Consider the following 62,905-nt stretch of genomic DNA (forward strand, 5'->3'; position numbering starts at 1 on the left):
AAGTCCCAAACCCCAGGATCTGTGAGTGTGCTACTTCTATGGCAAAGCAGACTAAGAGTGCAGATGGCATTAAGGTTGCTACTGAGCTGACCTTTAAATCAAGATTATCCTGTGCTCGCTTCGGCAGCACATATACTAAACCAAGATTATCCTGATTATCTGGGAGGGCCCAATGTAATCACAAGAGTCCTTAACGGTGGAAGACGTAGACAGAAGAGGAGGTCAGAATAATGTAATGTGAGGAGTATTTGACTTAACATGGCTAGCTTTAATAGTAGAAAGATCCACAAGCCAAGGAACGTAGCTAGGCTCTACAGGCTAGAAAAAGCAAGAGAATGGATTCTGCCTTAGAATCTCCAGAAAGGAATGCAGTCTGCCAACACCTTGATTTTAGACCAGTTGATACTCATGTCAGATTTCTGACCTACAGAATTGTAAGACAATAAATGCATGTTGTTTTAAGCCACAAAATGTGTGGTGATTTTGTTATAGCAGCAAAAGGAAACCAATACAAGGATAATCCTTCTGTTGGAGATGAAGAGGCTGTAGGAGCTAAAGAAAGATGAATTTCAAGGAAAAGGGGTCAGGGGTGGGAGGGGGACCAACCAAGGGAAGCTGGTCATGTGCTTCTCCAAGGAGTCCAGGAATGAGCACCACACCCATGCACAAATCTCAAGTACAAGTGCACTGGGCTTGGGGAGCCTGGGTGGCTCAGTTGGTTAACAGTCCAACTTCGGCTCAGGTCATGATCTCATGGTTCGTGGGTTTGAGCCCTGTGTCGGGCTCTGTGCTGACAGCTCAAAGCCTGTAGCCTGCTTCTCATTCTGTGTCTCCCTCTCTCTCTGCCCCTTCCTTCCTCTCTCTCTCTCTCTCTCTCAAAAATAAATAAGTAAACTAAAACACACACACACACACACACACACACACACACACACACAAAGTGCACTGGGCTAGAGGAGCCAATCCTCTTTATAGACTTTATAAAAGTCTATAGACTCCACTGTCACCACTTTATAGACTCTGTATAAGATGGAATAAAACATTTGAATCTGAAGTCAAGACCTCACTTGACACCCTCTGAATTTCCCCATGTAATTGATTAACAGTGAGACCATTTGACACCCAGCAAACTGCTTCTACACTTTATGAAAAGAAACACAGAGATGAAGTTCCAAGTATTTTGTATTTGAATTGAAAAAGTCATCCACTATAAAAATGCCACTTTAACAACAACTATGTGGTAAAAATGAAGCACTACCATATTACATGTACTCATCGATGGTAAGACATATCTTAATTTCAGGGACATTAAACCGTGAAAAACCATTTGCATTAACATGGGTGGAGCTACAGAGTATTATGCAAAGTGAAATAAGTCAGTCAGAGAAAGACAAATACCAGGTGATTTCACTCATATATGGTATTTAAGAAACAAAACAAATGAGTACAGACTGTTTTAAGTGCCACATAGTGTGCTGAGCACAATCTTTGAATGAAGTAACATGATCTTATTTATATATACAAGTGGTGGTCTTAGAAACATCTTTTTTTCACTAATGCCACTACAGAGTATTTTAAATTCTGCCCATGAGTTGAGAACATTTGTTCCTTGAAAAAACACTATCCACAATGTAATTCTGTCATTCTTCAAAGCATCTTTTATACCTGTGACATTATATAGTGTGTCCCTTTCACTATAGTGTGTATAGTACATTCTTTAAATGAAATAATACAGTAGTTCTGGCACTTAGAGAAATATCTATTATATATGTTCCTTTACGGAGTGTACGAAGTGTAGCACAATATCTTGAACACATTCTTTCATTGAAATCGTACCTAGATGCAATAGAATTCTATTATTGATTTTTAAAATGTGCAATAAAGAAATATTAAAAAGAAAAGATCACCTTAGAACTTAAGAAATTCCATATTTAAAGATAGGGGCGCCTGGGTGGCGCAGTCAGTTAAGCGTCCGACTTCAGCCAGGTCACGATCTCGAGGTCCGTGAGTTCGAGCCCCGCGTCAGGCTCTGGGCTGATGGCTCAGAGCCTGGAGCCTGTTTCTGATTCTGTGTCTCCCTCTCTCTCTGCCCTTCCCCCGTTCATGCTCTGTCTCTCTCTGTCCCAAAAATAAATAAACGTTGAAAAAAAAATTTTTAAGATGTAAGTAAGCAGTTCCTGTTGTGTGTGCCCATGCGTGGGCACACACACACACACACACTTTTCCAAAGAGAGACAGATAAAAAGCAAACATACTTCATTTGGTCAATCCTGTGTTTTAGGAATACATAACACTGCCATCAACTCACTAGTACAAAATAGATTTCTTTTTAATTTTTTTAACATGTATTTATTTTCAAGAGACAGAGAGAGACAGAGCATGAGCAGGAGAAGGGCAGAGAGAGAGGGAGACACAGAATGGGAAGCAGGCTGCAGGCTCTGAGCTGTCAGCACAGAGCCCGACATGGGGCTTGAACCCACAAACTGTGAGATCATGACCTGAGCCAAAGTCATACGCTCAACCAACTGAGCACCCAGGCACCCCCAAAATAGATTTTTTAATGACTAAATAATGATCAGCTATAACACACATTACATTATTTACATACAGTTCATCAATTTTCTGGTATAAAAAGAAAATTTGAAACTGCTATTTTCCTTATTTTAGGGGACCAAAGATACTACTGTTACAATTCCTCATTTTGGAAACCATAAAGATATTTATCTTATAGGAACCCCCCTTTTTCTCCCCAAATACCCAGACACATCTGAGAGTTACAATTCTCTGGTTGAGTATATAAACAAATGCTATCTATGAACTTGCGTCCTATTAAGGGAAAGAAGTAAAGACTTAGTGCACTGAAATGTAGTTTTAAAATTTTATAAGATGAGGGGCGCCTGGGTGGCGCAGTCGGTTAAGCGTCCGACTTCAGCCAGGTCACGATCTCGCGGTCCGTGAGTTCGAGCCCCGCGTCGGGCTCTGGGCTGATGGCTCAGAGCCTGGAGCCTGTTTCCGATTCTGTGTCTCCCTCTCTCTCTGCCCCTCCCCTGTTCATGCTCTGTCTCTCTCTGTCCCAAAAATAAATAAACGTTGAAAAAAAAAATTTTATAAGATGAAAGAAAGAATATAATTTCCATGGGAAATATAGGTTGCCAAAATTGACTGAATGGGGGGAAAATCTTAATAGATCAATAATTATAGATGAATTGAAAAGGTTGTCAGGGCACCTGGGTGGCTCAGTCAGATGAGCATCTGACTTTGGCTCAGGTCATGATCATGTGGTTCATGAGTTCGAGCCTCACATCAGGTTCACTGCTGTCAGCACAGAGCCTGCTTTGGATTCTCTCTCTCTCTCTCTGTCCCTCCCTCACTTATGCTCTCTCTCTCTCTCTCAAAAATAAACATTAAAAAAATTAAATGTTGTTAAAGACAGACCTTTTGAAAAGGCTCCATGCCCAAATTGTTTTGAGAGTGATTTTTTAAAATTTTTTAAAAAGTTTATTTATTTTGAGAGAGCACAAGCAGGAGAAGGGCAGAGAGACAGGAAGAGAGAGAGAATCCCAAGCAGGTTCCAAGCTATCAGTATGGAGCCTGGTGTAGGGCTCCACAACCATGAGATCCCCACAAACCATGAGATCATGACCTGAGTGGAAACCAAGAGTCAGACACTTAACTGACTGAGCCGCCCAGGAACCCTGTGAGTGATTTTCAATAAGTATTCAAAAAGCTAGTAATTCCGATTTCTTAATGAATTATAGAAATAATTATATAAATGTAATAATATATTATAAAAATAATAATTACAGTAATAATCTTAACTCACTCTGTAAGGACAGCACAACCCTATCTATAAACTAGATAATAGCACCTGATAAATCTAATATTATCATGTATCTATGTGTACACACCAATCACATCTTGGAACAAAAATTTTAAGTTCTTATAACACATTAGCAAATTACATACCAATGAATTAAAACAATGACAGATTATCATCAAGTAAGGTTTATTCCAAAAATTCAAAGGCAACTATTAACACAATTCACAGTAATAACAGAATAAAAAAGAAACAATGTGATTACCTCAGCGATGCAGAAAATATTCCATATGATTCAACCCACATCCTTGCAGAACAAAACACCTATGAAGTCAGGAACTGAACCAAAAATGTATGATCTTGGGGCACCTGTATTGCTCAGCCGGTTGAGCATCTGACTCTTGATTTCAGCTCAGATCATGATCCCAGGATCATGGGATGGTACCCCATGACAGGCTCTGCTCTGAGCATGGAGTCTGCTGTAAATTCTCTCTCTCTCTCTCTCTCTCTCTCTCTCTCTCTCTCTGCCTCCTCCCCTCATTCATGCACTCTCTCTCTTTTTCTCTAAAAAATGAAAAAAAGTGAATTATCTTGATAAAAAATATCTATTAGAACCATAGAGCAAACATTACACCTAATGATTAAACATTAAAATAATTTCCATTACATACATAACTAGACAATGATACCCACTCTCACCACAAATATTAGATATTAAACTTGAATTCACTTACTATTTAAAAACAAGAAAAATTAGAAAGTATATAAACTTTGGAAAGCCGGAGAGGAAAAAAATCATTATTCTCAGATATTGAGATGCTATACACTAAATAATACATAGAAAGTCACTGAAAGATCATTGAAAATAACAAAAGATCTAAACTAGGTTCCTATATTTAAGATCAAATTACATACATCATTGGTTTCCTATGTACACTATATCCATGGAAAAAATGTAATAGAGCTATTTTGTGCAACATGAAAGACCATATATCCTGAAATAAAGTCCTGATTTAAACATGCATACACACATTAGAAATGCTTCTTGCAAATGTTTGCTTAAGTTTACTTGCTTAAATACAAACAGAAATCACAGAAAAGGAAGGGAAAGTCTCAGGACCAAAAATAGATACAAAGCAGGAAACCAAAGATTTGACCATTCCTCCATCAGCGGAAGAGTAAACCGGGAAAAAAAAAAAAAAATCCACCTACCAGCAAAGAAGATAAGTATCAGAAAGAGAAATTAAGAAACAATCCCCTTTACAACTGCATCAAAAGAATAAAAGACCTATGAATAAATTTAACCAGGAAAAAAAAAGATCCATTCACTAAAAACCATGAGACGTTAATGAAAGAAATTGAAGAAGATATAAATAAATGGAAAGATAGTCCATGCTCATGGATTAGAATAATATTGTAAAATGCCCACACTACCCAAGGAGATCTACAGATTCAATGTAATCCCTATCCACTTCCAATGACATTTTTTAACTAAAATAAGAAAAACAATTCTAAAATTTATGCAGTACCACAAAAGACCCCTAAGAGTCAAGGCAATCATGAGAAAGTAGAACAAAGGTGCAAGCATCACACTTACGATTGCAAACTATACTACAAAGCTATAGTAATCAAAACAGTACAGTGCTGGAATAAAAACAAACATATAGACCAATAGAACAGAGTAGAGAGCTCAGAAATAAACCCATAGATATACAATCAATTAATTTACAACAAAGAGGCCAAGAATGTACAATGAGGAAAGTATAGTCTCTTTAATACATGGTGTTAGGGAAACTGGATAAACACATGCATAACAATAAAATTAGATCCATATCTTATATCATTTACAAAAATTAACTCGAAATCAATGAAAGGTTTAAGATTTAAGACCTGAAACCATAAAACTCCTAGAAGAAATATAGTAGTAAATTTCGCTGACATGGGGCTTAGCAATGGTTTTTTGGATAGGACACCATAAGCACAAGCAACAAAAGCAAATATTAATAAATGGAACTACATCAAACTAAAACACTTCTGTTTAGCAAAAGAACAATTAACAAATGAAAAAAAAACACATATAGAATGGGGGAAGAAGTATTTGCAAATCAGGAAGAGGAGCCAAGATGGCAGACCAACATGGAAGTTTTCTTTTTGTCTCACATCCATGAAATACAGCCAGATCAACACTAAACTATCCTGCACACCTAGAAAACTGATTTGAGGATTAATACAACAATCTGCACAACCTGAACACAGAACTCAGCAGGTACGTGGTGTGGAGAGATGAACTGGGGGAGAGAGAAGCTGCAGAGGGCAGGAAGCTGTTTTTACTTGCAAAGAGAGGACAGAGACCAGGGCCGGGGGTGGGGGAGTTCAGGAAAAGCACCCTCCCAAAGACAGCTGGAAAGAAAGTGGAAAAGTGGAAACACAGGCAGGCACTGAACTAAAAAGGGAGAAAGGAGAAAGAAAACGGTTTAAATTCCGTTAAGACTCTATAAACAGGGGGAGCACAGAGTCTGAAATGTCACAGCTCAATACCTGGCGGTGCTCTGGTGAGAAGGGTGAATCCCCAGGAGCAGAGTTGGGTCTGGGTATCTTCAGGCCACAAGCCAGAGGTAGTTCCCCTGCTGGAAGGACATTCAGTAGAGGCTGTAAGGCCACCCGGTCCCAGCAGACCCTGAAGAACAACCACGTTCCCTGGTGCTGGAGCAGGGTTGTTGAAGGTGAAGCCTGGCACCAAATATGTGTTGTGATTTTCCATAATCCCTGAAATGCTGCTGCTACACAATCGTGTGAACTTTGTCTGGGGGGGGGGGGCTGGCACCCAGCCACAGTCTCTGGGCATCGGCAGCAGCACAGTCCTGCGAATATTCCTGAGCGTGGCCGGCACCTGGCCATTGCTCAGCGAGACTCTCCTGCAGAGGATCTGAACCGGTCAAAGCCACAGTCCCTCTGAAGTAAGGGGTAGGGAAACACAGCTGCATCTGAGATAAAACTCAGGAGAGAGGTGCCACCTGGCAACCTGACAGCTTGGTAACAAACAGTGTAAAAGTGGGGAGTGAATGGGGAAGTGGATGGAAGACAAAGGACAGGTGCACAATTGCTGATTGGGAAGAACAGAGTTCCAATACTAGAGACTGGGTAGCTGGGTGACACCATTTGCACCCCTCCCATGCATGAGCATACACACCTACAAGTGCCACAACAATCCACCCCAGTAAGTTAAGCAGCACCACCTGTGAATAACAGAGGTGTTACACTAAGCCCCGCCCAACTGGAACAGCCTCGCTCTTCAGGAACACCACAAATCTCTCTGTTTAGTTTACGGACTATAAAGTGCTTTACGGACTATAAAGCTTGCCTTCCAGGGGAAAACGAAATAATCTCAATCATATTTCAGTCTGTTCACTGGCCCATCTATTCAATTTTCTTTTTTTTTTTTTTTAGTTTCTTTTCTTTTTCTTAAATACAGAAAGAGAAAAAATTTATTTTTATTTTCAATTTTAAAAATATTTTTTCTACTATATTTTTTACTTCTTCTGTAAATTTTTCAAATTCTATTTTACTTTCATCATTTCATTTTATCCTATTTCATTATATTCATTTTCTCAAAATTTCAAATGTTTTCCTTTTTTTCTTTTTCTTTTTCCCTTTTTTCTCTAATCTATCAAGCTCCTTTCAATAACCAGACCAAAACACACCTAGAATCTAAAATCATTTATTTGATTTGTGTGGGTGTGTGTTGTTTTTAATTTTTTAATTTTAATTTTTTTTTACCTTATCAATTCCTTTTCTTCCTTCAAAATGAAAAAAAAAACAAAGGAATTCACCCCAAAAGAAAGAGCTGGAAGAAATGACAGCCAGGGACTTAATCAACACAGATACAAACAAGATGTCTGAACCGGAATTTAGAATCACGATAATAAGAATACTAGCTGGAGTCAAAAATAAATTAGAATCCCTCTCTGCAGAGATAAAAGAAGTAAGATAGTCAGGATGAAATAAAAAATATTATAACTGAACTGCAATCTTGAATGGATGCCTGAGGCAGAGCAGTAAGTCAATGACATAGAGGACAAACTTATGGAGAATAATGAAGCAGAAAAAAAGAGGGAGAGACTAAGGTAAAAGAGCATGATTTAAGAATTAGAGAAATCAGTGACTCATTAAAAAGGAACAATATCAGAATCATAGGGGTCACAGATGAAGAGAGAGTAAAAGGGGTAGAAGGGTTATGTGAGAAAACCATAGTGGATAACTTTCCTAACCTGGGGAAAGACACATAAATCAAAATCCAGGAAGCACAGAAGACTCCCATAATATGCAGCAAAAACCAACGATCAACAAGGTATATCATAGTCAAATTCACAAAATACTCAGGCAAGGAAACAATCATGAGAGCACCAAGGGAAAAAAACTCCTTAACCTACAAGGGAACACAAATCAGGTTTGCAGCAGACCTATCCACAGAAACTTGGCAGGCCAGAAAGGAGTGGCAGGATATATTCAATGTGCTGAATTGGAAAAATATGAAGCCAAGAATTCTTTATCCAGCAGCTATTATTCAAAATGGAAGGAGAGATTAAAAGTTTCCCATACAAACAAAAATTAAAGGAGTTCATGACCACTAAGCCAGCCCTGCAAGAAATTTTAAGGGGGACTCTGAGGGGAGAAAAGATGAAGGAAAAAAAAAGACCAAAAGCAACAAATATTCAAAAGGACAAGAGAACACCTCCAGAAACTCCAACTCTACAAGAAACATAATGGCAATAAATTCATATCTTTCAGTATTCACTCTAAACATCAATGGACTGAACACTCTAATAAAAACACATAGGGTAACAGAATGGATAAGAAAACAAGATCCATCTATATGCTGTTTACAAGAGACACACTTTAGACCTAAAGACACCTTCAGATTGAAAGTAAGGGGAGGGAGAACAATCTATCATGCTAATGGTCAACAAAAGAAAGCCAGAGTAGCCATACTTATATCAGACAATCTAGACTTTAAAATAAAGACTGTAACAAGAGATGAAGAGGGGCATTATATCATAATGAAGGGGTCTATCCACCAAGAAGACTTAACAATTGTAAACATTTATGTTTCAAAAGTGAGAGCACCCAAATACATAAATCAATTAATCACAAACATAAAGAAACTCATTGACAATAATACCATAACAGTAGGGACTTCAACACCCCACTTACAACAATGGACAGATCATCTAAACAGAAAATCAACAAGGAAACAATGTATTTGAATGACACACTGGACCAGATGGACTTAACAGATATATTCAGAACATTTTACCCTAAAGCAGTGGAATATACATTCTTTTCCAGTGCACATGGAACATTCTCCAGAATAGACCACGTTCTGGGACACAAATCAGCCCTCAACAGGTACAAAAAAATTGAGATCATACCGTGCATATTTTCAGACCACAATGCTATGAAACTCAAAATCAACCACAAGAAAAAATTTAGAAACATAACAAATACTTGGAAACTAAAGAATATCCTACTAAAAAATGAATGGGTAGCCAAGAAATTAAAAAGGTAATTAAGTACATGGAAGCGAATGCAAATGATAACATCACAGCCCCAACCCTCTGAGATGCAGCAAAGGCGGTCATAAGAGGAAAGATATAGCAATCCAGGCCTTCCTAAAGAAGGAAGAAAGATCTCAGATACACAACCTAACCTTACCCCTTAAGGAGCTGGAAAAAGAACAGCAAATAAAACCCAAAACCAGCAGAACACAGGAAATAATAAAGATTAGAACAGAAATCAATGCTATAGAAAACAAAAGACAGTAGAACAGATCAATGAAACCAGAGCTGGTTCTTTGAAAGAATTAACAAAATTGATAAACTACTAGCCAGTTTGATCAAGAATAGAAAGGAAAAGACCCAAATAAGTAAAATCAAGAATGAAAGAGGAGAGATCACAACCAACACAACAGAAATAAGAAAACAATAATAAGAGAATATTATGAGCAATTATACGCCAATAAAATGGGCAATCTGGAAGAAATGGACAAATTCCTAGAAACATATACACTACCAAAACTGAAACAGGAAGAAATAGAAAATTTGAACAGACCCATGACCAGTAAGGAAATCAAATTAGTAATCAAAAATCTGCCAAAAAACAAGAGACCAGGGCCAGATGGCTTTCCAGGGGGACTTCTACCAAACATTTAAGGAAGAGTTAACACCTATTCTCTTGAAGCTGTTCCAAAAAATAGAAATGGAAGGAAAATTTCCACACTCTTTCTATGAAGCCAGCATTACCTTGATTGCAAAACCAGAGACCCCACTAAAAAGGAGAACTATAGACCAATTTCCCTGATGAACATAGATGCAAAAATCCTCAACAAGATATTAGCCAATCGGATCCAACAATACATTTAAAAAAAATTACTCACCACAACCAAGTGGGATATGTACCTGGGATGCAGGACTGGTTCAATACCCACAAAGCAATCAATGTGATTCGTTACATCAATAAAAGAAAGGACAAGAACCACATGATCCTCTCGATAGATGCAGAGAAAGCATTTGACAAAATACAGCATCCTTTCTTGATAAAAACCCTCAAGAAAGTAGGGATAGAAGGAGGATACCTCAAGATCATAAAACCCATATATGAAAGACCCAACGCTAATATCATCCTCAATGGGGAAAAACTGAGAGCTTTCCCCTGAGGTCAGGAACAAGATTGGGATGTCCACTTTTGCCACTGTTATTCGACATAGTATTGAAAGTCTTAGCTTCAGCAATCAGACAACAAAAAGAAATAAAAGGCATACAAATTGGCAAAGAAATCAAACTTTCACTCTTCACAGATGAGATGATATCTGTGAAGTTGTCTACATGGACAACCCGAAAGACTCCACCAGAAAACTGCTAGAACTGATATGGGAATTCAGCAAAGTTGCAGGATATAAAAATCAATGTACAGAAATTAGTTGCATTTCTGTATACCAATAATGAAGCAGCAGAAACTTGTATGTAAATTAAAAAATAAACTAAATAAAAATTAAAAAAATAATAATAATTTAAAAATAAATAAAAATAAAAAATTTTTTAATATTAAATTGTTGTCAAATTGGTTTCCATACAACACTCAGTGCTCTTCCCAACAGGTGCCCTCCTCAATACCCATCACCTACCCTTCATCCCTTCCCACCCCCCATCAACCCTCAGTTTATCCTCAGTTTTTTTTTTTGTTTTTTTTTAATTTTTTTTTCAACGTTTATTTATTTTTGGGACAGAGAGAGACAGAGCATGAACGGGGGAGGGGCAGAGAGAGAGGGAGACACAGAATCGGAAACAGGCTCCAGGCTCTGAGCCATCAGCTCAGAGCCTGACGCGGGGCTCGAACTCACGGACCGCGAGATCGTGACCTGGCTGAAGTCGGACGCTTAACCGACTGCGCCACCCAGGCGCCCCTATCCTCAGTTTTTAAGAGTCTCTTATGGTTTGGCTCTATCCCTCTCTAACTTTTTTTTTTTCCTTCCCCTCCCCCATGGTCTTCTGTTAAGTTTCTCTGAATCCACATGAGTGAAAACATAAATAAATAAATAAATAAATAAATAAATAAATAAATGTAAAAAGGTTTAAAAATAATTTTTAAAAAAATAACTTAAAAAAAGACATTCATAATCAAAAATAAAATAAAATAAAATTTGGCGCTAAAAAGGAAAGAAAATTTCCTTAATTCAATAAAGAATATCGGTCAAAAATAAAAAAAAAAGTATTTGCAAATCATATAGGGTTAATATCTAAAATATATAAATAATTCATACAACTCAAAAGCCAAAAAAAAAAAAAAACCACACACACACACACACACACAATCTGATTTAAAAGTGGCAGAGGAGGGGCACCTGAGTGGCTCAGTCAGCTAAGCACCGGGCCTTGGATCTTCTCAGGTCATGATCTCACAGTCCATGAATTTGAGCCCCATATCGTCTCCATGCTAACAGCATGGAGGCATGGAGTCTGCTTGGTATTCTCTTTCCCTCTCTTTCTGCCCCTCCCCTGCTTGCTCACTCTCTCTCTCTCTCTCTCTCTCTCTCAAAATAAATAAATAAACTTTAAAAAAAAAAAATGGCAGGGTGCCTGGGTGGCTCAGTCAGTTAAGCATCTGACTGCTCAGGTCATGATCTCATGGTGTATGAGTTTGAGCCCCACATTGGGTGAGCCCTACTTCTCTCTCTCTCTCTCTCTCTCTCTCTCTGTCCTCCCTCTCTCTCTCTCTCTGCCCCTTGCTCACTCGAGCCGTCTCTCTGTCTCAAGGAAAAAAAAGATGGCAAAGGAATGGAAGATATTTCTTCAAACAGGACACACAGATGGCCAACAAGTCCATGAAACATGTTCAACATTACTAAGCACCAGAAAAGTGCAAATCAAAACCACAATGAGATATCAGTTAACACCTGTTTGGATCGCTATCATCAAAAAGACAAGAGGTAAGTGTTGGCAAGGACGTGGAGAAAATGAAACCTTTATTTCCACTGTTAGCGGAAATATAAATTGGATCAGCCTCTGTGGAAAACAGTATAGACATTCCTCAAAAAATTAAAAATAGAACTACCATATGATCCAGCAATCACATCTCTGGGCACATATCCAAAGGAAATAAAATTAAGATCTCAAATACGTACGAGCACACCCATGTTTATTGCAGCATTATTTACAATATCCAATACAGGGAAACACTCTAAGTGTCCATAAATGGATAAATATATGTATATTTATGTATGTATATTATACATATGTATATACATATGTATATATGTACACACACACACAGTGGAATATTTTCAGCCATAGAAAAGAAGGAAATCTTGTCATTTGTAACAATATGGATGGATCTTGAGGTCATTATGCTAAGTGAAATAAGCCAGAGAAAGAAACACTGTATGATCTCATTTATATGTGGAATCTGAACTCATAGAAACAGAACATAAAATGGTGCTCTCCGGGTACTGAGGGGTGGGAGAACTGGGGAGATGTTAATTAAAGGGTACAAACTTTCATTTATAAGATGAAAAATTTGAGGGGAACCTAACGTAAAGCATGGTGATTATGGTTAACAATACTGTATTATATACTTGAAAGTTGCTAAGAGAGTAGATTTTAAGTGAGCTCACCACTAAAAGGAACTAGTAATTATGTAAGGTGATGGAGGTGTTAGCTAGCCCCACAGTAATAATCACTTTGCAATACATAAATGTATCAAGTCAACACATCATATGCCTTAAACAGGCACTGATATATGTCATTATATCTCAATAAAGCCAGTGGAGGGATTACTATCTCAAATATACAACCTGTCTCATGCAGTTTTTATCTTTGTAGATTAGTTTAATATACTTAAACACAAACAAAATGGAAAAGCAGGTAAATTCAAACCCATTACCATTCTAGAAACAGTGGAAGTGCATTCTATACAAAGTCAAGCCATTCAATAAATTGAGTTAATCTTAAATAGCTATTGTTTAGAGAGCTTTATTAACATACTTATCTAGCTATATCCAAATTGAGAGATGTGCAGAATATAGGAAAACAGGGGAAATGTGCATTCCCCAAGCACCACCTAAATCATGTTTCTCTACATGTGGAGACTTACAACATCATGAGACTATAATCATCCTGTGTATAATTAGAAATTGAACTAGCAGCAAAGGAGTTTAAGTCCAGTTCTCTTGTCGTTTTCTGGCAACCTAATTGAAACTCAGTTGTATATAGTGTCCTCTGAGTCTTGCAAGCCATGAAAATTGGACCCTTGTGGTCTCTTGGACACCATATTTGGCATGTTTTAACAATGTTCTGATTGAGCTGTGGATAAGAGAATAGATTTCCACTACTGCCTCTAAATAATTTGGACACTAATCAAAATGTGTCCATCTGCGTGTGTCTACGCATGTGCCTATCATGGTGACTTTTTAATAAATCCCATTGAAACTTCATCTCCACCAGCACAATCAGGCACTTGACTTCTTCCCTGCCCAATAATATTCCTTTTGCAGTTCTTATATTAGGCCTGAGGCTGAGGGATTTGTATAAGATAGAGATACAGTAGAAGTTCTTGAATCTGTGATGCTTTGAATCTGCCCGTTTTCTCTTGAAAGGAAAGCAAAGATACTACAATTTAGTTTTCCAAAAGGCTTTACCTTCAGAAACAAAATTTTTAAGAATTATTGTCTCCAAGTGTACTATTCTGCATTGTTCCCCAAAGCATATAATTTTTAGTTGGAATTTCAGGATCAACGGAATGCAGTAAAGATGTTAAACTTTCAGCTAAGGTTAAGATTATGCATAGTGAAATTGACATGTTGTTGTTCTAATTATGTATAAATAGTCTGACTTTGATATTTTTCCAGGTATATTAAACACTTCAGAGCCAAGATGATCTTCGCAAGATAGAAACAATAAAGGTAGGTATTCACTATGGGGAAGAGGGATGCTGTGTTAAAAGGGATTCCAGAACCATGGCCCATTCAGTGTAAGGGAAGATATCATGCATTTGTTGCTACCCTTTGAGTTGCTTATCAGTAAAGCTACCTCAGATTAAGATTGATGTAAATAGAGTTTCCAGAGCCCTGTTTTGCCAAATTCCTATCTTTGGACAGACACTTTTATTATCTAAAATTAGACCCTCTCAATAAGATTGAAGGGGGGAGGGGCACCTGGGTGGCTCAGTCGGTTAAACATTATTGATTTTGGCTCAGGTCATGATCTCACAGCTCGTGATTTCAAGCCCCGAGTTGGACTCCACGCTGATATTGTGGAGCCTGCTTGGGATTCTCTCTTTTTTCTTCTCTCTGCCTCTCCCCTGCTCATTCTCTCTCTCTCTCTCTCTCTCTCTCTCTCTCTCTCTCTCTCTCTCCCAAAACAAACTTTAAAAAAAAAAAAAGATCGAAGGGGAAAAATACTATTTCTTCCATCCTATTTCCATCTCTTCCTTCCTATTTCCATCTCTTCCTTCCTTCCAGCCAAATGTAGATTCATAATACATTCCATATGAAAAACAAGAATAGCATTAATACTTACTAAAGGATGGTGGGAAACACTGAATGGATTAACTTTTTATAACTCTTCACACATAGTAAGCATTCATGAAGTAGGAGCTGTTGATGCTCCTGGAAATCAGGATATCTCTACCATCCCTCCTCTCCCACCAAATCTACCTTCACTTTTCTCACGACCCATTTCACATTTTATCATGCGTCATGTTCATCAATGTATGCTAATCACCCACTTTTGTTAGGCTGTCAACACTTGGACAAAGTGGTCCCACTTAATCTTATACGAAGATTGCAATAAATATTCCCTTACTAAGTATAAGGTAGAACAAATAATAATTACAAAAACTCCTAAGAATGATCAATAACAGTGTATTAAAAAACAGGCATATTCTAATAATACTAATGTCTCTTCTCGCTGTGACCCCTCCCTCTTTTAGCTGTGTTTCAAAAAAAAAAGAGGCAGAAAAAGTGTGATGGATACAGAATAGACCACTCCTCAAAATCAGGTTATTATCCTTATTCTCTTCCCCAAACTCTGGCAAGGACCAGTTAAGTTATAGAAGATGAAAAAGTTCTAGAAAATTGCTGTATAATACTGTGCACCTAAGAATTTGTTAAGAGGGTAGATTTATGTTTCAGTGTTTTTATCACAATAAAAAAATGTTATTCTTTGAGATTTGGATTTATACCTTGTCTTAATCTGTTTTCCAGTAACAATTTTTTAATATTTTTAAATAATTATTAAGCAAATAATCTGATTAGTATAAAGTAATAATCACAATAGCAAGTTATCTACATGGAATAATAGGTTGCAGATTTAAGAAATTCAACATAAAGCAGCCAAGAGCAAGGAAAGTGACTCAGCAACATTGAAATAAGGAACAGAAACACATCCCTGTCTAGAAAGACAAGACCCTTTTGAAGTCAACAGAATATTTGCCAATATGAACATTAAACTTGTAGACTGTAAGCCTGCAATGGCTGGAAACATGTCTAACCCCATATGCTTCAGACAGTTCCTGACATTCTATCAACTTGCGTGGAATAAAAAAGTAAAATTTAAAAAACCAAAATAAATAAAATATGCTATGTAAATGTCCCTACTAACATAAATGTTTATTCATTCCAAAATTAGTTTTATAGGAAAAGAATTATTGAATGACTTTGCATGTGATCATTTGATTTGATCACCAAAGTGATTGCAATCTTAAAAATTTGGATGGCTCAACAAATCACAAGCACTACATCCACATGGGCAAGATTCTGAATTGCGGTCTTAGTGCTTAAGAAGAAAATAAAATAAACAGCCAAGTACTTTCATAGGAAGTAGCTTGGAACAAAAGGGAAAAAGAAAATGACTTCATGGAGCTGAGAAACTGCACCAGGGTGAAAGAATTTACTTTCCTTGGTCTAACTCAGAATCAAGAGCTGAGCTTGGTCTTATTTCTTTTCCTGCTTCTCGTGTACGTGACAACTCTGCTGGGAAACCTCCTCATCATGGTCACTGTGTCCTGTGAATCTCGCCTTCACACCCCTATGTACTTCCTGCTCCGTAATTTATCTATTGCCGACATCTGCTTTTCCTCCATCACTGCTCCCAAGGTTCTGGTGGACCTGCTGTCACAGAGAAAGACCATCTCCTTCAATGGCTGCTTCACCCAGATGTTTTTCTTCCACCTTGTCGGAGGGGTGGATGTATTTTCATTATCAGTGATGGCATTGGATCGATATGTGGCCATCTCCAAGCCTCTGCACTACGTGACCATCATGAGTAGAGGTCGTTGCGTTGGATTCATAGTGGCCTCCTGGGTGGGGGGCTTTGTCCACTCCATTGTGCAGATTTCCCTGTTGGTTCCACTCCCGTTCTGTGGACCCAATGTTCTTGACACTTTCTACTGTGATGTCCCCCAGGTTCTCAAGCTCTCCTGTACAGACATTTTTATGCTTGAGTTGCTGATGATTTCCAATAATGGACTGCTCACCACACTGTGGTTCTTCTTCCTCTTGGTGTCATATATGGTCATATTATTAGTAGTAAGGTCTCAAGCAGGGGAGGGGAGGAGGAAAGCCATCTCCACCTGCACCTCCCACATCACTGTGGTGACCCTGCACTTTGTGCCCTGCATCTACGTCTATGCCCGGCCCTTCACTGCCCTCCCCACAGATAAAGCCATCTCTGTCACCTTCACTGTCATCTCCCCGCTGCTGAACCCCTTGATCTACACGCTGAGGAACCAGGAGATGAAGTCAGCCATGAGGAGACTGAAGAGAAGACTCATGCCTTCTGACAGGGAATAGACAGGTAGCTCACTCCTTCTCAGCACCCTTGAAAACATTTGTCCATGAAATAAACTGCTATTTATTCAAGGATTTCTGATTAACTTTTAGATTTCTTCTAAGACCCAGAGGACTTTCAAAGATTCTGCTCAGCATGCAATAATAATGACAAAATCTGGGTTTCATGTTACAAAAGAAATCAAATTGTTAGCCAGAGAGGTACATGTTGTTTTTGCAATACAACCTTGGAAGAAATAAGAAAAACAGAATCAAAATATACTCAGTTTTATCAATTTGGAATTTTCTATTCTATTGAGATACAATTATGTGAAAATAAATAAAGTAAATAAACCTCATTGAAAATGGAGTTGGGGAGTTCTGAAGGGGGAGCTCTCACACTATCACTGGCTGTAGGAGGCATGCTGGCCTTCCCCAGCAGGAAGAGGGAAGAATTTCTCCTTGCCCAGCAACAGCCCAGCCAGTGAGAACTCAGCAAAAACAGCCCCTCCCAGCTTCCTCTTTTCACCTATAAAAGCAAGTTTCTCTCCCCTGTTCTTGCCATTTGCCTATGGTCTGCTGTAGTTTGCTTGTTCTGAATAGCAGTTCCTGGACCATTCCCAAATAAACTCATTTTTCTGGTAAAATAACTGGCTCTTTTGTTTTTTAAGGTCAACATTACTTGGTGACCACAAAGGAACCTGAAGGGGATGAACTGGTAAGGAAATAATGGCCCCCGGAAGCGTGTGAGGTACACACTGGAACCCCTTGCACTCTCTGCTCCCCTGAGTCATCGTTTCTATTTCAGTTCCACCAGACCCAGGTTCCCCCCTTCTGGTTGACCTCCACAACTGTATCTGGGATCTGTTTGTTCATTTGTTTGTTTGTTTTTAGGAAGACACTGCCCCTTGTGACTACTCTTCTATTAACCAAGTCTCTGGTTTTGACTAATGGCATTTGAATCTGCCAAATTCTCTCAGGAAGGTCCTCCTTCTGGGCCCCAGTCTGGTTTTATGTTTAAAAACTATGGTCTCAGGCGCCTGAGTGTCTCAGTGTGTTAAGAGTCTGACTTCGACTCAGGTAATGATTTCATGGTTCATGGGTTTGAGCCCCGCATCAAGCTCTCTGCTGACAGCTCAGAGCCTGGAGCCTGCTTCCCATTCTGTGTCTCCCTTTCTCCCTCCTTTGTGTCTCCCTCCTTTTTTTTTAGATCAACAAAATTAATAAAAATGGTGTATACTTAAGATGTACAACTCAATGTTTTGACATATGTAAATGATCATAGGGGGAGACTGCATTAAGGTGGGATCCCTGTTATTTCCTAAAACTGCATGTGAATCTACAATTGTCTAAATAAATTTTTCAATTAAAAAAAATGCCTATCTACATATATACTCAGACATTCCCACTACATTCCTGCCTTGTTATCAGGAAGGGAGCTGAGACACATACTAGAGACATAATACATTTTGGGCATTGGGGTTCTACAAGATCTTTCGTGAGGTAATCACGTCTTTATGAAGTAAACAGATCTGAATTAAGTTCATCGTCTGACTCATTAATATTAATAAGTTAACTATTACCTGAAGATTGTTCCACCTAAAGCCCACAGTCCAGTGGTTGAGAGCAGGTGCCTTGAAGTTAGCACAGCCTGAGTAAGTATGCAGACCTCACCAAATTATGAGTTCTGTGACCTCATGCAAGGTTCTTACCCTGATCTTCCTCTGAACCCCAGACCCGTTGGCCACCCCACCACTGCATTCCCTCAGCACCCAGTGCTTGGCTCTAACACAGAACTCGGCATCCTGTTTCCAATTCCCTGTTCTCTTTCTTCCTATCTCCCCCCACTAGGATTATGCTTTATTCATTAATGGATCCCCAGCATCTGGCACAACAAGTGGGCTATAGTAAACCTACATAACCATTGTCAAATCAAAACAAATTCAATGATTTCACATTGTTTCTCAATCATTTCTTTGCTCCTCAAATCATTGGAGGATCTGGTTAAGAAAACAACTAATTCGGTTTTACTCTCCGATAACATGACTCCCTAAAGTTGACAGAAACCTATGAAACTGCTTCGGACCATGCAAATACATCAAAAACGTTGGAATGAAGTGGAAAACGTTATTTAATATACCAACACGTATTTATTTGTTTATTTATTATGCTATGGATAGCTGCTGGAAGGTCTTCTGGGTTGTTTTTACATCTTAGATCTCAAATGTTTACATCATGATACAAATATCAGTCAACAAATCAGATGTTCAAAGGCCCTGAGGTAGGGAATTGCCCAGACCATTCAAGAAATAGCATGGAGGCCTTTGTAACTAGATGAGAGCATGCAAGAACTGGAGAGGTAGTAGTTGAGGTCAGAGAAATCATGGGGCCACAGGACCCAGCATTAGGACCTTTTAGATTATTGTAAGGATTTTGACTTTCACATTAGGTGAGGTCCAAGGTGTCAAAGAGCAGAATAATGGTGTTTTAACAGAACTGCAGGGGCTCCTATGATGAATAGACTGAAGAGGGGTAAGGACAAAAGCAGGAAGACCAATGAAGAAGTTACTGCAATAGAAATAATGAAGACAAGACTTATGGTAATTAGGGTGGAGTTGGTGAGAAGTTGGAAAAACTCTGAAGGTCAAGCAAGAATTTGCTGGTGGATCCAGTGGGGATTTCCTGGCTGCATGTGTATCCTGTGAGAATTCTGTCACCCAGCATGGTTATCAGCCCACTGAGAACTCCTTCACTCCTGCCTGATAACCCCAGTGGGTCCAATGGTCCTTCTAATACCTGTATGTCACACATCAGGACTCCCCCTGCACGGGTGTCACTGCCTGAGGAAGTTGTTCAGAATCCCAAAGAATAGATGTTTATTTCCCAACAGGAAAATTGATAAGAGGAAACACCAGGGCAAAAGGGGGGTTCTGGCTACACCAACCTAATGGGTTTCTTTACCAAGTTGATCAGATATCAGCTGGGGGTGGTGGAAGATGAGGAGCCTGGTCAAATAATGAGGGTGATCAGCTATGGAGGGTGCGGGATTCTGGCTAACCTGGATCGGCAGGATTATAGCTAAACTTGGACAATGCAGAGACAGAGACAGAGATCCAAAAGTTGAGCCCTGGTTAAAAAGTTCAGGGAAGCAGTGCCTGGGTGGCTCAGGCAGTTAAGCATCCGACTTTTGATTTCAGCTCAGGTCATGATCTCATGGATTATGGGTTCGAGCCCTGTGCCTCATGGTTTGTGGGGTCACACAGCACAGGGGATGCTTGGGATTCTCTCTCCCTGTCTCTGTGCCCCTTCTCTGCTCACTCTCTCTTTCTCAAATAAACAAATAAACTTCAAAAAAAAAAAAAGTTCAGGGGAGCCTGAGTAGAGTTTGGCCAAGGATAGAATCTTTCTCACTGCTACAGAATTTTAGGCCCTAACAAAAATGTGTGTTCCTAAGTGTATGTACCTAATTATGTCTTAATTACTCCCACAGAAACAATCTCATGATCAGCAGAATTTTTCCACAGCCACATCCAACTATATTCCCTCTGATAATTCTTACACCAGTTTTGGGATTAAGGAATTGGTAAATATAACGGGGCACTATGAATTAACATGGGAAAGACAAGAAAATACTATTTCCTGAGTCTGTCCTTTGCACATAAAGATAGAAAAGTAGCCACTGAAATCACTGGCCTTCAGAGGGCTATTAGCACAATTTTCTGAAGCTGAATGCTTCCTGAGGTTCATGTGAACATAATTTAAGATGGAACCCTTGAGAGAAGGTTGGAGATTTTAGGTAAGAAGTATAACTCTACATGAGTGTGTGTGTCTGTAGTGTCTGAATGTCTATGTATAAGAGTGAAAAATAAGGGGTGCCTGGGTGGCAAGTCTGACTCTTGATTTCAGTTCAGGTCATGATCTCATGGTCATGAGATCAAGTCTCGTGTTAGACTCTGTGCTAAGCATGGAGCCTGCTTGGGATTCTCTCTCTCTCTCTCTCTCTCTCTCAAACAAAAAGTGTAGATAGATAGATAGATAGATAGATAGATAGATAATAGATAGATATAAATATATGTTATATATAGATATACACTATATATAGATATACACTATATCTACATCTACATCCTTATCTATATCTATATCGATATCAATAGATATAGACGATATAGATAGATATGGATATAGATATAGATATAGATATAGATATAGATATAGATATAGATATGAAAAGATGGAGAATCTGGAGGATGTTGTCTGAATTACCGAAGGTAGTTTGTGAACATGGGATGTATTCCTTTCTAACAAGCCTGACTCAGGGTTTGAGGTACTTTCTACCCTTTTATATAGATAATCTATTATTTACATGGGGGGCCCTGTGGAAGACTTTCATAGCTAGGTTGGATTTCCTCAATAACTATTGAGTTGATATTTTCTGATGAGCATTTTCTCTCTCTCTTTAACTAGTCAGGATTGATAGTTGAGCCATCATTCAGTTCAACACACTCCATTTACTAATGATCCTCCAGTATCAACATAGTACTAATCATAACAGATAACCAGCCTGTATGCTGACACCTTCACATGTGTTAGTTCATCTAATCGTCATAGCCACCCTGTGAGAGGGGTATTATAAGCCCCATTCTATGGATGCAGAAGTCAAGTCTCTCACTTGCCCAAATCACCAAGCCAGGACTTGATCCCAGGAGGCTCTCACTGCAGAGACCATGTACTGGACTTCTCTGGTTTGTTAAGATGATATCAGACAAGAAGCCAGATCAAGTAAGCACTCTTCTTACTATCATACACTGTCACCACCCACTGGGCCATTCTTACTGCCATTAAAGAAAAACATCTCCTAGTTTCATGAAAGCAGTGTGTTCTGGGGCCCCTGGGTGGCTCAGTCGGTTGAGCATCTGACTCTTGATTTCAGCTCAGGTCATGATCTCAGGGTCCTGAGATCGAGCCCCGTGTTGGGTTCCATGCTGAGCAAGGAGCCTGCTTACATTTCTTTCTCTCCCTCTTTGCCCCTCCTCGCTTTCTCTCTAAAAACAAAACAAAACAAACAAAACAAAACAAAACAAAAAACAGTATGTTCTGATGAATCTGTTTTAGAATACATGTCCTGGGAAATATACAGTCCCTCTAAAAGATTGGCAGTCTATTTAAAGACGCTGTGTGTCTGTGAGAGTAACTGACTTAGCGGTTTTCTTTGCGATAACACACATAGAATCACACTTATTATGGATTATGGATTGGGCAATGCTCTAAGTATTGATGCTTTTCCAAGATTAATTCACTTAATCCTCACACGAATCATATGAGGGAGATGCTATTGTTTCCAAATACTGATGCAGAGATTGAGGCCAAAGGGATGAATCAACTTGCCCATGTTTGCATAAGCAGTGAGTGCCCAGCTGGGATGTGAGCAGGCAGGGTGGTGCCCAAGCCCCCCAGGTACCCGCTGTATGCTGTGATACCACTTAGTAGTTCTTTTCAGCTTTCCATATTAAATAGACTTGGGACAAAATTTCACACAGATGCCATAAAACTTGGTGGGAATATGAGCTAAGTGAAAAAAAAATATCTTCGTTCGACCTGAAAAGCACACACACACAAAATTGAGAGGGAAGTGATGTTCACCTTTCTTTTGTTTCTGATTATGGTCAGAAACAGGAGATAAACTTCAAAGAAAGAAATTAAGCCTCATTTCAAGGATTCGTGAAAGAAAATGAAAGGAATTCAAAAGCAGTAAGATTATATGGTAAGTATACATTTCACATTATAAGAAACTGCCAAGCTGTTTTCACAAAGGGTCACACCATTTTACGTTCCCACCAGAGTTCCAATACCTCTCCATTTTTTGTCTATTCTTTTTTCTATGTTTATTTATTTTATTTTAAGAGACAAAAAAGAGAGCATGAGTGAAGGTTGCAGCAGAGAGAGGGAGGGAGAGAGAGAATCCCAAACAGGCTCCACGCTGTTAGCATAGAGCCTGATGCAGGGCTCAATCCCATGAACCGTGAGATCATGATCTGAGCCAAAATCAAGACCTGGATGCTTAATCTACTGAGCCATCCAGGTGCCCCTGCCTATTCTTGATATATTTGTCTTTTTTATATTGGCCATTCTCATAGGTGTGTACTCTGATTTTAATTGACATTTCCCCAGTGGTAAATGATGCTAGCATCTTTTCATGTGTTTATTTGTTATTCCTATGTCCTCCTGTTGAAGTGTCTTTTCAAACTGTTTGTCCCTTTGTGCTTTATTTAGGATATTGGTTTTCTTATTATTGAATTTTAAAAGTTACAAACTTTATACTCCTAGGCACTTACCCAAGAGAAGTGAAAACATATGTCAATACAAAGACCTGTACATGATTATTTATAGCAGCTTTAATATGTAATAGCCAAAAAACCAGAAACAACCCAAATTGTTCATCAAGTGAATGGATAAACACACTGTGGTATATCCATACAACTAAATGGAAAAAAAATATTGGCACACACAAACTTATGGATAAATTTTATGAGTGGAAAAAAAAACAGTCTATGTTATAGGATTCAATGTATAGAAAATTCTAGAAAATACAAACTAATATATACTGACAGAGAGCAGATCAGTGGCTGCCTGAAGAAAGAGGGGCAAAGAGGACATATAACAAAGGGTCATATAACAAGAACACTTTTGGAGTGACAGATATGGTAACTATCTCAAATATAGTGATTTCCTTGGGTATATGGTTATGTCCAAACATCAAAGTATACACTTCAAATACATGAGCCTATTGTATATCAATGATAGCTCTATAAAAAAATAATAATAATTTTTAAGAAACAAAGTAGAACAATGGTCAGAAGAGAAACTCTGAGTTACACCTTCGTTTCCATAGCTGAGGAGCTATTCATCACACACGGATTTTGGTACCTAAAGTAGTGTAAAATAAAGGTAGAAGTAAAGAAGTCTTGTTAAGTGAGAATAGACCACCAAGAAGAACTTCATGACCTTAATTGTTTTTATTTTTCATATAATTAAATTTGCAATTTATTTTTTTAAGTTTATTTATTTTGAGACAGAGGGTGAGAGAGAGAAAGAGAGCATGGGAGGGGCAAAGAGAAAGGGAGAGAGAGAATCCCAATCAGGCTCCATGCTGTCAGTGCAGAGCCCAACTTGGAGCTTGAACCCATGAACCGTGAGATCATGACTGAGCCAAAATCAAGAGTCAGTGATCAACTGACTGAGCCACCCAGGCGCACCTAAATTTGATTTAAAAAAGGGAGACTGGCGCCTGGGTGGCTCAGTCGGTTAAGCCTCTGACTTCAGCTCAGGTCATGATCTCACAGTCTGTGAGTTCGAGCAAGTCTGTGAGTTCAAGCCCTACATCAGGCTCTGTGCTGACAGCTCAGAGCCTGGAGCCTGCTTCAGATTCTGTGTCTCCCTCTCTCTCTGCCCCTTCCCTGCTCATGCTCTGTCTCTCTCTGTCCCAAAAATAAATAAAAGCATTAAAAAAAATAAAAAATAAAATAAAAAATAAGATAAAAAAATAAATAAATAAAGGAGGAGTGTTTCTGTGGAGTTCAGTCCAAAGAGAACCATTTTGCAGATAGTGGTTCTTAAATCATTTAAATGGAACATGCAGGGGCAGTCGGTTGAGCCTCCAACTCTTGATTTTGGCTCAGGTCATGATCCCAGAGTCATGGGATGGAGCCCCATGTTGGGTTCTGTGCTGAGCATGGAGCCTGCTTGGGAATTCTCTCCCTCTCTCTCTCTCCCTCTGCCCCTCTCCCCTGCTCATGTGCTCTCTCTCTCTCTAAAATTAAAAAAAAAATTTTTTTTTAACGTTTACGTGGAGCATGCAATCTGGAAAAGAAACTAAACACATTGCCTTTCCCATACACCAAATTGACTCCATTTTTTTATCCCTCATGCTCCAAGAGTCCCTTCCTGAATATTTCACATCTACCTGTTTATCTTGAGCATGTAGAACTTCTATACTTATTTTTATGTCACATCTAAAATATTTATAATTTACAGAAGAATAATTATATGCATGCTTGTATTAATCAGATGTCATTTCCCACACACTAGCAGTAATTTCAGAACAGCCCTTCATGTGTTAACAGCAGCTCCCTAGTTTTCAGTCCTAATACCTAACTCTTTAAACCTGATATGTTAAGGGAGAGTGAACACTTTCTGTGATAATACTTTTCATTTTTCCCAAGCTGCACAAAGAAGAAGAAACATGATTCAATGGAGTTGGGAAATAGCACGAGGGTAAAAGAATTTATATTTATGGGACTTACTCAGTCCCAAAACCTGAGTTTGGTCCTATTTCTTTCTTTGTGCTTGGTATACATGACAACTCTTCTGGGAAACCTCCTCATCATGGTCACTGTGACCTGCGAGTCCCGCCTTCACACGCCCATGTACTTCCTGCTCAGCAATCTCTCCGTCTTGGACATCTGCTTCTCCTCCATCACCGCTCCCAAGGTCCTCGTAGACCTCCTGTCAAGGACGAAGACCATCTCCTTCAATGGTTGCATCGCTCAGATCTTCTTCTTCCACCTCCTCGGGGGGGCAGATATTTTTTCTCTCTCTGTCATGGCCTTTGACCGCTACATGGCCATCTCCAAACCCCTGCACTACGTGACCATCATGAGCAGGGGGCGATGCACTGCCCTCATCGTGGCCTCCTGGGTGGGGGGCTTTGTCCACTCCATCGTGCAGATTTCCCTGTTGCTGCCCCTCCCTTTCTGTGGACCCAATGTTGTTGATGGCTTCTACTGCGACGTCCCCCAGGTCCTCAAACTCGCCTGTACAGACACCTTTGTACTTGAACTCCTGATGATTTCCAACAATGGCTTAGTCACTACCCTGTGGTTTATTTTCCTGCTTGCATCCTACACAGTCATCTTGACAATGCTAAGGTCTCAGGGAGGGGAGGGAAGGAGGAAAGCCATCTCCACCTGCACCTCCCACATCACTGTGGTGACCCTGCACTTTGTGCCCTGCATCTACGTCTATGCCCGGCCCTTCACTGCCCTCCCCACAGATAAAGCCATCTCTGTCACCTTCACTGTCATCTCCCCGCTGCTGAACCCCTTGATCTACACGCTGAGGAACCAGGAGATGAAGTCAGCCATGAGGAGACTGAAGAGAAGACTCATGCCTTCTGACAGGGAATAGACAGGTAGCTCACTCCTTCTCAGCACCCTTGAAAACATTTGTCCATGAAATAAACTGCTATTTATTCAAGGATTTCTGATTAACTTTTAGATTTCTTCTAAGACCCAGAGGACTTTCAAAGATTCTGCTCAGCATGCAATAATAATGACAAAATCTGGGTTTCATGTTACAAAAGAAATCAAATTGTTAGCCAGAGAGGTACATGTTGTTTTTGCAATACAACCATGAGGAGACTGAGGAGAAGACTCATGCCTTTTGTAATGGAATAGTATAAGTATCTTCAACCTCTTCATCACCAAGGACTCCTTTCATTATTTTTTCCATAAAGTCATATTTATATACCCAAACACATTGTCAATAAACCAACTATACTTACTAGATAGCAATTTATTTTCCTATTTAATAGGTTACTGATAACTTAAGTTTCTGGTGAGCATGCAGATAACTAGTATTATAGGACTGAGCTGATTGTTGTGTTTCTATTCAAGGACAACTATATGGCAGGTAAAGACATAGATTGAATCTAACACCTTTTTCAACAGGCAAGTTAATAGAAGTCTAGGTATGAGTGATTTGCTCAGAATCTTATATCAAGTGAATTGCAGAGAAAAGTCTTCAGATACCTAATCTATTGTCCTTCTGCCATAAGAAGGCAATGTGTTACATTACCAGAACTGTCTACACCAAACTGCAATCCTGTTCTAAGAAAGATCTTATGATCCGTGCCCCTGTAGTACACATATATGGGTGCATATGTCCTATCACAGGTTAGGGAATTTTCTCACCTTAAACTCCATATGGGGATGTGACCACTGAGAATCTCAATAGTAGTACGTAATGGTTGTCCTACTGGATTCCTATCAGGAATGAAGAAACTTGGGCCTAAAAGGATTTATCACATGCAGAGCCAGACAAGCCAGATGCACATTCTCATGATAAGTTTAGACAAAAGCAGAACCTCAGGAATCCTGTACGAAGAGCAACCCATTCTCATTATTTAAGAACCAATTCCAGTCTCATTGGCTTCACCATTAAGGATTTACATTCTTCCCACCAAAGAGGAAGAGAGGAGGTGTTCAAGAAAGTAAAATTCTAATCAGTCTGTTTTTCAATCTGTTGATGTTTGGGAAGATGTGGTATAGGCTAGTGTTTTATCTGGGAGAGCATGGGAAAGACATAAAGTAAAAAAGTAAAGCCTTGTGACCTGGATCCAGATCCTATCTCTGCCATCTACCAGCTGTGTGACCTTGAGCAAGTTATTTTATCTCTCTTCAGGTTATAGTTCATTTATGCAAAGATATTTATAATGTCCATTTCATGGAGTCATTGATATAGTTAAAAGGAAATGGTATATGTGAAACACACAGTGCCCAGCAGATAGTAAATGTTCAGTGCAAGACAAATGTCATTTTCTTTTTTTTTTTTTTAATTTTTTTTTTAAACATTTATTTATTTTTGAGACAGAGAGAGACAGAGCATGAATGGGGGAGGGGCAGAGAGAGAGGGAGACACAGAATTGGAAGCAGGCTCCAGGCTCTGGGCCACCAGCCCAGAGCCCGACGCGGGGCTCAAACTCACGGACCGTGAGATCGTGACCTGAGCTGAAGTCGGACGCCTAACCGACTGAGCCACCCAGGCGCCCCCAAATGTCATTTTCAATATCACCCTTACTGCTCTGCCTAACACACATTCGGTCCCCCATGAGCCTATTGCACTCTTCTCCAATATGGCCCGTATTCCTCATTATCAAGGAAAAAAACCTGATGGGATAAAAAGGAAAGTAATGTACACTGAATTCAAAGCATCTATCATCTTAAAATTTCTAGTGTTCTGGGGCGCCTGGGTGGCGCAGTCGGTTAAGCGGCCGACTTCAGCCAGGTCACGATCTCGCGGTCCGTGAGTTCGAGCCCCGCGTCGGGCTCTGGGCTGATGGCTCAGAGCCTGGAGCCTGTTTCCGATTCTGTGTCTCCCTCTCTCTCTGCCCCTCCCCCGTTCATGCTCTGTCTCTCTCTGTCCCCAAAATAAATAAACGTTGAAAAAAAAAATTAAAAAAAAAAAAATTTCTAGTGTTCTGTCATTAAAACATGACAATAGATTTGCTTGCTATTCATTCACATCAAAGAGACATCCTATAGCTGATGAGATACAGCACAGGAGAGTTTCATACCAAAAGAATAATGAGTCAAAGGTAAACCCTAGCTGTGAAGGTGATATAAGGGGTCAGACAAAAAAGTCAGACAGACTCAGTAGACTAGAAGAGAGCCCAAGTAAAGTTAGCCAAAGGGTAGTGAGTATTGGGGATGAACTTCAGTTATATCTGTCATTGGATCTGGCTGGCCTCGTAATCATTCATCAACTGACTGGCTCAATCATTTGCCATTCCTGTCACTTGATCAATCAATTCCAACTTTTTACAGTATTAACCTACTTCCTCTAGCATGAAAATTCTAAGAATAATTCACACTTAAGTCACCATTCATAGAGTCCTGCTACATTACTTGTATAGCTTTGGTCTCGAGTCCTTAGGCTTTTCTTTATGAAATTGCCTATAAAAAATGCACACCACAAGCCACTTTATGGTCCATTTCATGCAAATATGTCCTATCCTTTCCTTCGTATCTCATATTTTTACTGCTATGTCAGAACTGGATGGCACCGAAGATATATGGGGTGTGAATCATTGTATCACTGGAGCATAATCCCAAAGGTCGAGAACCCAGAAACCTCTTCCACACCATGGCTCCTGACACTTCCTCAACCATCTCTAAATAAACATACAACATAACCTGATCAATAATTCAGGGGAAGGGAAAAGCAATACATCTGATTACACAAACATACATCATTTATATGGATGACATAAAATCACAACATGGATGGGCTGCATTTTTTCCATTTAAATAAGCTTTTATTATTTTTGCAGTTCTGCTGTTAACAGCCATAGGAAATTTAACGACTCTGGGTATACGTAGAGCTTTCGAATTACCCTTTCCTGCATTACTCCCTGAATCAAACGTTTTAATGATAAACATCTCTGGGTACCTGTGAACCCAATAACATAAAATAACTCCAAAATAATTAAATTGATGAATATCAAGAACTGTCACTGTGCTACGCTCCTAGGTCCTAAGTGAACTGTGGATTTCAGAGATGTAGTAGATTAAGGTAATTGCAGAGGGACAATGTACCTATTGCATTAAACAGAAATTGCACAGATAAATCTACACTGTCCAGTCTCTGAGAGCTGCCCTATCAGTAGCCACAGAGCTTTAATTTTTTCCATTGGTACTCTTTTACTTAAGTTTCATTTCCCAGCTGATTGCAAGCAAATCGATTTTGGTCAGGAGGAAGACTGCACAGTTCTATATGGGGATGGTGTCGTTGAACACAACTTTTCTTCTTGAGCCAAGGGGGATAATGCACTGTCTCATATACTTCCTCCAGAGAAAAGCTTGTGTCCTGAATGTGCATTGGGACCTCTGCATTATGTGTGAGATGGGGCAGAGAGGAGATGAGGGAGTCCCATAGGAACTCCGCTGAATTGGCCACTCAGCTTCCCTGAACATACCCAACAGTATTCCCTTTGCTCATTCCTATATTTGGCTTGTGGCTGAGGGACTAATTGAGATGGCCGAGGCACTATAGGGCAAAGTGGAAGAGTCAGTTGGATGTGATTCCCTGAAGCTTCCTTCTCCCACCTACAGAAAGAAAGTAACAAAATCACTAACCTTGAGGTTGGCTTTCCATTAAACACAGTATTTCCCCAGGACGTACTTCCTGTCAGATGCAGCCGGAGCTTCATAAGAAGATCAATTTCCCATTTGGAGACTGAAGTTGGATAGTATTGGTATGTGTGAATCTTCTGAAACTGGAAAGCTGTTAGTGTTGATTTTTCAGAAATGCCACAAGTGTATAGAATGTTTCTATTGAAACCATAACTCAAATCAAGCAAATAAAAGTGGTGGTTTTTCACAAAAGGGGAAGTAAGCATTACAGAATACAAGAAGGTCAGTTGGCTTCAGGGATGTAATATATTCTACTTGGTGAGATGTCAAGATTCAAAGTGTTTTGAAAGTGAGATGGTGCTAATATCCCAGCTCTCAGGAGGGTGACTGCCTTGGAAAAATACACCAAGACAACAATTCCTGAATTTAGTATATGTTTCTTGGCTGGGAATGGAAGTATGGGGGCTTTGAGTAAGGTGTTTTAATCTGTGTTTAATCTGTTAGCTTGTTTATCTGTGCCCTTACGTGCTAATGAGCATGAATCATGCTCCTAAAATTTTTAGGGATTCAATTAAGAATAGAGGCCTTTCAATATTGGGAAAGAGAAAACTGTGACATGAGAAATTCCATTCCATGTAGAGAATGCACAGCATTTGCTCAGTGGGAAGCTGGGATGTGAGGGTAGCCCTCAGGCTGTAGGCTCTGTCCAAGCTTGACAAGCTTGTTTCCAAAGGATGAGGTCTCCTTGGGGGTGATTTCTTTTTAATGTTTATTTATTTTTGAGAGAGAGGAAGAGCATGAGTGGGAGAGGGGCAGAGAGAGAGATGGAGACACAGAATCTGAAGCAGGCTGCAGGATCCAAGCTGTTAGCACAGAGCCCAATGCAGGGCTCAAACTCACGAACTATGAGATCATGACCTGAGCCGAAGTCAGATGCTTCACCAGCAGAGCCACCCAGGTGCCCCACCTTGGGAGTGATTTTTAAGAAATTCTTATGATCTGTATTTTGACCTTGCAAAGACACATAAGATTGTATTTCTTTGTCCATTTCCCCCTCACACTCACTATAACGCATGTGTTTTGATGCAATATGCACAATATACTTTCAAAGTAGCTTTCCCACTCTTTGTAAAAAGATAGCATCCATAGGAACCCAGCAGATCCATTATATCCAAGAGGAGTTTATATTTAAAGTAATGCTACTCAGATCTCATTTCTGAGCCCTGCACTGGAGCACTGCGTGTAGTACCTTGGTGAAGGTACCTCTGAAGACTGCAAAGCCTGCTCTTTCGAACTCTGCTTTTCTTTTTTTGTTCAGTCACTCTGACATCCTCTCACAGGAGAGGATGTGCAATCTCCTAACACTCGCATACTACTTTCCCTTGATAGGAAAAGATTATTTTTTTCTCTGCGTCGTTTTCTGGGACGGGCTGATCAACACTGGGAAGAAGTACGGGTGCAGTAGTTAAGAGCATCTGTCTTTGCAATAAGACAAATCTTAGTTTGAGACAGGGCTCTGCCGGCTGTGAGACCTTGAGCAAGTTACTCAATCTTTCTGCGCCTCAGTGTCCTCATCAACAAAATCAAAACAATAACTATTTCATCTGGATATTACAGGTTTTGGAAGAGATAAAGTGAAACAGTTCGTATAGCACATAAGAAACACTCCATAAATGTTCACTAAAAGCAGGAAAAAAATGAGCAGAGCAGAGCTCCATTATCCTGCCCATATTTGCATAAGGCTGAGACTTTGAAAGTTGCATGGACCCTCTCCACCACCACTTCCACCTTCCCCTGCCTGCCGGGCCTGATAGCCTGATGACTGCCTTTCGAACTGAGGATTATAGTTCATTTTCTTTCTTTCTTTTTTAATTTGGGAGAGAGAGAGAGAGCACGCGAGTGGGGGAGAGGGGCAGAGGGAGAGAGAGAATCCCAAAAAGGCTCCATGCTCAGCACAGAGCCCAACACAGACCTGGATCTCAAGACCCTGGGATCATGACCTGAGCCAAAATCAAGAGTCGGATGCTCAACCAACTAAGCCACCCAGGCGCCCCTATAGTTCATTTTCTATCTAAAGACTTTTTATGACTATACCTATATTTATGACTGCATACAAAAATAAGTTTATTGGTGTTTATAAGCAGATATGTGATACAATACTCTGAGGTTTTTTTTGGACATATGCTTAGCTCAAATCCCTAAGCAGAAAAGAAAACTATTGTTAAAGGAGAGATTGCATTTTTCATTTACCCCAAAGTGTTGGGAAGAGAGCTTTGAACCATAGGGGTCAATAGCAAGATGAGCCGCGCCCCTGGGTGGCTCAGTGGGTTAAGCATCCGACTTCGGCCCAGGTCATGATCTCATGGTTCGTGAGTTCAAGCCCCGCGTCAAGCTCTGTGCTGACAGCCTGGAGCCTGCTTCAGATTCTGTGTCTCTCTCTCTCTCTGCCCCTCCCTAGCTCATGCTCGCTCTCTCTCTGTGTCAAAAATAAATAAACTTAAAAAAAAATAGCAAGATGAGCCACTCTCAGACAAGCCCCCACAGATGGACCCGGCAGGTATAAGGCAGAAGCACTCACCTGAGGTTGGTGACACTGAGTCATCACTGGCAGAGTCAGCTTCCTCAGTACCTTTCAGTTTCCAAGACAGACATACAACCTCACCTCCTCCTTAGAAAGATCCTGTGTATGAGGTAGGTCTCATTTATCATCATGGTACAGATAAATTATAATGGTGTAGGCCGAAAACTACGTCTAAGCCATGCCCTGTGAATCTCATGAGTTGGTACTATTAGTAACTTGCCAAAGGTCACACCAGCTAGGAAGTGATAAACCCAAATTGCGTAAGTGTTCCAGATGATCCTCGCACGTGTATCCCAAATGTGAGTGTGGGATGATACTGTCCAGCAGAAGTCCCAGACAGCGTTTACAAATATTACGTACCTAAATGGAAATGGTTTTTGTGTATGTCCCCCATGATTCTGTACACCCCCCCACCACTTTTCTTTCCACTGATTCCACAAGCTACAACACTCTTACTGTTCTAACTTTTTTTTGTAATGTTTATTTATTTATTTTGAGAGGGAGGTCATGGGGGGTGTGGTGGGGACAAAAGAGAGGGAGAGAGAGAATCCCAAGCAGGCTCCGTGCTGTCAGCACAGAGCCCAACTTGGGGCTCGATCTCATAAACCGTGAGATCGTGACCTGAGCCAAAATCAAGAGTCGGACACTTAACCAAATGAGCCACCCAGGTGCCCCATAAACTTCTTAAAGAAAGGACCAATAGGGGCACCTGGGTGGCTCCATGGATAAGCTTTCGACTCTTGATTTCGGCTCAGGTCACGATCTCACAGTTTGGCTCATGGGATGGAGCCCCGCGTTGGGCTGTGTGCTGACAGCACAGAACATGCTTGGGATTCTCTCTCTCCCTCTCTCTGCCCCTCTCCCACTTGAACTCCTTCTCTCTCTCTCTCTCTCTCTAAATAAGTAAGTAAGCATTAAAAGAAAAAAAAGGAAGGAAGGAAGGAAGGAAGGACAGATTTTTGAGTCACCTTTCCCTCTAAAAGATCATCTCAACATCATCATAATGGTTAATTTTATGTATCAACTTGACGGGCCACAGGGTGCCCAGATTAAACATTTCTGGGTGTGTCTGTGAGAGTGTTTCCAGATGAGGTTAATTTTTTTTAATTTTTTTAACGTTTTATTTATTTTTGAGAGACACACAGAGCATGAACGGGGGAGGGACAGAGAGGGAGAGGGAGACATAGAATCTGAAGCAGGCTCCAGACTCCGAGCTGTCAGCACAGAGCCCAATGTGGGGCTTGAACCATTGAACCATGAGATCATGACCTGAGCCGAAGTCGGATGCTTAACCAACTGAGCCACTCAGGTGCCCCTGATGAGGTTAAGTTTTGAATTGATGGACTCAGTAGAGCAGATGAATTGCCCTTCCCAACTAAGGCAGATGTCATTCAATCCTTTGGTGGCCTGAACGGTTTAACAGAAGTTAGAGAAAGGAGAAACTTGCCCCCTCTCTACTGCCTCACTGCTTGAGTTGGAACATGTCATCTCATCTCATCATTTATACCACTGGTTCCCTGGTTCTCAGGCCATCAGACTAGGACTGAATTACACAAACAGCTTTCCTGCATGTGTAGCTTACAGACAGCAGATGGTGGGATTCTCAGCCTCCATAATAGTGCAAGCCAATTTTTCATAATAATTCCCCTTTTACATAAATATATGTAAGTACATACATGTGCATCATACATACGTTGTCACAGTGGTTTCCTGAGCAGAAGATCTGCAACCTGTTAACTTATTTGAGGATTCAAAAGCAAGATTCTGGAGTGGGTGGCTGTCATCCTTTCTACATTCCAGGTTGATCAGACTCCTTTTGGAATGATTTCTCCACCTTCTAGCCATGGTACGTAATAGTGCAGGGGATTCTTAATTCTGGGATCCTGGAGTCCTGAAATCTACCACAATCATTATTCTAAACATCTATTCTTGTCACTCCATGTCGTTACATAAACCTCCAACACAGGGAGACTGAGATGAATCTGAACAAATGATATTGGAATGAGGAGGGAGCTCTTTATCTTATTTTTTGTGTGTGTGAGCAAAAAGTATATTATCATGAGGAGCAGTGGTCACTTAAGGATTTTTTTTCCTACGATTAGAAGAGCAAAACAAAAGAAGAAATCCAAAAATTAAAAACCAGAGTCAGAGAAAGAACAAGCGGGCATCCTGCATAACACAAGGATTTGGGATGATCTGAAGTCCCTGAGTGACGGGTACCTGGGTGGCTCAGTCGGTTAAGCATCCAACTTCAACCCAAGTCATGATCTCATGGTTTGGGAGTTCAAGCCCTGCATCAGGCTCTGCGCTGACAGCTCCTGTCTCCCTCTTTCTCTGCCCCCTCCCCTGCTCATGTGTTCTCTCTACCAAAAATAAAATAAGTCCCTAAGTGAGAGGAAAATAAGAAGGCAACTCTCAGGTTGCCTTTTAACTATAAAAGTAGCCATTATGAAAGTGAGTAATCCATCAACTCTCACTTGAAATGAAATTCATTCTTTAGACATGAGATTAAAATGTTACAATCGCTATATGCTTATTATTTTTTACATTTTACGGAAGTATAACATACATACATACAGAAAAAAAGCACGGCTCAATGAATTTTCACACGTGCTGAAAAAGCCTTTATAACAGTCACCCTGATCGAGAAACAGAACATCTTCAGCACCTCGGAAATCTCCCTCATGTTTCCTTTAACTTTGTATATTTTTGTCCTTTATATGGACGAACTAAGAGAGTGTACGTTCCTTTGTGCCTGGGTTATTTGGCTCAACGTTATAAACATAATGAGGTTCATTTATACCATTACACATAGTGTAGCTCATCCCCACTGATGAACAATACTGTGTGGATTTGACCCAGTGTATCTTTTCTACTGGTGATGGGTATTTTTTGTCATTCTCCAGTTTGAAGCAATTACACACAGTGCTATGAGCATATGTTATATTTCCTAGGAGTGGAATAGATGTTCTTATGTATATATTTCCATCCTAACTGATACATGAACAGCATTAGCTGCTATAACCCAACAGCAATTTGACTGCACAAGTTTCATACACCCTCCAGCAGTGTATGTATGTACATTCCAGTTGATATACATCTTCACCATCATGTGGTATTTCTCATCGTCTTCAATTTAGCCATGTTTGTGTGTATGCAGTAGTTTCTTCCTGTAATTTTAATTTACATTTCCCTGATAACTAATGACATTGAACTGGCATTTGGATGTTCTATTTTGTACAGTTTTGGTTGGTGTCTTTTGCCATTTTCTGATTCAGTCATCATCTTTTTCTTTGACTGATTGGTAGAAGTTTTTTAATATATTCTGCACATGAATATTTTTTCAGATATATATATATATTGTAAACATCTGGTCCCATTTGTGGGTTATCTTTTAATTCTTGTAATATCTTTTGTGAGCAAAATTCTTCACAGAGTCGAATTTACGCTTATTATTATTTTCAGTTTCAGATTATATGGTAAAAGTACAATTGAATAAGTTCACAGACCTGTCACCTGTATTTCAGTGACCACAGTGATAAAACCTATCTGCTTGGATGATGGAGTCAAAAACACAGGTAATCCTCCACCTACTGGTGGCATGCTGAATTGCAGGCACAGCTCATGCATTGCAAGAGCTTCCTCCTAAGGCAAACACCAAAACTCAAGTGCCAGAAAAGAAAACAGGAGATTATATAACACACTCTTTAACTGTTCTGTTATTTCTTCCAAAGATATACTTGAAAAAAGGATCTGTGACCCAATGGATCAGGGAAACTACACCAGAGTGAAAGAATTTATTTTCCTGGGAATTACTCAGTCTCAAGAGCTGAGCTGGGTCTTGTTTGGCTTCTTATTTTTGGTGTACATGACAACTCTGCTGGGAAACCTCCTCATCATGGTCACTGTGACCTGTGAGTCTCACCTTCACACCCCCATGTACTTCCTGCTCCGCAATCTCTCTGTGCTTGACATCTGCTTCTCCTCCATCACTGCTCCCAAGGTCCTAGTTGATCTTCTGTCAGAGAGAAAAACCATTTCCTTCCATGGTTGTGTCACCCAAATGTTCTTCTTCCATCTTCTTGGAGGAGCAGATGTTTTTTTCTCTCTCTGTGATGGCCTTTGATCGCTATGTAGCCATCTCAAGACCCCTTCACTATATGACTATCATGAGTAAGGGACGATGTACTAGCCTGGTGCTGGCCTCCTGGGTGGGGGGCTTTGTCCACTCCATCGTGCAGATTTCTCTGTTGCTGCCCCTCCCCTTCTGTGGACCCAATGTTCTTGACACGTTCTACTGCGATGTTCCCCAGGTCCTCAAACTCGCCTGCACTGACACCTTCACTCTGGAGCTCCTGATGATTTCCAATAACGGACTGGTCAGTTGGTTGATTTTCTTCTTTCTCCTCATATCTTACACAGTCATCCTGATGATGCTGAGGTCTCATGCAGGGGAGGGAAGGAGGAAAGCCATCTCCACCTGCACCTCCCACATCACCGTGGTAACCCTGCACTTTGTGCCCTGCATCTATGTCTACGCCCGGCCCTTCACTGCCCTCCCCACAGATACTGCCATCTCTGTCACCTTCACCGTCATCTCCCCTTTGCTCAATCCTATGATCTACACACTGAGGAATCAGGAAATGAAGTCAGCCATGGGGAGACTAAAAAAACGACTAGGGCATTCAGAAAGGATTTAAATGAGATAGCACCGAAATGTAAAGGTAGACATTAAATTTCACTTTCTCAAAATGGGAAGAGATCACTTTAATGCCAAAAACAAAAGGGCATCTATGGATATCATGGAGTCCTCAAAGAGGTTGGTCCTATAGTATAGTGTGTGCTGAGGACTTACAGGTGACACTGCTTTAAGCTGAGGCTCACTCATGACTTCCATTGCTCACTTTCAATTATTCATTCTGCAAATATCTCACAGAACATGCACCGTGTGCCTGACAGTACTAGGATTCAGATTGCTGCAGAAAGATTAAATATAGTCACTTTCCGAGAGCCATACCCCAAGATGCTCTAATGAAGAAATGTTGTAGGCACTTTACCTGAGAGCTTCAAAAGATGTTTTACGGTGAGTAGACCTTGTCAAGGGGAACAGACAGAGAAAAACAACAAGAAAAGAAATCAGTATTACAGATGGAAAGAACGGTGTAAGAGTATGCCACATTTGTGCAACAGTGAGCTCAACGTAGCCATGAAGTAGTACACTCATGGAGTGAGTACCACTAGTTGACATTTACAAGGAAAGTTAGGAGAGAGCTCCATTTGTTGTCCCTTAAGCAATGTAAATCTGTGATTTCTATTGGGAGAGAGGATCCTCAAATCACTCCAAAGCTATGGTTTCCTCCTAGACAGAAGATAATACTGTGAGCGGGAGTATTCATCAAGAAATAACAATGATGGGTAAAGGCTATGGACAACTCACCTGGATTTGTGCAAGGCTTAAGTAAATAGAGATGCTAAGCACTCCCCCTGGAGAAAAACTGTCTCCTCACTGTATAGCAAGATTATCCCAATCACAGGTGAGCCAGGCCCAAATTCCTCACTGTTTCTGCACATAGGGACCCCAAAACTCCTTAATATTTTCCACTCAATCCATTAGAAGGTAAAGAAAGGGTCATGAAAAGCATGAATGTTTAATTGTTGAATCTGGGAATTTTCTAGTGTCTGTAATGAGAGGAATGAGAATAGCATTAGCAAAAGTTTTACCTAACAGTCCAGCTGATATTTTGCTGGGACCTATTGACTTTGCTAGACGATGTCTCTCTTCATGATTACGCTCAAGCCACAGAAGCTGTCAATCAGAGTAGATCCAATGCTATGACAAAATCAAAGTACTTAATAACCAGAGAGCTTTAAAAGAAATGTTGTAGGCACTTTACCTGAGAGCTTCAAAAGATGTTTTGCAGTGAGTAGAAATTTATTTCCTGCTCATGGCACAAACCAATGCTGGTCTTTAGAAAGAGCTGTTCCATGCAGTCATTTACAAAGATAAGCTTCTTCCACTTTGGGCTCTACCTCTCTCTACATCCTTAGAATCTCTCCATTCATCTAACAAATGGAGAAAGGGAGAGAGGATTAAGAATTATAGGGAGAGGGGAGGGATCATTATTGGCCAGTCCTGAGAGTGATATGTACCACTTCTGATCACATTCCATCAGCCAGTCCTTGCATATGGTCCCAGGTCCCCGCAAAGGAATCTGGAGAATGTAATCTAGCCCTATTCCCAGAAAGAAAAGGAGAACGTGAAAAATGGTGAACTCTAATGATCTCTTCCACATTTATGATTCATTGCTAAGAAATCACAATTGGATAAAATTACAGAGACTAAGACTTTGTCTCTAAAAGGATTCTCCTAATATATAGATGTGCTGGAAATACTGCTAGACCCTTGGAATGCACAAAGAACTAAACTGAAATGAAGAAAATTGGGGGAAAGAAAATTTAATTTAAAAGAAGGGGAAGGGGATCAAGGTAATCCTGGGAATTAGAATGACAATAAACTGGAAGACCAGGTCCGCAAAGAAAAAACACTGGAGTAAAGTGCCCAAAGAAGATAGGTCTGGAAGACACCCTTATAGAAGACAACCCTCATTTCTCCCCATAGTTGCCATAGGCTAATTGTAAACAAACATTTATTAATGCAGAAGCTTCTACAGAGATGAGTGTCTTTCTGTTTGTTGATTGTCCTTTCCTGTGTTCTATTCCACTCCCACCACTCAAAAATGTTCTGAATTATTTTCCAATATCAGATGTACTTCCCCAAGCATTAACATTCCAATAAAGACAGTTTTGTCTTCAGTTAGATTCATCTGCGGAACAAATGATCATTTACCACCTGGCTCCATCTTTGCTCTGCTATCATTGTTCTCCAGATCCTATGTACTTTTCACAACGATGCCTTTTTCTTTTCTGTCCCTCTGCTGACTTTACCTTGAACAAAACCTTTGTGACTGGGTGGAATTTTAACTAACCAAAGATGTGAACAATCAGCGTTTATGTTCCCAAGTGTAGGACCCTACAAATGACAGGAATCCAGCAAAAGGCACCCAGGAAGCTTAGATTGTTTACACATGCAAAATAACCTGATCAAACGCAGTGAAGGATAGCAATTGGATTCATGAAAACATTAAATTTACTTCTCTTTTGGAGTGCCTGGCTGGCTCAGTCAGTTGAATGTCCAACTTCGTCTTGGGTCATGATCTCGTGGTTTGTGGGTTCGATCCCCACATTGGGCTCTGTGCTGATGGCTTGGAGCCTGGAGCCTGCTTCAGATTCTGTGTCTCCCTCTCTCTCTGCCCCTTCCCTGTTCAAGCTCTGTCTCTCTCTCTCTCTCTCTCTCTCTCTCAAAAAATAAACATTAAAAATGTATAAATTTACTTCTCTTTCAACATGACATCAAATAATTATTTGTATTTATATATTTCTCCAGGTACAGACATTTCCTTAGTTAACTGATACATATAAACTGATTCTAGCTTATCTTACACAGGTTACATATGCTTGGTCCTATCACCTATGATTTTTTTTTCTATATAAAGAAGCTTGATTTTACATTTACACTGTATTTTTCATAAGCAAATCAACATATCTATATGCACAAATCAGCTGGTTTAGGAGTGATCCTGCCATTCTGGACTTCTTTGAGAAATTCAAACTCTTTCAAGTCTGAAAGAGAATGTTGTCAATATAGCTCTTACTCAATAAAGAAGACTATTAGTTCAGTGCTGTGTTAGTAATCTATTACTATTATATTGTATTACCCCAAAACTTAGTGGCTTAAAACAACAGTTTTTGGGGTGCCTGTGTGGCTCAGTCAGTTAAGTGTCTGCCTCTTGATTTCGGCTCAGGTCATGATCTTGCAATTTGTGGGTTTGAATCCTGTGTTGGGTTCTGCACTGGCAGCGTGGAGTCTGCTTGGGATTCTCTCTTTCTCTCTCTCTGTCTCTCTCTCTTCCTCTCTCTCTCTCTCTCTTTCTTAAAATAAATAAATAAAAACATTTTTTTAAAGGAAGCAGGTTTTTAAAAAATCAAAAAGCACAGTTTATGTGTGTTGGGAACTAGGCATGGCTTAGCTAAATCTTCTGCTTCCGGGTCTCTCACAAAGCAACAGTCAAATGTCAGCTGGGAGTTGTCTCATCTCAAGGTTCAACTGGGGAAAAATCTGCTTCCAAGCTCACTGACATGATTGTTGGCCTGAACATTGAGCTGCGGGACTAAGGGCTTCAGTTCTTTATTGAATGTTGGCTGGAGACGATCTTCCAGCCTCTCTCCAATATGGCAGCTTACTTCATCAGACTGAACAATCAAGGCAAAAGAGTGTGCAGCAAGATAGAAGTCGGTCTTTTATAGCTTAATCTTACAAGTGACATCCTATCACTTTGGCTGTACCTCTGTTCACCAGAAGCAAATCACTAAATTCAGTCCACACACAAGACGAGGGGATTGCACAAGAGCACGAACATCAGGCCCAGGACCAACAAAGTTCTAGAAGTAAATTATGAAAAATTATTGCAAATTATGAAAGAAACCTGAAATTAATTTATTCAGAAAAGGTTGCAAAAGACAAAAAGAAAGGGTCATGGGGAATGTCAGAGATGATTCAGAGGTACTGAGCCCTTATTGACAAGCAGAATGATAGAATGATAGTATCAGCCACAGCTAGAGAAGTATTTAGTTATTAATAACAATGATCAGATCAATTGTATTAATAAAATTGATCAGAAGCACCTGGGTGGCTCAGTCGGTTAAGCGTCTGACTTCGGCTCAAGTCATGATCTCACAGTTCATGAGTTTGAGCCCTGTGTCAGGCTCTGTGCTGACAGCTCAGAGCCTGGAGCCTGCTTTAGCTTCTGTGTCTCCCTCTCTCTCTCTCTGTGTTTCTTCTACTCACACTCTGTCTTTCTCTGTCTCAAAAATAAATATTTTTAAAAATTTAATAAAAAAATAACAATGATCAGATCAAATGATTAGACCAAATCAACTTTTTAAAAAGATTTCATTTTTAAGTAATCTCTGCACCCAACATGGGGCTTGAACTCACAACCCCAAGATCAAGAGTCACATGCTTCACCGACTGAACCAGTCAGACACCCCTGCTATAGACATTTCAAATGTCTATACGTATGCAATATCTATGATATGCAATATCCAAGCGAGACCATCCATCTATGGTCTATGGTGAGAGACAAGTTTTCAAAAATGATATTAAGGAATGAGATGGGAAGCAACATGCAACTCTCTGCTTTTAGGACTTCCAGAATCATAGGGCCTGGAACATGGTGGATGCTCAGTAAACATTTTGTCATTAGATATTCGACGGATGAACAGTACGAACACATTTTTTATCTGCTCCTACCCCCCTTCTCCAGGGAGAAGATGCATTTCCCAATCTTTATGATGCTTCTGATTACACATATCAATAGGACATCAAGCAAAGCATCTGCCTAGGAAGAAAAAAGCTTGGAATGGGCTGAAATATAGCCTACTGGGGGTTCTGTTCATTTTCCCTGAGGTTCTACCACTTACGGAAGCAGACTCCTGCCTCTTAAGGAGGCAGGCTCCCCCTATGAGCCCCCCTTCAGGCAAAGGTACGTGGGCTCTAAGCCCAAGGTTATTTTTAATCCAAATGAATACATTTAATTAAGGATAATTATTCTTTCTTCCTAAAAGAAGTGATTCAATTTATGAAAATTATGGGAAAAGGTTTACTTAAAGAAGATCTTTATTCAATATCAGATCATCTTACCTTCTTCTTTAAGTTCAAACACACACACATCCCCTTTGTTTTTCCTTATGTCTTATTTGCCAACTGATCTTAGTTCATATACCATAGACCTCCACGTGACCTCATGAAGGAGCTTTACATGTAAGCTTTACACGTAAGTACATGTAAAATGTGGCCTCTACAGGGGCGCCTGGGTGGCGCAGTCGGTTAAGCGTCCGACTTCAGCCAGGTCACGATCTCGCGGTCCGTGAGTTCGAGCCCCGCGTCGGGCTCTGGGCTGATGGCTCAGAGCCTGGAGCCTGTTTCCGATTCTGTGTCTCCCTCTCTCTCTGCCCCTCCCCCGTTCATGCTCTGTCTCTCTCTGTCCCAAAAATAAATAAAAGTTAAAAAAAAAAAATGTGGCCTCTACATAGTTTGATCTGAGGAATCTGAGTGTATTAGTTTACTATCACTACTATAAACTAATTGCCACAAACTAAGTGGCTTCGAACCACATACATTAATTATCTCACAGTTCTGTAGCTTAGAAGTTTGACAAAGGTCTCACTGGGTTGAAATCAAGGCATCTACACACATCTTCCAGTACATGACTTCTTAATAACACTCAAGGGAGCTTCATCCCAAAAGGAGAGTCTAGCTGTTCGAGTTAGCAGTCACATCCAAAACTATTCCCTGCGGTGAAATATCGGGTCCGGGCCTGGGAGACTGGTGCTCATGTCAGAGGCACCACAGAGCAGTGTGGTGGGACTGTGGGAGGACCGTGCAGAGGTGATTCTTGGAGCTGCCGTCTGCCTCTGACAGTAGGAAAGAAGACATTGACCCAACCAACACTCAGATGCACGTCTGCTCTACGGGAGAATATTCTTTGACGGTTAGCGTCTCCTAAGGTCAGTATGTGCAACCAAATGGCAGGCTCTGCTTCTCAGGTAAGGGATTCAAGTTTGGGACCTTTAATGAGGTCACTTTGTTATGAGGGCACTTTAGTGGGTGCTCACACGTCCGACTGTGTGTCTGTGTGTGTGTGCCCATGCAGAGCCAATTTTGAAGTGTTATGGTGAATCACAAAAGGGGTTTGAACATTAACGATGCTCCTGTACATTATATTATGTAGATTAAAGCTAGAAACTGTAGTGAAGCCAGGAAAAGGAATTTGTCCTTCAAGATGAGGAAGGTGGCTTGAATAGCCTACAAGGATATCAGCTGGTAAAGGGATGAGTGGCCTCTCTCAGGCGGGGGATTCTGTGAAAATCAATAAGCCCAGTTTATTTCTTTTTATGTTTATTTATTTTTGAGAGAAAGCATGAGCAGAGAAGGGGCAGGGGGGTGGGGGACAGAGGATCTCAAGCAGTCTCTGCTCTGACAACAGTGAACCGGATGTGGGGCTCGAACTCACGAACTGTGAGACCATGACCTGAGTTGAAGTCAGACGCTCAACTCAATGAGTCACCCAGGTACCCCAATAAACCTGTTTTATGAAGACGGGTCGACCTGGGCATGCTTCTGAAGAAGCACTTGGGATCTTGAGTTTGTTCTTGCCAAAAACAAAAACAAAAGCAAATTTATAAACGGTGTTTGTCTGTTTTCTTTCCTCTTTTTTTGTTCCAAACAGACCCATACATTCTCCACCTTTTCGTTTCCTAGTTGCACATACATTTTGTGCACAGCAGAGCACCATTTTTGGCATTTCTTGGTGATTTTGGTGATTGGTCACATCCAGGACTAATTTCTGCACAGAACCTCACACATCTGGGTTTCAAAGCCCATTCTCTCAACCACTATGATAAGCCGCCCCCAGAAATCCTTGATGTCAACAGTTTGACTTGACGTCACCAGTCGGCTTACAGTTAAATATCAAGAAATAATTGAAGTTTGTGGTTAACGGAGATTTAACCATTCGTAGGCAGTGGGCAGAATGGCCCTTGACTAGTCATGAGGTAGTTGAGGCAATAGGATTTAAAACAATTCAGGGGCACCTGGGTGGCTCAGTCAGTTAAGCATCCGACTTTGACTCAGGTCATGATCTCACAGCTTGTGAGTTTGAGCCTGGCGTTGGGCTCTGTGCTGACAGCTCGGAGCCTGGGGCCTGCTTCAGATTTTGTGTCTCCCTTTCTCTCTGCCCCTCTCCTGCTCACACCCTGTTTCCCTCTCCTTCAAAAATAAATACACATTTTTTAAAAAAATTTTAATAAATAAATAAATATAAATAAATAAAACAATTCATCATTAAAGCTCCAAAGGCCTAGAAATCAATGGGTCCATTTAATATTGTACTGTGCTGTGCAGATGTCACCTACTTTCTTTTTTTTTTTTTTTTAAGTTTATTCATTTATTTTGAGAGAGGGAGAGAGAGAACAAGCAGGGGAACGGCAGAGAGGGAGGGAAAGAGGGAAAGAATCCCAAGCAGGCTCCGCACTGTCAGCACAGAGCCCGATGTGGGACTCAAACTCACAAACCGTGAAATGGTGACCTGAGCCGAATCAAGAGTCTGGTGTTTTACTGACTGAGCCCCCCCAGGCATCCCTGGCCTACTTTCAGAAGGACTGAGGGCAGCAAGTGTTCCCCTTTCACTGATGAAAAGACTGAGCCTCCCGGAGTTTGCTGCCTTTAGAGATTCCCCCATCGCTGTGAACCCACCGAAGCTCCTGTCCCCCAAGCTGGTGTCTTCCCTCCGCGCCATATTACTTCCGCCACAGCTCAAAATAAAAGCAAAATCCTCTGTGTGTTCCCTAAAACACTACGTGTGTTCTGAGTTGTTTTTGTTTTTTTTTTTTAATCTTTTTTTAAAAAAACTATTACTCTTGGGGCGCCTGGGTGGCGCAGTCGGTTAAGCGTCCGACTTCAGCCAGGTCACGATCTCGCAGTCCGTGAGTTCGAGCCCCGCGTCAGGCTCTGGGCTGATGGCTCAGAGCCTGGAGCCTGTTTCCGATTCTGTGTCTCCCTCTCTCTCTGCACCTCCCCCGTTCATGCTCTGTCTCTCTCTGTCCCAAAAATAAATAAACTTTAAAAAAAAAAAAAATTAATAGATTTTAGTTCTTAGAGTAGCTTAGGTTTACAGAGAAATTAAACAGAAGGTACAGAGAGCCCCACACTCCTTCTCCTCCCCTGCCCTGCCCCAGCTTCCCCACTATCAATATCTTGCATGGGTGTGCGCTGTGTTCGTTAACAATGGACGAACCAGGATTGATACATTTATTAACTAAAGTCTTTAGTTTGCGTTAGGGCTCATTCTTAGTGTTGTACATTCTCTGGATCTGACAAATGTGTGATGCCATGTTGAAAGAGCAGACCCAGTGACTATGTCCCCGACATGGCCGCAGAAAGAAGTTCCCGCTCAAACCTCAGACCACGCCTCCTCCCCTTGAGTAACATGTTTTCTAAGAAAACAGGCTACAGATTGATGCATTCTTCCGAAGTCTGAGGTGGGAGGAAGGGGAGTGTGAGAGGCGTGGAAAGTGTGAGTAGAAGAGGGCTTCTCTCAGGTAGGGGCCAGAGGCAGGAGCCCTCAACCCTGTCCAGGCTTAGAATGACCTGGGAGCATTTTAATAACTGACCCCTCCCCAAACCAATTAAATCAGAGTCTCTGGGGACGGTGTTTGGTGCTAGGTATTTATCTAGCACAGCAAGGCTGACAGCCAATGGTTAATAGGTGACCAGTGAGAAACGTTCTGTATACACTGAGGCCAAACATGTTAAACAACCTCAGACACAGTGGTTCTTAAACTTCAGGTGCATCAGAATCTCCTGGAAGACTTGTTCAAACACAGATTGCTGAGCCCCACCCCCAGAGTTTCTGATTCAGTGGGTCTGTGACCACCAGGCCCAACATTTGCATTTTTAACAAGTTCCAGGTGACGCTGATAATTGCTGATCTGGGACCACACTTTGGCAGCCAATCGGCTGAGGCCACGACCCTTCCCCAGCCAATCGGCTAAGGCCATGATCCCTACAAAACCTTTGTGCTTTTGAAACTCCCTCTCTCTCCGTATCTCACCGCTGCGTCAGTGCACGTAGGGGATTGAGCTCGAGCTAGCTCGAATAAAGGCTCTTTGCTTTTGCATCGGACTCGGCTCCCTGGTGGTCTTTGGGGATCACGAATTCTGGGCATAACAATGTATCCATGATTAAAAATAAAAATCCCTAAAAGTCCCCTGTGCCTCACCTATCCATCCCTCCCCACCTGCACACCCCAGCCCTTGGCAACCGTTAACTTTTCTACTACAGTTTTGCCTTTTCCAGAATGTCATATAGTTGGAATCATACAGTCTATATATTTTCAGATTATCTTCCTTTGCTTAGGAATTGTGCATTTAAGCTTCCTCCTTGTTTTCTCATGCCTCAGTAGCTCATTTCTTTTTATAACTAAATAATCTTCCATTGTGTGGAATGTATCTGCTTTTTAAATGCTATATTTGAGGGGCGGGTGGCTCAGTTGGTTGAATATCTGACTTCAGCTCAGGTCATGATCTCCTGGTTCATGAGTTCGAATCCTGCATCAGGCTTGCTGCTGTCAGCACAGAGCCCACTTTGGATCCTCTGTCCCCCCATTCTCTGACCCTCTCCTGCTCACTCTCTCTCTCTCCAAAAAAAAAAAACAAAACAAAAAAATTAAATAAATAAATAAATAAAAAACATTTAATAAAAATACTATAGTTGATCTTCATTGCAATTATTTCAAAACACCATCTTTTATAGGAGAAGTGTACCAGCATCTCCCAAATAATGTTGCAAGAAGACTGGCCCAGCAAAATGTTAACTGGTGCAGCATGAGGGGACATGTGGTCTGTGGGAACTCAGGTTAAAAAATTAAACAAGTCCATTCGAACTTCACGACCCTATGACACAAGCATGATTCTGCCCACTTGTACTGATGATACACAGAAGCTCAGAGTCACCTACTAATTGAGCCACCTACTCAATTAAGACAGAGTCTGTATTCAAATCCAGGTCTACTGGTTCTAAAATCCGTGCTTTTTTGCACAAAACCGAAGCCTCAATAGTGAGGTGAGATGAAGTGCCATCCAAATGTAGGTGTTAAGAAGGGAGGGAGCTCGAGAAAAGACAGCCATTTGTGCAGTGGCCTCGGTGAGAAAGCCTTTGCCAAGAGCGTTATGAGGAGCAGGGGCTGTGGCTAGCACTTGCCAAGTCCCATGTGGACCAAAGAGAACAAGCTGCCAAAAAGAAGAAAAACTGAAAACAAAAGCAGCTTGTGCTCAGATTGCACGAGCTGCTGCAAAACCTCTTTATCCTCAGGGGAGAAGGCAAACTGGAAATGGTTTTTCTTGCCTTAGTGCTGATCATCAAGCATCGTGACAATTTGCACAGACTATGCCAAGCAGATCATCTACTGTGGAAGATGGTGAGACAAGACGCTCTAAGCTTCCAGTACCGTCTCGGGCCCTGTTTTATACTTTTCCCCGGCATGTTTCCCACGTCCTAACAATGAGATACATGAGTTCTCACTGAAAAACAAAATGAGTCCTCTTTGCTTCTCAGGCCATCTAGGGACTTTTCAAGAGGGGTACAGGATATGTAAAATTATGCAACCATAAAGAAAGGTCAAAAGAATTTAATAGCATGCTGATTTTGGTGCTTTGATTAATCACATCCATTGGAAACTCACTTTTTCATTTACTCTGAAGGAACTCTAAACACACCATCTACTGGGGATATCTTCCTGAATTGTAGGCATCCCTGCCCACAAGGAAAATAACTGCAAAAGTAACCCTTGAGACACTCCAGTCCTACAGCTCACATTCCTTTTGTTTTTAACAATACACCTCGTATTTTCCATTTTCTCCCTAGGTAGTTGAAGACGAAGAAACATAACACAATGGAGCAGGGAAATTACACCAGGGTGAAAGAATTTATTTTTCAAGGACTGACCCAGTCCCGAGAGTTAAGCTTGGCCTTATTTCTTATGTTATTTCTGGTGTACACATCAACTCTTCTGGGAAACCTCCTCATCATGGTCACTGTGACCTACGAGTCCCGCCTTCACACGCCCATGTACTTCCTGCTCCGCAATCTCTCCGTCTTGGACATCTGCTTCTCCTCCATCACCGCTCCCAAGGTCCTCGTAGACCTCCTGTCAAGGACGAAGACCATCTCCTTCAATGGTTGCATCACTCAGATCTTCTTCTTCCACCTCCTCGGGGGGGCAGACATTTTTTCTCTCTCTGTCATGGCCTTCGATCGCTACATGGCCATCTCCAAGCCCTTGCACTACGTGACCATCATGAGCAGGGGGCGATGCACTGCCCTCATCGTGGCCTCCTGGGTGGGGGGCTTTGTCCACTCCATCGTGCAGATTTCCCTGTTGCTGCCCCTCCCCTTCTGTGGACCCAGTGTTGTTGATGGCTTCTACTGTGACGTCCCCCAGGTCCTCAAACTCGCCTGCACCAGCACCTTTGCTCTTGAGGTCTTAATGATTTCCAACAATGGCTTAATCTCTACACTATGGTTTGTCTTCCTCCTTGTGTCCTACACAGTCATCTTGACGATGCTGAGGTCTCACGCCGGGGAGGGAAGAAAGAAAGCCATCTCCACCTGCACCGCCCACATCACTGTGGTGACCCTGCACTTTGTGCCCTGCATCTATGTCTACGCCCGGCCCTTCACTGCCCTTCCCATGGACAGAGCTGTCTCCATCACCTTCACGGTCATCATCCCGGTCCTGAACCCCATGATCTACACCCTCAGGAACCAGGAGATGAAGTCAGCCATGAAGAGACTGAGGAAAAGACTTGGACCTTCAGAAAAAGAATAGATGGCTACGAAGTCCAGATTGAAAATCAGAACTGAAAAGTATTCTCTCACAACACAGTAGCAGACCCCAATCAATAAGACCATCTTGAGGCCAAAGGTTCCCCTGTGTCTTATAACAGCATCCTCTAATAAGGGTGTCCTGAAATGGCCTTCTCTGAAACGTTTTTCTTGGTGAAATTGTCAACGACTTAGAGTCTTCAATCCACAAATTGGCCTCTCTTCAAGAAACTCCAAAGCTTGCATCACCCAAACACCTCATTTTACAGGTGAGGAAATGAGGTCTGGGAGAAACTGACTTAGTTGTGGAGCTCTGGCTGTTGTTGCCCAACCAGTAATTAGCAAAATGATCTCCAGGGACCAGGAGTCAAGGCCAGAAAGCCCAGCCATCCCTCCCTTTGTGGAAATCATCTTCCATTGCCAACCTTGGAGGACCCAGGGTACATCTTTCTATGGAAACCTCTGGGTTTCCCTTGCAGAAGTTGAGGTAAGTTTTGTGTGTCGCCAAAGGTTTCCTAGCTAACTAATGGTGGAGGCAAGGCTGGATCTGAGTCATCTGACCCTCAGCTAAGTGCATGGTTCCCTACTCCTGCCTCCTCATACGGGATTTGATAGGGTCTGAAACAAGCCCATCCACAAACATCTCTCCTCTAGCGTAGTATTATGAAAGGTGTTTGCTTGTCTTCACCTGACCAAGGAGTAAATACCTGAGGGCTTCGGGCCCCTTTAAGAATTTCAACATCATTTCCAGCCATTCATTCCCAACCAACCCTCCAGAGAAAGGAATCCTATCCTGTGTGCATTGCTTGAATGTGCCTGACTCAAGTCCACAAGAAACAACGACTTAAGAATAAACTCAGGGGCACCTGGGCAATTCAGTCAGTTAAGCAGCCGACTTCAGCTCAGGTCACGATCTCATGGTTGGTGAGTTCGAACGCCGTGTCAGGCTCTGTGCTGACAGCGTGGAGACTGGAGCCTGCTTTGAATTCTGTGTTTCCCTCTCTCTCTGCCCCTCCCCTGCTAGTGCTCTGTCTCTCAGAAAATAAATAAACATAAAAAAATTTTTTTTAAAGAATAAACTCAATTTGGGGTACTTGCATGGCTCAGTCGGTTAAGTGTCCCGATTTCGGCTGAGGTCATTATCTCACGGTTTGTGGCTTCAAGCCCTGTGTCAGGCTCTGTACTAACAGAGCCTGGAGCCTGTTTCAGTTGATTTCTCCCTCTCTCTGCCCCTCCCCTGCTCTCTCTCTCCCTCTCTCTCTCTCTGTCTTTCCCAAAAATAAATAAACATTAAAAAAAAAAAAAAAGAAGAAACTCATTTTTCATTATCCAGACCTCCTTTTTAAGAGAATTGAAAACAATATTTTGTTTGAGTTGGTCTTCTGGAAACCTATGAAGTTTGTCAAGTAAAGAGATGAAGTTGGTGGTCAACTAGAATTTGGGTTGCATTTGGATCCCAGGCTTATATCCCATGCAATCTCTGATGGATGCATGAAGTAAAAGAAGTAAAGAGCCATTTGCGCTGCCCGATTCCAAGAAAAACACAAGGGAAGCCTGCCAAAATATAGCCCATCCCAAACATCTCTAACACTGCCTAGTATTCCTCCCTTGGTGCTGGCTTGAAATCCCTGCTCTTAGAATATTTCCTAACATAGACACAGTTCATGGGGGACAAGCTAGATAGAATGCCACCACTTCCGGAGTTAGATACGTCTCCGGATGGCCATAGCAATCTGCTGGTCTTGACGGTGGGGAGGGGGCATCTCTGAGTCTATTTTCAGGGGTATGCCTCTGGGGATTCATTTCAGATGGTTTGTTGGATTAGTCAAAGGCGCCAGGTGTCCTCCGAGGGTAGAGGAGATGTAGAACTGGAAAGCTGCAGTGGGTGGACGTGAGGGGGTGACTCCAAGTCCAAAGGTAGCCCAAGAGACCCAGGCGCAGAAGGGTGGAAAACTTCAGCACAGCAAAGCAAGGCAAACACTGGTAACAAAATTCACACGTGCTTATGCCAGATCCTGGACTCATGGCTGTTTCACCAAAGCTGGAAGACCTTTTTTAAAAGATCTACATTTGCTTCTTTGGGGAGGTTGTTACTTCCTGCCTAGAATTAAAACCATTCACCTCACTTTTGACCTCAGCCTTGACTTTTGTATCGAATTACCCATGTTACAAAAACAGCAAGAACAATTCAAACTTCCTTTCGAACCAGAATACAGAATCACATTCTGCCCTCACCAGTTGTTCTTTTATCAACAGTAGCAGATATGTTCTTCCTTGTAAATTACTTTAAATTCTTTTTTCATTAGTATTACTTGGGGCACCTAGGTGGCTCAGGCGGTTAAGCGTCGGACCCTTGATTTCACTTCAAGTCATGATTTTGCAGTTCATGAGTTCAAGCATCGGGTTCCACGCTGACAGTGCGGAAGCTGCTGGGGATTCTCTCTCTCTGCCCCTCCCCCGTTTTCTCTCTCTCTCTCTCTCAAAATAAATAAACGTTAAAAAATAATAATAATAAAATAGAAAGTCTTATTATTCAAGTATGGTTGACATACAATGTTCTATTAGTTTCAGGTGCACACATAGTGCTTCAACAACTCTGTACATTAACCAGCAGTGCTCAACACAGTAAGTGTAGTCACCACCTGTCACCATACAAAGTTATCACAATATTACTGACTATATTCCCGATGCTGTACTTTTCATCTCCGTGACTTACTTATTCTATAACTGGAAGTTTTTACCTCTTAATCCCCTTCACCTACTTTGTTCATCCTCCTACCCCCCCCCTTATAAATCACTTTGTTTACAAAAAAAAAAAAAAAAAACATGCTTTTCTTAAAACTTAAACTTCCTTTCTTTATACACTCTTTAGCATTAGAGGTAAATAATGAATTGAGGATTCACGAGACAAAAAAAAATATGTGTGTCCTGTATATACACATGTATGCTTACATATAGACTGCTTAGTACAGGAAAATATATATATATACCATGTCAATTTTAAAACACACACACACACATGCTTACTTTTAAGAGAAAATTAATTGATTATGGCATTCCCAAAAGACTATGGTACTTTAGAAGTGCCTGGGTGGCTCAATTGGTTAAGTATCTGACTTCAGCTCAGGTCATGATCTCACAGTTCATGGGTTTGAGGCCTGTGTTGGGCTTTGTGTTGATAGCTCAGAGCCTGAAGCCTGTGTCTACCTCCTTTTCTGTCCCTCCCCTGCTCATGCTCTCTCTCTCTCTCTCTCTCTCTCAACTAAATAAACATTTAAAAATTTTTTTACAAAAAGACTGTGGTACTTTACAGACAAGTAGTATCGATTAAAATCCATTTCCCAAGCAAAAAAAAAAAAAATAAAAAAATAAAAAAATAAAAAAAAAATCCATTTCCCAAGCAAATATGCTTCTTCTCCTTTAAGGTGATGAGAATGTCTTGTTGGACAACAATCTTTTAACATATGGATTTTAATACAAGATTTTTTTTTTTTTTTTTTTTTTTTTACAGAGAGAGAGCATATGCAAATGGGGGAGAGGGGTAGGGAGGTAGAGAGAGAGGGAGAGGGAGAGACGGAGACAGGAAATCTTAAGCAGGCTCCATCCACACTCAGCGTGGAGCCAGACGTGGGGCTCAATCCCTTGACTTTGGGATCATGACTTGAGCTGAATTCAAGTCGGGTGCTCAACCAACTGAGTCACCCAGGCACCCCTCTAATGCAAGATATTTAAGTTTCTGCTAAATTGTTCAATATCTCCCACATTAGGAAGCTGTATTTCTGAGAAAGCTCCTCTTCAATCAGGACTAGGGTCTACGAAGCAAAATGTTTTGTAATTTCCTTACCTCTAAAGGGAGCCATTCCCCTTCCATGATTCTGCCTTTGGCAGACAGAACTTAACTGAAATTTTTTACTTCCAGAGATGAAGTAATGCATCTTATCGCATGCATTTTCTTTCCCCCAATTTCAGATCTTTCTTTGAGACAAACGACTTTGCACATGAACTCACACACAGATCAAGAGAAGCCACTCTGTAGATGTTTCCCTGAGGTACATCCACTGTAGTCCTCAGGGATCCACAGATCACAGTTGGAAGCCTCTGCGAGGGCAGCCAATGTGCTCCTGGGCCAGTGGTTCCCAAACCTCAGCGGGCACAGAATCATCTAGCCATTTACTTAAAATGTAAAGTCCCAGGAACCAGTGAAGAGATCAATAGTCTTCCTGGATACCAGGAATCCACATCCTTTTTCCGGTGGTCCTGGTGTGGGGGCCTGTGTTTCACCACATTTTGACAGCACTGCTCCAGGTCAGTGTTTTTCTTGTCTTTTCTTTTTTTAATTGTCTTCTTTATTTTTTTTTAAGTTTATTTATTTATTTTTTTTTTATTTTTTTTTTTAACGTTTTATTTATTTTTGGGACAGAGAGAGACAGAGCATGAACGGGGGAGGGGCAGAGAGAGAGGGAGACACAGAATCGGAAACAGGCTCCAGGCTCTGAGCCATCAGCCCAGAGCCCGACGCGGGGCTCGAACTCACGGACCGCGAGATCGTGACCTGGCTGAAGTCGGACGCTTAACCGACTGCGCCACCCAGGCGCCCCTATTTATTTATTTTTAAGAGAGACACTGTGTGAGCAGGATAAGGGCAGAGAGAGAAGGAGAGAGAGAATTCCAAGCAGGCTCCCTACTGTCAGTGCGGCGCCCGATGCGGGGCTTGATCCCAGGAACCGTGAGATCGTGACCTGAGCCGAAACCAAGAGGCAAATGCTTAACCGACTGAGCCCCCCAGGTGCCCCCCCAGGTCAGTGTTTTTCAAACTGCAGAAACTCTAAGGGGTGTGAGTCGTTAGTAGGTCTGCGCGTGCACTTTTTTTAAAATTAAATTGAATAGTTTAGTGTAGAATAAAAGGCACAGAATTCTTCAAATAATAATAATAATAAAGCATCATTTCCTGAAACCTTTATTTCAGGCTACTTCATTCCTGAAACCTTTATTTCACTCTACTTGAGTATAGTGGTCTTGATGTAAATAAAACGTATTTCTTAGCACGTGCTCCAGTGAAAAGAGCTTGAAAACCACTGGGCATGTATGAAGCCCCCCAGACCATCAGGTCCAGTTACCAAACCCTCAGACCCATTAATATGGAACAGCGTGCCTGTGCTCCGCTCTGCTCCCTTCACTACCCCTGTCCAGTGTCAGCACACAGGGGACGGGTGACAGCCACTAAAAGGAGCCACGTTCTAAATCCTGAAGGTCAGTGGGCCTGTCTGAATAACCCGGGAGATGCCAGCAGGCTGAAAGTCCAAGAAAATAAGGGACAGTGGGGCTCCCAAAGGACTGAGGGCCTTCAAGTTTTCATCTAGCATCACGTCTTGCACAACGTCATGGCACTGAAAAATCACATCATAAAACCACGTGCCTTTGAGAAAGAACTGAGGTCAAAGGCAACGTGCACCTTTGCTAAAGACATGAACATTTGCACCAAACCATTCTATTTATTTATTTATTTATTTATTTATTTATTTATTTTAAGAAAGAGAGGGGCAGAGAGAGAAGGAGACAGAGAATCTCGAGCAGGTTCCACGCTATCAGCACAGAACCCACCTCGGGCTCCGTCTCACGAACTATGAACCATGACCTGAGCCGAAATCGAGAGTCGGAGGCTTAGAGGACTGAGCCCCCCCAGGCGCCCCTCCCATGTGGCTTCTTTCACTTAGCAAAACGCTTTTGAAATGTATCCACGTTGTTGCGTACATCGGAAGTTCATTCCGTTTTCTCGCTAAGGGCTTTTCAGTGGCATGGCTGTGCCACCATTTGCTTATCTATTCGCCGGTCAAGTCTATTCGGTTTGGTTCCAGTGTGGGGATTATGACTAAAGCTGCTATGAACATTTACACATCCAACTTTGTGTAAATGGGTGCTTTCATGGCCCTTGGGTAAATACCTACGAGTAAGATTGCTGGTAAAATGGTAAGTGTGGGGGCGCTGGGGGGCTCGGTAGGGGAGGGCCTTCTAGTCTTCAGCACCACCTGCTGAACAATCTCATGGCACTGAAAGTTAGAACGTGACCTTATTTGGAGACAGTTTTATAGAGGTAATTGCACTACGGCGAGGCCATTAGGATGGGCCCTAGTCCCGTATTACTGATGCTCTTATGAAAAGGGGAAGCAGAGGACAGACCATATGAAAAGACAAAGGAAGAAGACTGAGCCCCTACAAGGCAAGAAGAGAGGTCAGTAAATGCAGAGCTCACACTCTGAGCACTTAGCATTTTCTGAAAATACCCTGGTGCGGGGGTGGGGGGGGGCACCTGGGTGGCCCAGTTGGGGACTTCAGCACGGGACTTCAGCTCAGGACATGATCTAGCAGTTCGTGAGTTTGAGCCCATCGGGCTCTTTACTGTCAGCTCAGAACCTGGAGCCTGCTTCGGATTCTGTCTCCCCCTCTCTCTGCCCCTTCCCTGCTTGCTCTCTGTCTCTCTCAAAAATAAATAAACATTTTAAAAAATTTTAAAAATTAAAATGTCCCTATGGGAAAACCATGCTGTTCTACCTAAACTTACCAGACTTATCTGCCAAATCATAATGATGATGATGATGATGATGGTAGATGACATTTGCTAAGTGTTTACCCCATGCATGTCATTTGAAATACTTATGTACAGGGGCATCTGGGGGGCTCAGTCGGTTGAGCCACTGACTCTTGATTTCAGCTCAGGTCATGATCCCACTAACCCTGAGCTGGGCTCTGCACTGAGTGTGGAGCCTGCTTGGGATTCTCTCTCTCTCCCGCTCTCTCTCTCTCTCTCTGTCTCCCTTTGCCTCTCTCTCTGTCTCTAAAAGTAATAAATAAATAAATAAATAAATAAATAAATAAATAAAATGTTTCACATACAGTAATTTACTCAATCTTCTTGAGAATCTCACCTGAGCTTTATCTGAATTTTACAGAGGAGGGAACTATGACACAGAGCAGTTAAGCAACCAAGCCAGTGTCACACAGCACAGACAGGTTATGTACTGTGCCACGGTCACACAACCAAGAGCGACAGAACCGGGAACTGAAGCCACAGTTTGGCTCTGGAGTCCACAGGCTGAGCTTCTACAGTCTGCGCTACGCCACCCAAAGCTATGCCCTTTGTGAGAAGGGAAGGAGCCCAGCCGATGCAACACAGAAAAGCGGAAGGAAGGTGGCTTGATGAGCCCAATGAGTACCAGAAGGGAAGCCGACATCAGCAGAACTCCTGGAAAGTTCTAAGGACAGGATGTTAAGGAACTTGAAGCTAGAGACAGGCAGAACCAGTCTGATTTTTGAAAACTATGTGATTTTTACCAAGTTGACTAATTTACACACCCCAGTCCTCCAGAGTGATTTATAAAATCCCTCTATAGGGGTCTAATGTCCCTGTCTCATGGTTTATCCAGTGTCTTAGTCTGTTCAGGCTACTGTAACAAAAATATCACAGACTGGATGGCTTAGAAGCAGCAGAAACCCATCTCACAGTTCTGGAGGCTGGGAAGACCAAGGTCAAAGAACTAGCAGATTTGGTGTGTGGTGAGAATGCCACACCCTCGTTGATAGATCACTGCCTTCTTGCCATCCTACATGGCAGAGGGGGTGAGGGAACTTTCTGGCATCTCTCTTAAAAGGGCACTAATCCCACATAAGGTTTTATACTCAGAACCTTTCAAAGTCCCCCCCCCCCAGCCTTCACCCTGAGGATTAGCTTTCAACATATGAGCTTTGGGGCGTCACAAACATTCAGACCACAGCACTAGTTATAGAGATTTCAAAAGGACCAACGATATAACAGATAAATTTTAAGGAAATAATAATCTGGAGAAAATATAGCATCACTTTTGGAATATACTCTCAGAATGGGGAAGCACTTTCCAGGCAAGAAATTTTAAAGCCCCCCCCCCAAATAAATAAAAAAGAGGATAATGAATTTGACTACATTAGCCATTTTAAATGGCTACATAGCACAAAATAGCAAAAATAAAATTAAGAGGCAAACAGCAAGTCTGGGAAATACATTTGCAAAACATATCTAAATCTATAGTTATAAAAAGCACCAAAAGATCAATAAGAAAACCTTAACAATACAATAGAAAACTGTACAAAAGGATTGAACAGATTGCAGGATGGAAGGAAGGGAGGAAGGGAAAAAGGAAGATAGGGAGGAAAGAAAATGGGTTTTTAAGCATATGAAAAAATATTCAGCCTTACTCTGATAAAAGACATGTAAATTGAGACATCTTCCCCTTTCAAAAGGCAGAGAGACCCAAAAGCCTGTTAATACTTTTTATTTAAGAGAGACTGAGATGAAGCAAAGCACGCTCACGTTGGTGGGAATATAATATTGTCCAAGCTCTTTGGAGGTGAAAGCATTCATAGAAATATAACATACATATGCCTGGCAATTCCTTTTCTAAAACAAAAAGGCACTTCTCTGCCTGCCTCGGTTGGTACCCTGTTCTGTCCCTGGCCAGTGTGACCCTGGGCAATCACCCTCTCTTCGTCTCCCAAATGGGTTAGATCATAACACAATCATCCTGAGTATCACCTGAGTCAACTGAGTCTCCTGCCTAACCACATAGGAAATGCCTAGTCAAGATTTTGCTATTATTACTCTTTATGTTGATCTACCCCAAAACCAATCAACAAGGAAATCCACCACAGCATTGTAAGATGGACCACAGGTTAATTGTTCATCAAATACCACAGACTAAACAATTATGGTACATCCAAACGCTGGAAGTCAAAGATCGAGCAGACTTAAGAACGACATAGTAAGATTTCCAGAATAGTGTTGGGTTGAGGGGAGCGGTACCAATCGTATGCTATCTTTTGGACAAAAATCGGAAGTGGCTAATAAAGGAAATGCATGTCTACACTGGAGAGTGCGAAGAATAGCTCGGAAGGGTCACAAAAGAAACTCCCAGCAGTTGAAAGGCAGGAGGTATCCAAGAGAAAGCTGGACACGAGTTAAAGGGAACAGCACAGATTCTAATCAGTAATATACTATGGCAAGAGGGAAAAGTGTCCAGCGTCAACTGCACTCACCTTCGATTTGTACATGAGGGGACCGGGAGGCGAGTGATGGCAGCTCAGTAGACCCAGGGGAGCGAAAATTACAAAAATCTGGAAGCAGGTGGAGTTGGTCCCTGAAAACCTCATGTGGGTTTGCTAACTGGTTCTTAACTCTAAGGAAGTTAGGCTCCTACCTTCCCACAGAGGCTGAAACACAGGGGCCCTGTGTCAGGCGTTGGCTGGAACCAACAGTAAATTGGCCAGTCTTCTCAGCACTGTAAGTGGACCTAGGGTCACCTTAGAGATGCTGCTAGAAACTCAGCGTTGTTTGTTCAAGTCCTCCTAGGCCGGGGTTGACAGGCCTCGCTGACAGGGCTCAGAGGAGCTGGGCTAGAGTTTGGTCAAGGAGACAAGCTTTGCGAGAGGGGCACATCACTGTAAGACACGTGGAGCTCTTTGAAATCTTTAACATGTGCATGTACTTTTTCAAAAAGATTTTTAATTTCAATAAACAATGAGGTCAGTGGAGTTGGTGTTGATCAACAAAAGAAGGAGGTGGCCCTCCGGGTATACCCCCACGGAGCGGTGGCCGCCACCTTTAAAGGTGGCGGAGGAGCAGGTGGGCCTGGACTCCTGCCCAGCCACGGGGAGGCAGGACTGCGGTCGGGAAGGCGCAGGCGCCGAGGCGCGCTGCGCCCGGAGCCCGGCCCGGCTGCCTGCACCTCCCATGAGGCGCCACCCGGGGGCAGCCGCGGCGGCCGATCTGCGCAGGCGCCCACCGGACCGGAGCCCGCGCGGCCTGGCGCAACGCCAAGTCCCGGCGGAACCGCGGCGTCTCTCGCTTCCCGGAGTAAAACTCAAGATCTGGCTGACAAAGCAAAACCTGAAAACATCGCTAAAAGGAGTGGTTACAGCCTCATGGTTCCACTGGGGCTCGAACCCAGGACCTTCTGCGCGTAAAGCAGATGTGCTAACCGCTACACTATGGAACCGCGCGCTGCAATACCTCTCCAGGGTGAAATAAGTGTACATAAAGACCCTTCTCTTTCCAGTGTGGGAGGAGACTGAGAGTTGATGCCCAGCGATCGCTTACGGAGAGGAACTATCAGAAGGATCTCGGGCCGCCAAGCGCAGCTCCCACCCACGCTTCTCCTCGGCTGCACGGGCTCCGCCACTTCTCCGAGAAGGAAGGCGCGGCCGGACCCGCGGCGGGTGTCCCGGGGCAGACGTTGCGCCTGCCTTGATGTAAGCAGCGCGGAAGGGTCCAACTGCCTGGCTCTGTGGCGCAATGGATAGCGCATTGGACTTCTAGACAGATGGAGGCATTCAAAGGTTGTGGGTTCGAGTCCCACCAGAGTCGCTTTTGTTTTGGGAAGTGAAGAAAAAACCCACCTTAACACCTTTAAAATTCCCCATCTCACTCGCGTACTATGAAAAGGAAGGAAACTCATTCCAACTCCCTGTGGTGTCTTCTCGTGTGAAGTTGTTGGGAGACCTGTCACCCGAGTCTTGCCAGTCGCCTTCAGGTGGCCCCAGGGTTTCCGGTGACTGGAGGAGGAGAAATTGGCACGACCTGGTAAGTTTCGGAGATTTTTTTCGCCCCCACGTTGTCCTTTTACATCTCAATCCAAATTTTTAATTGTTTGGATACCTCCATAACTCTATATTGTTCAAGTTGACCAAAAGTAACTGTGAGTTTGTAGCGTACCAGAATGGCCGAGTGGTTAAGGCGTTGGACTTAAGATCCAATGGATTTATATCCTCGTGGGTTCGAACCCCACTTCTGGTAACAGCTCTTCTGCTTTTCCAAACACAACTCATTCTTCGAGTTTCCCCAGGGCTTTCAAGATGGTAAACAAACAGTAAGGACCCTCTGTGTGTTTTCAATCTTATTAGGCTGAGAGACTATGATGGAATCAGAGTAACCAAGACGGCCGGAATGGTGACATGGCAATGACCTCTTATTCTGAGGGTTGGTATTTTTGCCAGACACGGAAAATGTAGCAGCAAATTCAGAATTGATGGTTTGGAAAACTGAAAGAAAGGGTCTGTGTAAAACTGTACTACGTTGGGATGGGGAGTAAAAACGTTCACCCTTTGAAATTAGTCGACAGTTATTTCTTAAGATCCTTCTGTATGCCAAGTGCTGTTCTAAACGCCGGGGTTATGGGAATGCAAAAAATTTTGGAAAAGGAAAAGTAAAAAAGAAAGGTAACAAAAAAGACAAGGTCCTCACCAACAAGATCCCTGTCCAGCGGCACTTGCATCACAGAGTGACAGAGGAAAGAGATGGTTTATAAACAAGCAAATAAACAGAATTTCAGATGGAAATAAGCGCTGTCAAGTAAATAAAACAGGGAGGCCCAATAGAGTGGCATAGAACTTTCTCAGGGCAGAGTTACTCCATTTGTGGAAATCATTCACCTTGACAGGAAGGTTCTCCCCCTCTCTCTACCAATCAAAAACTCCCAAGAACTCCCAAAATCTGCTCTCCAAATCTTCACTAAAACCTTCCCGTGACCCATGACCCTCATTCATTCCACAACAGGTTTTGAGAGCTTGATCTGTGCCAGCCACTGACCAGGCACCGGGGACACATGGGAACTCTCTGCCTCCCAGCAGAAACATTGGAGGAGGCAAGACTGACCCAATTAGACAGGTGTTGAAGGTAGGTTGTGGTGAGTGCAGCAGGAGTGACAGCCTCAAAGGCCCCCAGCACGTGTAACCCGTAACCCGATTGGAGAGGATCAAGCAGGGATCTCTGGACAAGTCCTCATCCCTGTCTTTAAAGTTCAGAGGGAACTTCCCAAACCAACGGAACTTGGAAAGTGGGGAGAGGATGGCATTTCAAGAGTGGGGGGTTGGGGAGGACGGAAGGGAGTGGAAAAAAGCATTGCAGCTGTTAAATGACATGTCATGTAAACAGCTCCGGCTTCAGTGAACCCTCTCTATGCTGAGTAGTCCGGTTTCACACTGTTAACGCTTGAGGACATACAGTTTGAGACTTTGGTTCTCAGTGTTTGGTACCTGTCGATCTAGTCTTGTCTCAGGAGAGCAGGAAGCAGATCTTCCCGCTCTCTCACACTCAGCACTGTACTGAGTGGGCCCTGTGAACAGAGCCCTGTTGTAAGAAGCTGAGGTTAGGCCAAAGGCCAAGCCCCCCAGGACTGACTTCCTAGCACAGGCAGCTCCTCTCCTGGGGGGTAAGGGGGGGGGGCAGAAGCTGGTTTTGGTTTTCTTGGTAGAATCTAGACTTGTCATCTGATTCTTAGGGATCCACATCCTCATTTGTGAACGCTACCTTATCCATTTGTGGTTTTCCAATAGAGCGATTCCTCTCCCAAACCATGAGACGTGGAGGGACTCCCTCTCATCCTCTCCTCCCCCCCCCCTCCCCCCCCGCCCATTCTGGGAAGAAAATTTGTGCTTTTACCCTTTCTCTGCTGGGATCTGTAGAAAACACAGGATCAGGGATGCCTGGATTTGAAGGGCTCCCTGTGTGATCCCAGAAGGATAGAATAATTTAGCAGATTACATTTTTTTCATTTATTTTATTATGAAAAGAATGCATTTTTTTTACTCCAATAACACAGATGTACCCAAAGGAAATGGTGAGAGCCTCCTCTTACAAAATGTAGCCATTTTTATTGAACTGTCTTCTATCTTTAAACATCTCATGTGTAGGTAAACCCCAAATATACAAAATGTGTGATTAAAGAATGTATATTCATATACAGATCCTTTATTTTTTCCCCCACAAATATTATCCTATACATATTGCATAGCACCTTGTGTTTTTGTTTAACATAACATGGATATCTTTCCATAACAGGTTACCTTAAACATTGCTCCTACTTCCTGATACATTTCATTCCTGATACGTTCCGGGTCATACACATTTCCTAAAAGAATGCAAGCCTCAACGTTCCCCCAACGTAAGGGAGTGTCTCTGAAGCCCAAGCAGGGCTAAAATGGTTGTGAGGTTCTCCATCATAGGATTCCCTTCCTTTCAAGGGATCTTGTCCAATACCCCAAGAAATCATATGGCAACAAGGGAGCAGGATGAATGAAAAAATTAGTTGAGTGCGAGACACAGCTGCCAGGATCATAGGACTTCCTCAACATATAAAATCCCACCTGGCCAAAACCTTTCAGCGAAAGCTCTGGGAAAATGTTCAGATTCCCTGGGCGACTTCCTGTTCGCTGTTCCCTCTGCTCAGAATTCTCTTTCCAGGACTACAGGGGCCCAGTTACCATTCACAGCTCAGTTCAGGCTTCTCTATCCCCCTGGAAGACTTGGCTGCCCCTTCTGGTGTCGGCCGGGCGCCTAAGAAAGCCAGTTTCCCACCATCAAAGCGCTTGACTGCGCCTGTTAGTGTATCTTTCTGCTGCACTGAGGACCAGGACTGGGTCTTGGCAGCCTAAATTTGCTTAGTGCTGGAGAGCAGCATGCACTCGATGAACGTCTGTCGAGTAGATTATCAGAGTAGATTATCAGACACCTAATCAATTATTCATAATACGCCACCCACATGACGCTCTGGGGCTCTCCAAAGACCAACACTGGAATTAAAATCCCGCTGCTCAACCAGAAGCATGCTCAGAGTTCCAAAATCTGGAGACTTCTTTAGGGGATGTTCCCTTTAGGATGCTAGTACTTAGTTGGCGGAGGCGGGGGGGGGGGGGGGGGGGGGGGGGGGGAGCTGCCCGGGGGCGGGGCAGGTGAGGCAGGCAGGTTTTTTCTTTA

The 62,905-nt window shown here is 41.9% G+C and overlaps 4 protein-coding genes and 3 non-coding genes across 7 annotated transcripts; 6 read left to right on the forward strand and 1 right to left on the reverse strand.

Annotated features, from left to right (window-relative positions):
- Window positions 1–16,223: 16,223 nt before the first annotated feature.
- Window positions 16,224–17,159, forward strand: LOC123602733 (olfactory receptor 4D10). Its single transcript, XM_045487200.1, has one exon. The coding sequence runs from the start codon at window positions 16,224–16,226 to the stop codon at window positions 17,157–17,159; it is 936 nt and encodes a 311-aa protein (XP_045343156.1).
- An 8,226-nt stretch (window positions 17,160–25,385) lies between these two features.
- On the forward strand, window positions 25,386–26,321 carry LOC123602734 (olfactory receptor 4D11). The gene has a single exon (XM_045487201.1). The coding sequence runs from the start codon at window positions 25,386–25,388 to the stop codon at window positions 26,319–26,321; it is 936 nt and encodes a 311-aa protein (XP_045343157.1).
- A 10,069-nt stretch (window positions 26,322–36,390) lies between these two features.
- On the forward strand, window positions 36,391–37,327 carry LOC123602735 (olfactory receptor 4D9-like). Its single transcript, XM_045487202.1, is given in 2 exon segments — window positions 36,391–36,726; window positions 36,728–37,327. Coding segments are annotated over 2 exon segments (936 nt in total).
- A 10,869-nt stretch (window positions 37,328–48,196) lies between these two features.
- On the forward strand, window positions 48,197–49,132 carry LOC123601736 (olfactory receptor 4D9-like). Its single transcript, XM_045485341.1, has one exon. The coding sequence runs from the start codon at window positions 48,197–48,199 to the stop codon at window positions 49,130–49,132; it is 936 nt and encodes a 311-aa protein (XP_045341297.1).
- Window positions 49,133–59,077: 9,945 nt separating this feature from the next.
- TRNAV-UAC lies at window positions 59,078–59,150 on the reverse strand. Its single transcript has one exon. It is a non-coding gene; the product is annotated as a tRNA-Val (tRNA).
- Window positions 59,151–59,432: 282 nt separating this feature from the next.
- Window positions 59,433–59,518, forward strand: TRNAR-UCU. The gene is given in 2 exon segments: window positions 59,433–59,469; window positions 59,483–59,518. It is a non-coding gene; the product is annotated as a tRNA-Arg (tRNA).
- A 346-nt stretch (window positions 59,519–59,864) lies between these two features.
- Window positions 59,865–59,947, forward strand: TRNAL-UAA. Its single transcript has one exon. It is a non-coding gene; the product is annotated as a tRNA-Leu (tRNA).
- Window positions 59,948–62,905: the final 2,958 nt, after the last annotated feature.

The sequence above is a fragment of the Leopardus geoffroyi genome, chromosome D1 (genome assembly GCF_018350155.1).
Source record: "Leopardus geoffroyi isolate Oge1 chromosome D1, O.geoffroyi_Oge1_pat1.0, whole genome shotgun sequence".
Classification (NCBI taxonomy): domain Eukaryota; kingdom Metazoa; phylum Chordata; class Mammalia; order Carnivora; family Felidae; genus Leopardus; species Leopardus geoffroyi.

Coding starts and splice junctions, on each gene's coding strand:
- LOC123602733 (XM_045487200.1), top strand. CDS start 16,224: ATGGAGCTGAGAAACTGCACCAGGGTGAAAGAATTTACTTTCCTTGGT.
- LOC123601736 (XM_045485341.1), top strand. CDS start 48,197: ATGGAGCAGGGAAATTACACCAGGGTGAAAGAATTTATTTTTCAAGGA.
- LOC123602734 (XM_045487201.1), top strand. CDS start 25,386: ATGGAGTTGGGAAATAGCACGAGGGTAAAAGAATTTATATTTATGGGA.